Source organism: Acinonyx jubatus, chromosome D4 (genome assembly GCF_027475565.1).
Source record: "Acinonyx jubatus isolate Ajub_Pintada_27869175 chromosome D4, VMU_Ajub_asm_v1.0, whole genome shotgun sequence".
NCBI classification, from domain to species: domain Eukaryota; kingdom Metazoa; phylum Chordata; class Mammalia; order Carnivora; family Felidae; genus Acinonyx; species Acinonyx jubatus.
In genome coordinates, this window is record NC_069391.1 from 53,090,210 (window position 1) to 53,143,520 (window position 53,311).

The 53,311-nt window shown below is 42.5% G+C and overlaps 1 long non-coding RNA gene across 2 annotated transcripts; it reads right to left on the bottom strand.

Annotated features, from left to right (window-relative positions):
- Positions 1-207: 207 nt before the first annotated feature.
- On the bottom strand, positions 208-28,415 carry LOC113595877 (uncharacterized). Of its 2 annotated transcripts, none has more exons than XR_008291180.1 (5): positions 27,740-28,415; positions 26,721-26,827; positions 22,348-22,491; positions 9,335-9,551; positions 208-1,732 (listed from the first exon to the last, which is right to left on the bottom strand). It is a non-coding gene; the product is annotated as an uncharacterized LOC113595877 (long non-coding RNA). The 2 variants fall into 2 exon arrangements; XR_003416510.2 differs by having other exon boundaries at positions 27,766-28,412.
- Between the last annotated feature and the right edge of the window lie 24,896 nt (positions 28,416-53,311).

Here is a 53,311-nt window from a genome sequence, read left to right on the forward strand (position 1 = left end):
AGCTCTGTGTCGGGCTCTGTGCTGACAGCTCAGAGCCTGGAGCCTGCTTCGGATTCTATGTCTCCCTCTATCTCTGCCCCTCTCCTGCTCACACTCTGTCTCTCTCTCTCTCTTAAAAATGAACATTAAAAAAAATATATGTAGAGGTTTTGTGGAAGTCCAAAACATAGGATCTGATACCAGGAATCAACGCTACATTTTCTCTTGTGGCATTTTGACTGTCACTGTGCATCTCCCCTCCATTCCTCTCCTCTCTGTCACGTAGTTCTCACCTCCTCCCTCTGTAGACTGCTAAATGGTTGGGAAAACTTTCACCTTCTAGCTAGTCTAGGAGGAGGAGGTCTATAATAAAGAAGGCTCTAAGTAGAGCTGGCACCACCCCTGAGGATGGGAAAGAGAGCCATCTACACCTCTGGTCATGTGAGCTAGATCTAAGGGACAGAAGCTATTCTTTCTCAACACAATTACTCTTTTGCAATTTGTCAAATATGTACCATTTCCAAGAAGAATAATCCTTCCCTTGTATGTGATCGTAGTTGAGAAAAAAACTGCTCACCTTGTAATAGATCAACTTATAAGATATCAGAAAGCTTATTGTATGTAAGTTCGGCTTAAACTCACCTTTCATGAATAATGAGATAAAAGCTTATGTAGTTCCCTATTAGGGTTATCGAATATTACTAACCACCCCATCTCGCTTCTGTAACTTCGCCTGCTTGCTAAATGGATAACTTAGGTGGCAAAACGCTCCCCCACTCCTTCTACCCAGATCTGGCCTAGGCAAGACCAACATGTAAAAAGTCACGAACTCACTGCCCCATGGTATCTTAGGTGTCTAACTATGATTGGTCACTTTAAATCCTCTTAGGACAAAGAACTTTAAATTGATAGGTTCCCGCCAAAACTAACGTCTGTGTGTCACAGTATAATTGGCTACCATGAAATGTTGTAAATTGTAATTGGTTAACTAAATAATGACGTATTCTGACTTGCTAAAATCCATATAAGCTCACTGCTACCTTTGTTCGGGGCCATTCTCGGCACTTTTCTCCTTAAGATCGGGATATCAGGTTTGGCCAGGCCGTGGATAAAATCTTGCCTTGCTTCTGTTGGGCATCTGGTGGTTTTTTTCGACAGCACCCTGTTTCACACCTTAGAGAGGTGTGCATTGCTTTTTAGGGACATTTCTAAGGATGCCAAAGACATCAAACACTGGGGATGATCCTCGCCCTCCCAGGGTCAACTGTGACTAAGCAAAGCACAGCCTCTCGGGTGCTCAAGTTTGCAAGTCCCTACCAAAGTCCGAGGGGAGGAACGTCCTCCTACGGGGAGGGCAGGGTTTTCCTGAGGGATGGGTGGGCATGGGGACACCCAACTGGGGGCTTCAAAGACAGACTACATTAGCTAGAGAGAGGTTGAAGAAGGAGAGGGGGGCATTTATATCAGACTCCCTCCTTTTGAAGGCCTAGTCTGGGAGGCTTTCCCTGGGGTGTAGGAGGATAAAGTCTGGCACAGTTACAGCCTGACTCCATGGAGATGAAACCCTATGGCTCACTTATAGTACATCGGGTGTCCGGTCAGGGAAGACTGGGCAGCTGGGATTCCCAGGCAGGAACAGTAAGTGTTCTCCATGACTTAGCGGGGCTCCAGCAGGGAGAGGACAAGACACACACCAGCCGCATCGAGGCAGAGTCTCCTTAGGGCAGAAAGAGAGATCCACACTGCTTTGCTCCTGTCACAAAGAAAACCTCGAGCATCAAATGGCTAAGGCCCCAAGTCAGTGAACCCGGGCCGAATGCCTAATCTAATGGTAGTTTTAACCTCCCCCGGAAATGTAGACTTAACTGGTCCGTCAGGAATTTTCTGATCAGTAGCATTGAGGTAATCTGTCACAGGGGTCTTCTTCATCAAGACCCCAATGCCCATCCCAGTAAGGGAAGGTTATCTTGCCTGAAACAATCCTTTCTTTTCTTTTGCTAATCACTTTTTTTTTATGTTTATCTTATTATTTTTGAGAGAGAGGGCTCCTGCGCTGCTTGAGCAGGGGAGGGGCAGAGAGCGAGGGAGACACAGAATCGGAAGCCGGCTCCGGGCTCTGAGCTATCAGCACAGAGCCCACACGGGGCTCAAACTCACGAACTTTGAGATCGTGACCGGACTCTTAACCGACTGAGCCACCCAGGCGCTCCAACTTTTGCTAAATAACTTCCTTGCTTCACCCTTCTTCCTACTAAAGCCTTCCGTTCTGTACAACTCTTTGGGTCGCCCTTCCGCCCTATTCATACATTGTCTAATAAAAGCCAAATAGATCTTTAAATTTACTTAGTTGAACTTTGGTTTTTAACACTCCACAGACTCCACACTCACATGCTGCTAAAGGATACCTGACAGGATTGCCAGATGTAGCAAGTGAAAAAGCTAGAACGTGTAACTAGAAATGTTACAAAGCTGGAGATGTAGCTAGGTCGGTTCCATTTGACCTCCGGCTATAAATAATGAACAAACGATGTTTTAGCGTAAGTATGTCTCGTGCACTACCTGGCACATACTCATAGTAAAAAAAAAAAAAATGGTTGTTGTTATTGTTGATCTGAAATTCAAAGTTAACTTTTATTTTTTTCTGGAGAACTGTGCCTGGCCTACAGCCTGCTTCATAATCTTTCACATCAGCCCCTGGAGCTGTAAGAAACTTTTCTCTGGCTCTCCAGAGAGAGAGAAAGCAAATGCCAGAGGCAGAAAGAAAGAGGAGAGGATTGGCCCAATTCTCCCTTTGTGGGAAAAACCCTGAGCACCAGGCCACGCTAGGCCATTGGTGGCCATTCAGATGGCCCTGTCCTACCTCCATTTCTGTTCTAACCAGCTGAGGCCATGGTGATGGGCTGCTGGGGGGAGGTGGGGTGTAGGGGCATACACGGAGTTTGTTTCCATAGACACAAGGCAGCTAGGAATGTAATTATGTCTAGTGCACGTGAGTCCGGGGTAGGCACCTCACGCCAGGCCTGCTCCTGCCGCCTCCTCTACTCCTCAGGCTGGAGGGGGCTTTTATGTACTCCCCCTTACCTCAACTCCGGGCTGGCCCTGCTCCTCCCTTAGTCTTGAAACTCTCACATACGACTCATGTTTTCTGGCCCACTGCACTGACACCCACTCCTTCCTCTTGTCAGGTCAGTCTTCTTACTAGCTCTCTTTTCTGCACAAAATGTGGTCACCATTTTCCTCTGTTCATCCATGTAAGGTACAACTAAAATTCTTTATTTCTATGAAGGCTTTCCCACTCCAATCTGTACCAAATTCTCTAAGTTGTCCTGTATACTTTACTACCTCAAATGTTTAATCGGCCTGTTTGTTATCTTGTGTGTGTGTGTGTGTGTGTGTGTGTGTGTGTATTTAATTGAAGTATAATTGACATCAATATCCTATTGGTTTCAGGTGTACATCATAGTGGTTTGATATTTTTATACATTCCCATGAAGTTTTTTTCTTTTTTTTAAATTGAAAAACAAAATCATAGCACTAAAAATTTAAAAAAATAACTTTTTTTAAGTTTATGTACTTTGAGAGAGAAAGAGAGTACACACAAGTGGGGGAGGGTCAGAGAGAAGGGGAGATAGAATCCCAAGCAGGCTCCATGCCATCAGCACAGAGCCTGATTTGGGGCTCGAACTCACAAACCGGGAGATCATGATCTGAGCCTAGATCAAGAGTTGGACCCTTAACTGACTGTGCCACCCAGGCACCCCAGCACTAAAATTTTTTTAATCATACATAATGGTAACAACCCAAATGACTTTAAAAATGCATCGAATAGCTTTCCAAATTTTACAATATTCACAGGGCTCCTGGTGGCTCAGTGCGTTAAGCATCTGACTTTAGCTCAGGTCACGATCTCACGGCTTGTGGGTTCGAGCCCGGTGTGGGGCTCTCGGCTGTCAGTGCAGAGCCTGCTTTGGATCCTCTGTCTCCCACTCTCCTTGCCCCTCCCCTGCTCACACTTTCTCTCTCAAATAAATAAATAAACAAACAAACATTTATAACATTCACATATAGTTTATATGGCTGCTGTCTGCCATATTTATATCTTTCCAGCTTTTGTGATCTGAGAGGCAAGGTTCCCTCTGACCTAGCTCCAAAACAACCACCCAGGAGGATGATTCATCCAGCTTGGAATACATGCCCACCAACCACCGTGTCCCCGTTCCTTTGAAACAATACCTGGGGCTAGAGGAATGACCTGTTATGTTTGGCCAGATGTACGCTACCCTGTGGCCACATATTAGATGCTGTAGTTGAGAGTTCCAGCAGAATCCAAATCTGAGTTGGCAAGTGGACTGGAGAAGAATAATTTCCCAAAGAAAGGGAGGCAATAATGGGCAGACAAAAACAACAGCTGTCTACGACAACCAAGATTCTCTTGAGTTTTGGTAGAATGACCCAATCCCCCCAAATCTGGTCACCCTTAATTAACTGAAAGCAAAATTTTTGAAACCAGGACTGAACTCTCTCTAAACTTAGGACTGAACTCTCGGGTAACGCTAAATGCTAGGGGACACTCTAATTTGAAAGACACTGAGTTTACATAATTTCATCTCCTTTCGGTTGAGCGTCTGAATGAATTTTATAATAATCAGATGGCATGAAATGGCTAAGGGGGGTTTTTATTCTCCTTTTGAAGAGGAGGGCACTGAGGCTTGAAAGGATGGAAAAAACATATAAAAAGCCCGTCTGATGACATTCACTAGCCCGTTGCCTGGAGTAAATCGAGACTTTTCCACCTTGTATCCTACACTCTCCATGAAAGAGGCTTCTAAAGCTCAAAATTTCAGGAGATTGGGGCGCCTGGGTGGCTCAGTCGGTTAAGCGGCCGACTTCGGCTCAGGTCATGATCTTATAGTTTGTGAGTTCGAGCCCTGCATCGGGCTCTGTGTTGACAGCTCAGAGCCTGGATCCTGCTTTACATTCTGTGTCTCCCTCTCTCTCTGCCCCTCCCTTCCCTCACTCTGTCTCTCTCTCTCAAAAATAAACATTAAAAAAAACCTAAAATTTCAGTGGATTATTTTTTAATTGGAAGATGACTTTAGGATACACAATAATATTTGTTTTTATTTTCCCAGGGTTTTAAATGAAAAGCCTTCACATCCTTTCAGGAATAAGGCAGAAGAAATGTTGTGTACATTGAATGAATACACCCACATAAGAAGGAATCGAAAGTCTGCTTCCAAATCTAGATGGAAGGCTTCTCTGCCAACAATGTTTTGCTCTCTCATCAGCCATAAGTCTCCACTCATGTTTGTGTTTTTGCACACACCTGTTCTCATATTATGTCATTGCTCTTAGAGTATCACTACCCACGTAAGAGGGAGGTGAAACAAAATATTCTCTTCTGATTTTCTTTTGCTAGAAAGTTTCTGACTCATGGAGCAGTTAAAAAAAAAGTCTTCTGAGCTCTGTATCCAACTTCAGTGTTTCCCTGCAACATATTCTTTGCAAAATTACTCATGTTTTTAATAGGTATCTGTCAAAAAAACCTGAAAAACTTGTGCTTAATGAAAAGTGTCACTCTCTCCCCTTCTACTGTCCCCGTACTCAATAGTAACCATTTTTATCCGATGTCTATTATGTGTATAGCCTTTTCATATAAATGTGAATACAAGTGTATATTCTCATTTTACCCCAGTTAAAAAAAAAAAAAAGACAGACAGTATTGTTCTAAATGTTGCTATTCTTTTTTTTTTACTGAGCACTATATCTTAAAGATGTCTCAGATTAGAGAGCTTTCAGAGAGACCTTCTTCATTCTTTTTTACAGCTGCATAGTCTTCCACCAAGTGAAGATGCCGTATTTATTTATTAATGTACACGTGGATTTATTAATGTACACGTGGATTTTGTTATGTTTATTTATTCAAAAAAATTTTTTTTAACGTTTATTTATTTTTGAGACAGAGAGAGACAGAGCATGAATGGGGGAGGGTCAGAGAGGGGGAGACACAGAATCCGAAGCAGGCTCCAGGCTCTGAGCTGTCAGCACAGAGCCCGACACGGGGCTCGAACTCACCGACCGTGAGATCATGACCTGAGCCGAAGTCGGACGCTTAACCGACTGAGCCACGCAGGCGCCCCGTTGTTATGTTTATTTTTGAGAGAGAGAGAGCACATGTGTGCACACACACACATACAAGCAGGGGAGAGGCAGGGAGAGAGGGGGACAGAAGATCTGAAGTGGGATCTGCGCTGACAGCAGAGAGCCCAATGTGGGGCTTGAACTCACAAACCATGAGGCCATGACCTGGGCCGAAGTTGGACACTTACACTGAGCCACCCAGGGGCCCCTACACATGGATTGTTTATGATCTCAAATTCTTACAAACAATGCTGCAATTGTTAATCTCATGCATAAGTCATTTGTTGCATGTACATATATTTCTGTAGGATAAATCCCAGAAGTGGGATTGCAGGGTTAAATGGTTAACAAATATGTCATTCTTACAGTGTTTTCTTAAAGCAGTACTACCCTTTTTCTCTTGGTGAACTCATTCTTTCTCTAATACTCATTTTATTTTTAAATGTTTATTCACCTTTGGCGGGGGTGCGCACAAGCGGGAGAGTGGCAGAGAGAGACACAGAATCCACAGTAGGCTGCAGGCTCTGAGCTGTCAGGACAGAGCCTGATGCAGGGCCCGAACCTATGAACTGTGAGATCATGACCTGAGCCAAAGTCAGGTGCTCAACCGCCTGAGCCACCCAGGCGCCCCTCTCCAATCCTCATTTTAAACATTAGCTGCTCTGTGAAGATTTCCTGACCCCTTTTGTGAAGACAGCCATTTGCTCCTAACTCAGTGTTTTCATTGCCCATATTTGTACGTCCATAAGAGTTCTTGGGCCTTTGTACCGACCTTATTTATTGGTATGGCAGTTACCTTCACTGGTCTATGATGCTGAAAACCGGAAATGCTATCTGCTGTGTTTTCATAACCCTGGACCCACTGACAGTGCCTTGTGTGCAGATGTTGCATGCAGGGCTGAATGGATGGATGGGTAGATGAATAAGTGAATACGACTGAAGAAAGTGCTATTACTAGAGTAAGTTCCCAGAACTATGATCCTCTGGAGAAGCTGGGGCAAATCTCAATGTGAAATACCAGTGTGTATTTAAAAAAAATTTTTTTTAAACGTTTATTTATTATTGAGAGAGAGAGAGAGAGAGAGAGACGGAGCATGAGCGGGGTTGGGGCAGAGAAGGGGGAGACACAGAATCTGAAACAGGCTCCAGGTTCTGAGCCGTCAGCACAGAGCCCGACGCGGGGCTTGAACTCATAACCTGTGAAATCATGACCTGAGCCGAAGTTAGACACTCAACCGACTGAGCCACCCAGGCACCCCAATACCAGTGTGTATTTTTATGCTTTAAGACTTGGCCTGGGTGGGCACGTCGATGGAAAGAGAGGTCCCTGACTCACAGCAGGACACGCTGAGTTCAGGTAAATAGTCAACAGTTGAGACGTATACTGGATAAGGCTCATGTGGAGGCGAGCACCAGACACGGATCTTCTATCACTTAAGCAAAGACTCGATGAATTCTAGAAGCTCTCAAGAGAAGGCAGAGCTAAAGAGCCAAGTCTCAGGAAAGGTAGACAGGGTGGGTCCTTCAGAATCAGGAAGAGCTTATGGGCTTTTCTCCTGAACATCACCAGGGGTGACTCAGCTCTTACCATGTTCTGTCTCTAAGTTCTCAGAGTTCGCAGGCAAGAACCTGTTCCATCACCACTCCCTTTCCTTGGATCATTTTTTAAAAATTTATTTTATTGTTTGTTTTTGAGAGAGAGAGAGAGAGAGAGAGAGAGAGACTGTGTGCACGTGCACACACAAGTGGGGGAGGGGCAGAGAGGGGGAGACAGAATCGAAAGCGGGCTTCAGGCTCTGAGCTGTCAGCACAGAGTCCAATGTGCGGCTTGAACTCATGAGTGGTGAGATCATGACCTGAAGTCGGATGCTTAACTGACTGAGCCACCCAGGCGCCCCTTTCCTTGGATCATTTAGGCATAGCTTAAGGACAAGATGATGGCATGGCAACAAGCTCATGGCTTCTGGGAAACCATTATCTGCCAGGAAACCATGGTAATTTTTGGCTTGCAAGAGCAGCCAACGTGACAAGGTCAGGGCTTTCCTATCAGGTGTGTACAGCAGAACAATAATGAGGTCAGGGAAAAGTAGAAATCAGGTCAGTGGGACAGGGACTCAAATAGGAAAGCACCAAGAAATCCAGCCATCAAGACTTGGGCAATAGGTCAGAATTAGACTGACAGCCAGATATAGAGGTGGAGTCATCTGAGCACATCTGGCCCCGGATCAAGATTGGTCCTGGGAACTGGAGGAAGACTGCGCCTGCCCTTGGGATGTGAGTGGGGAGCCAGTAGGAGGGATGTGCAGGCTGGAGACCAGGCGGGGTCTGGCACGTAGCATTCCTCTGTGCTGCAGCCTGCCTTCATCCCAACAAAGTGCACCAACAAAAATGCTTACGAATTTCATTGTCTCTCAACTATTGGTGCTTGTTATTTATTTATTTTTTTTAGTTGAGGTTATTTGGCCTTGAATCCAACTTGCATGCCAGTGTGACTAAGAAAAGGGAGGATACTAGCCTTCATTTTGTGCCAACTGTGTTGCAGACGTGGTGTTGGGGATCGCATACGCATTATTACATTTAAAAATATCCTCAACATGGCCACTTGAGTGAGGCCTCTTTTTACAGATGAATTAACTTGGCCGAGGAAGATAAGCTGCCTCAGTCTGTCACAGACCAGGTGGCTTATACACCAGAAGCATTTACTTCTCACAGCTCTGGAGGCTGGGAAGTCCAAGATCAGGGCACCAGCAGATCGTGTCTAGTGACAGCTCACATCCTAGATTCCCAACTTTTCACTTGTAACTTTGCATGGCAGAAGGGGAAAAACCTTTCTCTCTCTAGTCCCATTCATAAGGGCTTTGCTCTCAGGACCCAGTCACTTCCCAGGGTACCCCCTCCTAATACCATCACTCGGTGGGGGGGATAGGTGCTAACATATGGATTTGCACAGACACCTGGGTACACAAACGTTCAGACCATAGCAGAGGGCATAGGAACTTGAACAAAGTGTTCTCAGACCAAACACTCATTTTTCCCTCTTCACAGCGACTTCTAGATTCTCTTAGGTCTTATCACATGCACCCGGGGCCTGTACCGATACTGACTCTATGGCAGCAGCCATGATGTCAGGGACAATGGAATGCACTTGGGGTCAGGAAATCTCAACCTTGAGCTCAGCTGCATTATTAATTAGGTGGTGGCTTAGTTTACTCACCTGTAAAGTGAAGAGATTGAATTAGTGTATAATGGAGGCTCTTGCATTGCTCTAAACATGCCATGCTTCTGATTTCACGGCCTTTGAGTCCGTTAAGGATCCCTTCTGCTTTAGAGAACGGTAATTTGCTCTGTAGATATGTGCCATACTGGTGTGACATTTTGTTAGCCTCTTCAAAGGTTATGGAGTATTCTTGACATTCTTCATTATTCCTTTGCTAATTTTTAGAAAAAAAATTAAAAAAAATTTTTTTTAACGTTGATTTATTTTTGGGACAGAGAGAGACAGAGCATGAACGGGGGAGGGGCAGAGAGAGAGGGAGACACAGAATCTGAAACAGGCTCCACGCTCTGAGCGGTCAGCACAGAGCCCGATGTGGGGCTTGAACTCATGGACTGTGAGATCATGACCTGAACTGAAGTCGGACGCTTAACCCACCGAGTCACCCAGGTGCCCCTAGAAAAAAAATTTTTTAATGTTGTACCAGATCAGTGTGGTCTGTCATTCTCAGGAAACTTTGAACTTACCTATACAGTTGTTCCATGAAAGGAAGGTACATGCAAAATGACCTCCAAAGGCCAAAGGAGTCATAAGATTGAAGAAAAAGGCCCACAAAAAAATGGTTTATTAAGGGACTTACAGACAGAAGCATGTCTCCAGCACTTGCAAGATGAATACATTTCTCAAACCTCATCTCCCGTAAGAACTGTTATCTCCAGGGGCACCTGGGTGGCGCTCAGGCTGTTGAGAGCCCCGCTCTTAATTTCTGCTCAGGTCATGATCTCTTGGTTCCTGGGTTCGAGCCCCGCATCAGGCTCTGCTCTGACAATGCAGAAGCTGCTTAGGATTCTCTCTCTCTCATTCTCTCTCTGCCCCTCCTGCAACTCTCTCTCTCTGAAAATAAATGAATACACTTAAAAAAAAAAAAAAAAAAAAGGAGTGCCTGGGTGGCTCAGTAGGTTAGGCAGTTAAGCACAGACTCTTGATTTCAGTTCAGGTCATGATCTTATGGTTCGTTGAGTTGAGCCTCGAGTTGGGCTCTGCACAGAGCCTGATTGGAATTCTCTCTCCCTCTCTCTCTGCCCCTACCCCAGTCATGCTCAGTCTCTCTCTCTCTCAAAATAAATGAATAAACTTTAAAAAATTAAAAAATAAAATGAAATGAAAAAAACAACACCTCCTATCTCCAGAGCAGATCAAGGATGCTATGCCCCAAGGGTGGACTTAAGGGTGTGTGGTTAAACAAAAGAAAGAATGTGGAGGGCAGGGCTTATGCTCCAGAAGGCCTCAAGTCACAGAGCAGCCATCATGGCCAATTTGTCTAAGATGGCGTTAGTCTGGCTCACACAACATTATTTCAGGCATGAGGTACATTGCCTTCTTTACTTTTTTTGGATTGGTGCATAAAAGTTTAAAACTTTCTTCCCATTTTTGGTAGGGAATATTTTTCAAATGAAATTCTTATGTAGAACTCCAAAATGTAAACCAAATGTAATGGGGTGTGGGAAAAAGTTACTACATAAACAGCAGGATTAAAAAATCCCATTGGGAGAAAAGTGGTTTTTATATAGGGAAAGACGTTTATGGACAGAAAGTGTGGTTTACACTTCTGCGCAAGCTGTGCTTTCTACTCTTCTTTATCTTCCTCCTCCTGAATTTTAGTTTTGTTATTAAACGATTTTATATTTAATAAGTAAAAACACCTAAATGTACACATAGCGTTAACTCCTGTTGGTAATAATACACAGCATGTATGTGTTATTACATAACTTAAAGACTGAAGGAGTAACCAGTTTCTGTTCTTTCCCTCCTACCACAAACGATTCTAAAGCTGAAAAAAAGTTATGAAACAGCTGTTTTTAGGCACAGATAACAGATGGGGGGGCTATAATCCTTGAAAGGAGGAAAATAAGTGATGTGTGCTCCACGTTGGTTTTGCTCTGATTTATGCCTGTGGGCATTCTCCAGACTGCAGAACACAGAGCTCAAGTCAAGAACACCGGGCTTCTGGAGCAGCTGAGAAGGTTGGAGTTTGTGGGACAAGGAACCAACGAGGAGGCACTGTCCTAGGGGACAGGAGAGGAGAGAGTAGCCAGAAATGGTCACGTGGTAGCTCCCTTGGCTCACTGGCTGAGGTGGGGACGCATGCACACTTACGAGGCTCACTGAAACCTAGCAAAGCAAAAACTGAAAGAAAGAAGTGGATGAGTCTACAATTCTACTTGGAGAGTTTAACTCCCCTCTCTGAAATTGGTTGTGTATTTGAACAAAAAGACACACACAAAAATCATGGATATAAAGACAGACAGAAAGATGGTGGTGGAGTAGGAGGATTCTAGGCTCACATTGTCCCTCAAATACAACTATGTAACTATCAAATCATCCTAAACACTCAATAAATCAATCTGAAGGCTGACAGGACAAATTCCACAACTAAAGGGAGAAAAGAGGCCACGTCGAAGAAGGTAGGGAGTGCAAGAGATGTGTTTAGGGGAGAAGTGGATCCTGGCTGCTGTGGAAGGGAGGGAGATGTGGTCTCAGAGAAGGGTGAGAGAGAGAGGCATACAGGGAAATGCACAAGAACGTTTCCCTATAGTCATTGGCTTAGCAAACGAGAGGGGCTGAATTTTGTGAGTTCTTGTAACCAGAGAGGCTTAAAGTTTGGAGTTTTAAAAGTCAATGAGCTTCACAGGGAAAGCCTGACTTCGGCTCAGGTCATGATCTCGCCATTCGTGGGTTTGAGCCCCGCGTCAGGCTGCTTCGGATTCTGTGTCTCCCTCTCTCCCTGCCCCTCCCCCACTCACACTCTGTCTCTCTCTTTCCCAAAAATAAATAAACATTCAAAAATAAAAAGGAAAGAGCACACAGAACACCAAATCAGCAGCGTGGACACAGCACATACTGGAGATACTCCCCGAAGAGCCAGATCCTGGACACTACATAACTTTTTCTTCATAAGTCCGTTAGTTTCAGAAGCAGGAGACATAACTGGCTTTTCTAATACAGAAAAGCAGGCAGAGACTTAGACAAAATGAGAAGACAGAGGAATTCATCCCAAATAAAAGAACGAGACAAAGCCATGGCCAGAGATCCAAGTGAAACTGGTGTAAGTAACATGCCTGATGGAGAATTTAAGGAAACAATTAAAAGGATACTTGCTGGACTTGAGAAAAGAATGGAAGACAGTGAAACCCTTTACCACAGAGATAAAAGAGTTAAAAAAGAATCAGATAAACAGAGTGCAATAAATAGATTAGAAACACACTTGATGCCATGAACAGCTGCCTGGAAGAAGCAGAGGAATGAATTAATGACCTAGAAGACAAACTCATGGAAAGTAATCAAGCTGAACAAAAGAGAGAAAAAAGAATTATGCAAAACAAGAACAGACTTAGGGAACTCTGTGACTCCCTCAAACATAGTACCATTTGTATTACAGGAGTCCCAGGAGAATAAGAGAGGAAAAAAGGGTGCAGAAAATTTATGTGAAGAAATAAAACTGAAAACGCCCCTAATCTGGGGAAGGAATCAGACATCCAGATCCAAAAGGCACAGAGAACTCCCAACAGAATCAACAAAAGCAGGTCCAAAACAAGACATATTGTAATTAAATCTGCAAAATGTAATGATAAAGAAAAAAAATCTTAAAAGCAGCAAGACAGGGGCACCTGGATGGCTCAGTTGGTTGAGCTTCTGACTTTGGCTCAGGTCACTATCTCCCAGTCTGTGGGCTCAAGCCCCACGTCGGGCTCTGTGCTGACAGCTCAGAGCCTGGAGCCTGCCTCGGATTCTGTGTCTCCCTCTCTCTCTGCTCCTCTCTTGCTCCTCTTCTGTCTTTCTCGGTCTCTCATAAATGAATAAAGTTTATTTATTTGTTAAAAAAATGTTTTTTAATGTTGGGGCACCTGGGTGGCTCAGTCAGTTGAGCGTCTGACTTTGGCCCAGGTCATAATCTTGCAGTTCATGAGTTTGAGCCCTGCATTGGGCTCTGTGTTGACAGCTCAGAGCCTAGAGCCTGATTCGGATTCTGTGTCTCCCTCTCTCTCTGCCCCTCCCCAGCTAGTGCTCTGTCCCTCTATCTCTGAAAAGTAAATAAAAACATTTTAAAAATAAATTAAAGAAATTTTTAATGTTTATTTATTTTTGAGAGAGAGAGAGAGAGAGAGAGAGAGAGAGAGAGAGAGAGAGTGGGGGGGGGGAGGTGCACAGAGAGAGAGGGAGACACGGAATTCGAAGCAGGGTCCAGGCTCCGAGCTGTTAGCACAGAGCCCAACGTGGTGCTCGAATTCATGAGTGGTGAGATCATGACCTGAGCTGAAGTTGGATGCTTAACCAACGAGCCACCCAGGCACCCCTATTTTTATTTTTTAAAAAGTATGTATGTATGTATGTATGTATGTATGTATTTTGAGAAAGAGAGTGAGCAAGCAAAGGAGGGGCAGAGAGAGAGGGAAACAGAGAATGCCAAGAAGGCTCCACATCTGTCAGTGCAGAGCCTGACATGGGGCTCGAATTCACAAACTGTGAGATCATGACCTGAGCTGAAACCAAGAGTCAGACGTGTAACCAACTGAGCCACCCAGGTGCCCCTGGACCAGCTGGACACAACACATATATTCAGAACGTTTCATCTCAAAACAGCAGAATACACTTTCTTTTCAAGTGCACATGGGACATTCTTCAGAATAGATCATGGATTAGGCCACAAAACAGGCCTCAACAAATTAAGGAAAACTGGAGTCAGACTATGCACCTTTCCTGACCACAGTGCTATGAAAGTGGAAGTCACCGCAAGAAAAAATCTGGAAAGACCACAAATAATGGAGGTTAATAACATACTACTAAACAACAGGTGAACCAGGAAATCAAAGAAGAAGTAAAAAGATACATGTAAACAAATGAAATGAAAACACAGTGGTCCAAAACCTTTGGGATGGCAGCAAAAGTGGTTCTAAGAGGAACTATATAGCAACATAGGTCAACTCAAAAGCAAGAAAAATCTCAAAAAAACCCCGCCTAATCTTACACTGAAAGGAATTTTAAAAAGAACAACAAACAAAGCCTAAAGCCAGCAGAAGGAAGAAAATAATTAGGATTAGAGCAGAAATAAATGATTATAGAAACTAAAAAAAACCCAATAGAACAGATCAATAAAACCAGGACCTGGTTCTCTGAAAAAATTAATAAAATTGATAAACCTCTAGCCAGACTTCTCAAAAAGAAAAGAGAGCACCGAAATAAGTAAAATCACAAATGAGAGAGGAGAAATAACAACTAACATCGCAGAAATACAAACAATTATAAGAAAATATTATGTAAAACTATATACCATCAAATTGGATAATCTAGAAGAAATGAATAAATTCCTGGAAACATATAAATGACCAAAACTGAAACATAAAGAAATAGAAAATTTGAGCAGACTGATGACCAGCAAAGAAGTTGAATCAGTAATCAAAAAACTCCCAAGAAACAGAAGTCCAGGACCAGATGGCTTCATAGGCGAATTCTATCAAACATTTAAAGAATTCAAACTTATTATTATCAAATTATTCCAAAAAATAGGAAAGGAAGGAAAACTTCCAAATTCATTTTGAGACCAACATTACCCTGATACCCAAACCAGATAAAGAACCACAAAAAAAAAAAAAAAAAAAAAAAAAAAAAAAGAGAACTACAGGCCAATATCTCTGATGAACATAGATGTAAAAATCCTCAATAAAATACTAGCAAACCATATCCAATCCAATGATACATTTAAAAAATCATTCACCACAATCAAGGGGGATTTATTCCTGGATTACAAGGGTGGTTCAATATTCACAAATCAATCAACATGATATATCACATTATTAAAAGAAAGGATAAGAACCATATGATCATTTCAATAGAAGAACAAAAAGCATTTGATAAAGTGCAACATCCATTCATGATAAAAACCCTCAACAAAGTAGGTTTAGACGGAACATACCTCAACATAATAAAGGCCATCTATGAGAAACCTAGAGCTAATATCATTCTAAATAGGGGAAAACTGAGAGCTTTTCCTCTATAGTCAAGAACAAGATAGGGATATCTACTCTCACTGCTTTTATTCAACATGGTACCGGAAGTTCTAGCCACAGCCATCGAACAACAAAAATAAATAAAAGGCATCTAAATTGGCAAGGAAGAAATCAAACCTTCACTATTTGCACATGACATGATATTCTACATAGAAAACCTGAAAAACTCCACCAAAAAACCGCTAGAATTTGATACACTAATTCAGTAAAGTCCCAGGATGCAAAATCAACATTCATAAATCTGCTGCATTTCTATACATCACTAATGATGCAACAGAAAGAGAAATTAAGAAAACAATCCAGGAGGGAGCCAAGATAGTGGAACAGCATGGAAGTTTTTTGTGTATCTCTCATCCATGAAACACAGCCAGACCAACACTAAACCATCCTGCACACCTAGAAAACTGATCTGAGGATTAACACAACAATCTGCACAACCTGAACCACAGAATTCAGCAGGTAAGCGGCACAGAGAGGTGAATTTGGGGAGCGAGAAGCTGCGAAGGGCAGGGAGGTCCTTTTGCATGCAGAGAGAGGATAGAGATGTGGGGAGAATATGGGAAAAGCACCCGTCCCCAAAAGCAGCTGGAGAGAAAATGGAAAATTGGAAACAGCCGCAGGGACTGAACTAAAAAGCAAGAAAAGAGAAAGGAGAGGGTTTAAATTCCATTAAGACTGTAAACAGTGGGAACAGCAGGAGTCTGCAACTCCACAGCTCGATACCTGGCGGTGCTCCGCTGGGAAGGGCAAATCCCCAGGAGCAGAGTGGGGTCTGGGAGGTTCTCGGGCCACACAGGGAGAAGCGGTTCCAGTGCTGAAAGGACATTTGGTAGAGACTGTGAGGCCACCTGGTCCTAGCAGACCCCAGAGAATGGCCACATTCACTGGTGCTGGGACAAGGTCGGTAAGGGTGAAGCCTGGTGCCAGATGTGTGTTGTGATTTTCCATAATCCCTGAAACGCTGCTGCTACATGATCTCGTGAACTTTTTCTGGGGCGGGCTGGCACCTGGCCACAGTCTCTGGGCATCGGCAGCACCATGGTCCCGCGAACATTCCTGGGTGCAGCCGGCACTCAGCCATTGCTCGGTGAGACCCTCCGCAGAGGGACGGAATGGGTGAAAGCTGCAGTCCCTCAGAAGTAAGGGGCTGGGGAAAACAGCCGCATCTGAGACAAAACTCGGGAGAGAGGTACTACCTGGGGCTTGGTCACAGACTGTAAAACTGGGGAGTGGATGAAAGCTGAAGACAAAGAATGGGTGCACGATTGCTGATTAGGGAGTACAGAGTTCCGATACCAGAGACTGGGTAGCTGGGTGACACCACTTTTACTGCTTCGTTGCATGTGCATACACACCTACAAGCCCCACAACAATCCACCCCATTAGGCTAACAGCGCCATCTAGTGGAGAACGGAGCCGTTACACTAAGCCCCACGCAACTGGGCCAACCTCGCTCTTCAAGAACAGAAGTCTCACCACCTGCTTATTTTATGGACTATAAAGCGCTTCATAGTCTGACTTCTAGGGGAAAACAATGTAATTTTAGTTGTATTTCAGTCTGTTATCAGGTCCATCTATTCAATTTTTTCTTTCTTTCTTTCTTTTTTCTTCCTTCTTCCTTTCCTTCTTTCTTTCTTTCTTTTTTCTATTTTTCATTTCCTTTCTTTTTCTTGAATACAGAAAGAGAAAAAAATCATTTTTATTTTCAATTTTTATTAAAATATTTTTCTTTAATTTTTTTCCATATTTTTTACTTTTTTGTAAACTTTTTCAAATTCTATTTTACTTCCATCATTTTATTTGTCTACTTCAGTGTATTCATTTTTTCACATTTTCAAACGATTTCCTTTTTTTCTTTTTTCTCTTTTTCATTTTTTCTCTTTTTCTTGAATACAGAAAGAAAAAAATTCAGCTTTACTTTTAATTTTTATTAAAAATATTTTTCTTTAATTTATTTCTACTATATTTTTTACTTTGGTATACATTTTTTCAAATTCTAGTTTACTTCCATCATTTCATTTTAGTCTTCTTCAGTGTATTCAGTTTTTCAAATTTTCAATTTCCTTTTTTTTTCTTCTTTCCCCTTTTTTTCTCTAATCTGTCAAGCCACTTTCAACACCCAGAACAAAACACATGTAGGATCTAGCATCATTTATTCGATTTGTGTGTGTGTGTGTGTGTGTGTGTGTGTGTTAAAGTTAAAAAAAATTAAAATTAAAAAAATTAAGTTTTTTTAATTTTAACTTTTTCTAGCTCATTAATTCCTTTTCTCCATTCAAAATGATGAAACGAAGGAATTCACCCCAAAAGAAAGAGCAGGAAGAAATGACAGTCAGGGACTTAACCAACACAGATACAAGCAAGATGTCTGATCTTAACGTTCGTGGGTTCGTGGGTTCGAGCCCTGTGTTGGGCTCTGTGCTGACAGCTCAGAGCCTGGAGCCTGCTTTGGATTCTGTCTGTCTGTCTGTCTGTCTGTCTGTCTCTCTCTGTCCTTCAACCACTGGTGGTCTGTCTCTCTCTGTCTCTCAAAAATGAATAAAGTTTAAACAACAATAGGCCCCCACCCACTGCCTAGTTGCAGACAGGCTCTCCTTCGCTGTTCTGCCCACTGCTCCTTTGTGGTATATTCAATAAACTTGTATCTCCTTTGTTTTGCCTCAGGTGAATTCTTTCACCCTCTTCTGATTGAGAGAGACACCACATTTAGACACGACACCAATGTTACATTAGTTTCAGCTGTACAACACAGTGATTCAACTTTTCTGTACTTATGCTCACTGAGGACTTCCAGAGCACAGCCCCTACCCCACCCACATTCTTTCTTTTAGTGTAACCACACCCTTCAGTACACCCTGAGGCATAACATCTTTGATCGGCTCTGGAGATAGCAGGTCTTACAGGATGTGGGGTTCTTGTCTTGGGGCTGCCTAAGACATGCTTCTGTCCTTCTGTCCATAGCTCCCCTTAATAAACCATTTCTTATCCTGCTGGCCTCATTGGCCTATTTCTTCAGTCTTAAGACTCTTTGACCTGGGGCACCTGGATGGTTCAGTTGGTTGAGGATCTGACTCTTGATTTTGGCTGAGGTCATGATCCCAGCATCGTGGGATTGAGCCCCATGTCTGGCTCTGTGCTGGGTGGGAAGCCTGCTTAAGATTCTCTCTCTCCCTCTGCCCTTCTCCCCTACTCATGAGGTGCTCTCTCTCTCTCTCAAATAAATTAAAAAAAAAAAAAAAGACTCCTTGGGCCTTAGGAGGTCATTTTGCGGATACATAGAACCGATCATTAAAACAGTTGATTTTCTGAAAAGATTAATAAAATTGAGAAGAACTGATTAAAGTAAAAAATAGAAGAGGCAAATTACAAATATCAAGAATAAAAAAGGAGATATGACTACAAATCATTGAGAAAGAATAATAAGGTAATATTATGATGGGCTTTATGCCAATAAATTTGACAACCTAGATGAAACATACAATTTCTTGGAAAAACCTAACTTAAAACTGATACAAGGAGAAACAGGACATCGTTATAGCCACATAACACTGCTAAAGAAATTGCATTTGTAATTTTAAAAACCTTCACTTGTGAATTCTATCAAAAATTTAAAGAAGAAATAACACCAATCTTACACATACTCTTTCAGAAAAAAAGAGAAAGGTGACACTTCCAGATTGTTTTCTGAGGCCAACAAAACCCTGGCAACAGAGCCCGACAAGACTATTATAAGCACAAATTATAGACCAATATCTCTTAAAAAAATTTTTTTTTAACGTTTATTTATTTTTGAGACAGAGAGAGAGACAGAGCATGAATGGGGGAGGGACAGAGAGAGAGGGAGACACAGAATCGGAAGCAGGCTCCAGGCTCTGAGCCATCAGCCCAGAGCCAGACGCAGGGCTCGAACTCACAGACCACGAGATCGTGACCTGAGCTGAAGTCGGACGCTTAACTGACTGAGCCACCCAGGCGCCCATAGACCAATATCTCTTAAAGAGACACAGAAACCTCAATTAAATACTGGGAAATTGAATCAAGAAATGTATACAATGGAAACCAATTTGACAATAAATTTCATATATTGGAAAAAAATTTATCTTGGAAATTAAAATACTTATAAATGAACAAATAAAATTTTAATTTTGTTATCTTAAAAAAAAAGAAACATATACAAAAGGATAATACACCATTACGGTATGAAGTTTATCTAGAAATGGAAGGCTGGTTGGTTTAACATTCAAGACTTAGTATCATTCGTTGCATTGACAGAGTGAAAGAAAAAAAGTTATAGCATCTCAATAGATACAGAAACAGCATTTCACAAAATTAAACATCCATTTATGACAAGTTTCAGCAAGCTACAAAAAGAAGGGAATTCCCTTAACCTGATAAAGAACATCTACAAAACATTTTAGCTAACGTTAACTTAATGATGAAAGACTGAATGCTTTCTCCATGAGGCTGTGAACAAGGCAAGATACTGTTATGGATTAAATGTTTAAACTGAAACTCTACTCTCCAACATGATGGTATTTAGAGGTGATGTCTTTGGGAGGTAATTAGGAACAGATGAGGCCCTGAGGGTGGAGCTCTCATGCATGGGACTAATGTCCTTATAAGAGTCATGAGATCTTGCTTCCTCTTTTTTTTTTCCACCATGTGAGGATACAAGAAGTCAGCTATCTGCAACCCAAAAGCAAGTTCTCACTGGAACTCAACCATGCTGAAACCGTGAACCCAGACTTTCAGCCTCCAGAACTGTGAGAAAGTAAATTTCTGGTGTTGATAAGCAATTCAGTTTATGGTATTTTGGTACTGCAGCTCAAATGGACTAAGACAGATGTCCACTCCTACTATTTTCATTCAGTATTATACTGGATGTCCTACTTAGTTTAATAAACCAAGGAAAAAGGAATACAGGTAGTATAAATGTTGGCAAATAAGTGGTAAAAATGCCACAAACAACATGACTTTCTATATAGGAAATTCTAAGGAATCTATGAAAAAGCTACTGGAACTAATAAGTGAACCAGCAAGATTTTAGGACACAAGATGAATAATAAAAAATAAACTATATTTCCACATTTTAGCAAAGAAAATTGGAAGTTAAAATTAAATCAATGATTTAAAGTATCATCAAAAATATGAAATACTTATGAATGAATTTAATAGACTAAGACCCATTCACTGAAAACAATAAAACAATTAAAGAAGACCTACTTAGGGGGTACCTGGGTGGCTCAGTCGGTTGAGTGCTCGACTCTTGATTTTGGCTCAGGTCATGATCTCATGGCTCATGAGTTCAAGTCCTGCATTGGGCTCTGCGCTGATGGTGTACAGACTGCTTGGGGTTCTCTCTTGTTCTCTTTGCCTCTCTCTCATTCACGTGTGTGAGCTCTCTCTCTCTCTCTCAAAATAAATAAACTTAAAAAAAAATAGAAGACCTACTTAGGAGATGTACACCTATTCAGGGATCGGCAGATTCGATATTCTTAAAATGTTAAATTCCACTATCCCTCAAATTATCTGTAAATTGAATGGAATCCTGATCATCAAAATCCCAGCAACTTTTTTGTAGAAAATAATCAGATGATTCTCAAATTTATGTGCAAATGTAAAGGACTGACAATAGCCAACATAAACTTGAAAAAGAAGAACAAAGTTGGAGGATGGGCACTTCTTGATTTTAAGGAATATATACACCTATATGTTATAATACACCTGCAGTAATACACCTATAATACACCTGTAGTAATCAATACCGTGTAATATTTGTATAATGATAACAGTTGAATAGATGATCAAGTGCAGAAATAGACCTACACAGGGGCGACTGGGTGGCTCAGTAGGTTGAGCATCCGACTTCAGCTCAGGTCATGATCTCACAGTCTGTGAGTTCGAGCCCTGCGTCAGGCTCTGTGCTGACAGCTCAGAGCCTGGAGCCTGCTTCGGATTCTGTGTCTCCCTCTCTCTCTGCCCCTCCCCTGCTCATGCTCTGTCTCTCTCTGTCTCAAAAATAAATAAAAAAAAAAACATTAAAAAAAAAAAAGAAATAGACCTACACGTATATGGTCGTTGATCTTCAACACAAGTGCCAAGGTTCAATGCAAGAAAGGATAGTCTTAAAGGGTGCTGGATGAACTTGAAAATATATACTTATAAAAAAGAACTTGACCTTTACCTCACGCCATTTATAAAAATTAACCTGAAATGCATCATAGATATAAACATAAAAACGTTTTAAAATTATAAAATTGCTAGGTGAAAACAAGGGAGGAAATCTTTGCAGTGTTCGGTTAGGCAATGTTTTCTTAGGCAGGACACAAAAGCGTTAACCATAGAAAGAAAAATTAATAAACTGGATTTCATCAAAATGAAAAGCTTTTGCTCTTCCAAAGACACTGTTAAGAAAATCAACAAGTCACACATAGGGAAAATATTTGCCAAATTCATCTTGCAAAAAAAACTTGTATTTAAAATGTATATTTTACAATTCAATAGTAAACTAAGCAGTGCAATTAAAAGTGGGAGAAAGGTTAGAACAGACATTTCGCCATGAAAAAAGTGGCAAATAAGCACGTGAAGATGCTCAACATAATTATTCACTAGGGAAACACAAATTAAAACCATAACTTGATGACACTACAGACTGCTAGAATGATAAAATTCAATGAAGGACAATACTAATTTTGGCAATGATGTGAAGCACTTGCTACTCTGAAAAACAGCTGGACTTTTAAAAAGATAAAGTTAGGGGCCCCGGGACGGCTCACTTGGCTGAGCATCTGACTTCGGCTCAGGTATGATATCACAGTTTGTGAATTTGAGCCCCATGGCAGGCCCCATGCTGAGTGCCAAGCCTCTTCGGATTCTCTGTGCCCCTCTCTCTCAAAAGTAAAAATAAACATGAAAAAATAAATAAAAATAAAGTTAAAATACACTTACCATACATCCCAACGATCTCAATGCTAGATATTTACCCAAGAGATGTGATGAAAATATCTGTCTGCTCAAAGATTTATACTCAGATGTTCATGGTAGCTTTATTCACAATAGCCCCAGACTGGAAATAATCCAAATGTCCACCACCTGATGAATGGGCAAACAAATTGTGATGTTAAAAAAAAAAAAAAAAATCACAAAACCCCGGTCCATTCCATGTAATGGAATACTACTCACCAGTAAGGAGGAGCAGACCGCCAATACAGGCAAAGACACTGATGAATCTTTTTTTTTTTTTAATTTTTTTTTCAACGTTTATTTATTTTTGGGACAGAGAGAGACAGAGCATGAACAGGGGAGGGGCAGAGAGAGAGAGAGACACAGAATCGGAAACAGGCTCCAGGCTCGGAGCCATCAGCCCAGAGCCTGACGCGGGGCTCGAACTCACGGACCGCGAGATCGTGACCTGGCTGAAGTCGGACGCTTAACCGACTGCGCCACCCAGGCGCCCCGACACTGATGAATCTTAACGAAATTTGCTTTTAAGTGAAAAAAGAAATTCTACTTCTAAAGCCTCTGTTGAAAAAAACAGGTCAGTGGTTGCCTGGGCTTGGGGTTGGGGCGGGGAGTGACTGCAAACTGGCACCAGGGGATGAATGTTCTCTGTCTCGTTTGGGGTCCTGATTACGGAACTGTCTACGTTTGTCAAAACTTATCAAACTATACACTTAAAATGGGTGAATTCTATTGCATGAAGATTACATCTTAGTAAAACTAATTTGTAGGAAAAAAATACCGCCTTTACAGAAAGAAGTAATTCTATTTCCTTTTTTTTTTTTTTCCTAAGTAGGCTCCATACCCAAAATGGGGCTTGAACTCACAACCTTGAGATCAAGAGTCTCACGCTGAGCCAGCCAGGTGCCCTATTTACTTACTAAATCAAACAAAGCACTACAGATTTTCTAAAAACAAAAGAAAGAAAGAAAAGGAAAGAAAGAAAGAGAGGAAGGAAGGAAGGAAGGAAGGAAGGAAGGAAGGAAGGAAGGAAGGAAGGGAGGAAGGAAGAAAAGGTTTAATTTGTGTTTAATAATGTTCAGAGCGAAACTGTAAGGCTTATTAAAGAGACTTTCGATAGAGGGTCCTAGGAGCCAATTAGCTGATTTAACCACTACAATAGGCCTGTTACTTATTCATACCTGGCAATCCAGGTAAGGCTGCTTTGCTCCTTCAGAGCATGTCTTGGTGAAATTAAGACATTGGAAGAGGGTTGCCAGTGAAGATTCATTCCACACTGGGAATAGCCCAGGGGAGCATTATTCTAAGTGGAGTACAGGCTGTGTTCAGTCTGGGCTGGTCTCTGAGTGTTCCTCTAGCTGAATGAATAGGGCCCACGTTCAGCTCCCCTAACGATCTGATCAAGTAAGAGGATGGTTGGTGATGAAAACCAATCTCTTTGGAAAGCTGAATTTTCCATATGTGAATACCATATGTTGTTCACACCCCTTGGGAGATGCCCTTTAAAAAATCATGTTTTAATACACGAAAGAACCCTTACTCAGGGGAGAAGGACAGTTGTTCTTCTTAAAGAACTCCAAATAAAACATCCAATGAGCTAAAGCATGAGCCAGCTAATTAAGGAGGGCACATGGGATTTGGTTTCTTTAACCAGCTTGACGCAAAGCAATCCCCAGGGGGAATCTCAGCGCTCAGAGCCAAGGTCAGCTGTTTGCAACGTCCAAGTAAATATACTGATGCCAACTTCAAGGACGAGGCAGAGGGATAAAGAGCAAAAACAAATGACAATAAAGACGTGTTCTTTTTGCTGTTTCTAGAGAACACTTGGTAGAGAAAGACAGCTTTGGGGCTCGAGTGAGTCACTTGACCACTCTGGGTCCACCTCTCTCTCTCTCCTCTCAATCACTCTTTCTGGTTAAACACCATCTGCTTCCATGGGCTATTATGAGGTTTAAAGAGAACGCACGCAGGGCATCTTAGCACAATGCCTCGTTCCAAGTAGCTCAGTGAATAGTAAATGTTATATGTAACAGGATGTGTAAATATTTTCTGTAGTTCTCTACATAGCAGAGGGATAGCATTGCAGGAGTAATTCCTAGAGGGTTAGGAAAGAGTCAGCAACTTGTCGTAACAGGGATGCACTTGCCTTCATCAGGGGACGTGGAGGTGAGACATCCCTCGTGATGGGGGTTTACTGGTTTTTCTGCTTGTTCACCTAGATCCTTCATCCTTCCCAGGAGGCTATCCTCTTGAGAGCTCTGTGACTTGAGCTCTATTGCTGGCTCACTACCAGTTGGGTTTGGCCAGGCTGACATACTAGCAGCAAATCAGAGAGGACGTTCTAGGCATTTCTCCCCTGCTGCCTCCCTGTACTGGCATTGTGCCATTGGCAGTGCTTGCACCCTTCCAGGACTACACTACGTCCAAGCGGTTCCTTTTTTATAACCTCAGCTCTCTCTGGGTTCTCGTGCTACTCTTTCCTTGTCCTCTCACGTCCGGAGTGGAAACGGCTTTCCAGTGTGACATCATCTCTTCTGTTAACGCTCTCTTCTGGACATCTCTTCCATTAGCGCTCTGCACACCTCTATCATCAGGCCCTTTCTTGGCGTCTGCTTGAACCATCTAGGGCACATGCTCTTTTCCGTAGGACCTTGACTGATCAGAGGTCTCACAGAACTCGTAAAAGCGCCCGCTAGAGGAGGGTAAAGTTTTCACTGTCTGGCAGTTCCAAAGAGTGCTAGTTAAGCATAATAACGCAAGTAATAATTTCCCTGCTCCCTAAAAATTTTTCTGGAAACATTAGAAAAACAGGTAGTGAGTTAGGGGTGGACTAGTCAAGCCCAAAGTGGGAGAAAAAGAGGAGCTGCTGCTGTCTGGCCATGAGCCAGAGCTGGAGCGATGGGAGGAGAGGCTCCAGCTCAACGTGAAGTTCAAAGCCTGAACTGCGACATGAAATTTGTAGGTTCCAAACGGGCCAGGGGACCTTGCATCATCTGAGAATAATTAGAAAAGCCACAGAGCCTGCTTCCAGGGGGGAGAGGAAGAACAGCCCCAACAAATCTATTTCAAAGGGGAGTGGAAGATAGATTTACTTTATTCTGGGATACCGGGGCATGCTATTTGATACAATGCGCCCTTAGTTTCAGCCGTAGGAGCGATTGTTACAGCTCTAGAAAGGCTTGTTTGCACAGCATAGGTCACGGGGTGGAGCCCAACTGAGAGTTCAGCTGCACGCAGGCCTACCTAGCTCTGGCCTGGTTACCAAATCATTAACCTTGCCCTACTGGGATGGCAACGAACCTGTTCATTTCCTTATCATTTTAGGACCTGAGAGGTCTTTTCCTTCCCGTTTCTTTGCCCTGTATCCTGTGCGAGTGCCACACTGACTTGCAGATGTATTTATACATTTATATGCCGCCACAGAACCAATCAGCCCAACTTCCTTAGTTTAACTTTGGTCTGTACTCTCTGGTTAGAGAGAAAGAGAAGCCGAGTGTTTTTTTCTGTTTAGGTGGCATGCAGAAATCCGGGATGGATTTACAGGAGAGACATGGAACCAGAGAAGCGTTACCCAGAGGAGGACTGTTGTCACCCCAATCTGACTTCACGTGGTGCCGGTGTTTTATGCCACTTTCCAGGGGATGATACTTAGCTTTTTAGGCTCTAAACTTCTATTGTTAGGGCATCCCTAGGTGTTTGGGTCTGGGAGCCTGACTCTCTTTGACCAAAACCATATATATAAACCTAAAATGCCTGTTTGTTAATTAATGAATTAATTGTTCATGTATTAAGTAGATCTGTAATTATCACGACCAAATAGTTGTGTCCCTAACCGATACATTTTTTTTTTAAATGTTGATTTATTTTTGAGAGAAAGAGAGCACAAGAGGGGGAGGAGCTGTCAGCACGGAGCCTGACACGGGGCTCAAACTCACCAACCGTGAGAGCGTGACCTGAGCCGAAGTCAGATGTTTAACCGACTGAGCCACCCAGGCGCCCCAGTACATTTTTGTCCTATTTGCAAAATCTATGTGGGAAGCCAGATTCCAGTAGGATTACTTGGTGAGCACAGAAGTGGCACAAAGGGAATCAGTTGGATGACTTGAATGGCTGATGTCACGTAGGTATGATCTATAGCAGGAGTCTGGCTGTGTCAGGTTATCTTGGTCCGTGGGCCAGGTGCCCCCTGGCCTGGCTCTGTGCTAGAGTTACCAAATCAGAGTCGGTGTCTCTGATTCTTGTTCATGCTTCAATTCCCAACCCAACTACAACCTGACAGATCCTTTTTCTTGAGGAGTGTTAACAAAGATGCTTCAAGGTACGGTTCCCTTTTACTGGCCTGGGAATCTCTCATTGCCTACCTCTGATATAACTCTTTCTTCATTTATATGATTATCCTCTGAGAGGGCAGATTTTCCTTTTATCTCCATCGCCTTCGAGAATCCTGATTGTGGGTCATGTCTACCACCTGTGGGTAACAGATGGGAGTGTGATGATCTCTAAGACTAGTTCTTGCTGAGTGCAATACTTTTCCTTTAATTTAATCTTTTTTTTTTTTAAGTAAATTCTATGCCCATTGTGGGGCTCGAACTCACGACCTCGAGATCAAGAACCACATACTGACTGAACAAGCCAAGTGCCCCTGAATGCTAGTTTGGCTCCTTGGGAGTGCAGGGCAGGTACAAAATGGTACAAGGGCCTGAAGCCGCCTGGTGAGAGAGTCGTTAAAGTGATAGTCCATCAGGCCACAGATTAGATAAGAAAGGAAACAAGGCCAGGACCGGTAGGTATTTCAGAAACTCCGGTTTTTGAGCTGTTTCTCTAAATGGTTTTTGTCCTCTGCACCTCATATCAAAGGTTATTGTTTTTTAATGGTCACGTCTTGGATGGACCTAACTCTACCTCAAAAATCTAAAACTCTAAAAGCCCACACTGAGACCACAAACTCTCATCCTTCTAGCTCTTGTTCTTTTACTTCCTTTTTTTTTAAGTTTATTTATTTATTTTGAGAGAGAGAGAGCCCGCGCGAGGGGCCGAGAAAGAGGGGGAGAGACAGAATCCCAAGCAGGCTTCACACTGATGCAAGGCTCTAACCCACGAACAGGGAGATCATGACCGGAGCCGAAAAATCAAGAGTCAGATGCTCAACCAACCGAGCCACCCAGGCACCCTTGCTCTTCTACTTCCACGACCTTTAACCCTCAACCTCGGAGGAACTCTGAAATATCTTAATCCCTCTCTCTCCCCGTCCGGGCCACATTTCCTTTCTTATCTGATCTGTGGCCTGCTGCACTATCACTCTGATGACACTCTCACCTGCCAGCTCCAGGCTCGAGTCTGCTAGTGTCTGTACCTGCCCCGCACACCCAAGGAGCCACACCTGCTTTTGCCTGTTTGCTTCCGCACCTGGGCAGCAGCAGGAGAAACAATCAGCCGATCAGAACCACTTTGGATGTAAACTCTTCAATCATGACGGCACCCATCTTGTAATATATGTGTATTTTTTTCTTAACCTGGTGGTGGTCAGCTCCTCTTCCGTTTAGCAGGTAGAGACTTACACCCCTCTCGGCAAGGCCTCTCTCTCATTGACCCCGAAGAAAATTAATAAAAGGAAAGCTGGTTTAAAACAGAGTCAGGAGCCAGCAGGGGGCGGGGACCTCTCACGCCAGGCCACCCTTGGTTAATTGCAGACCCAATGGGAAGAGGGGTAGCTTGCGAGCTGGTAACGCCTTAGCTTCTACTTTACTATCCCAGCAGGAGGAAGAAGGTTTTTCCTTCCGCTCCCGCAACAGCCCAGCCAATGGGATTCTGTCACAGCTCAGCCAAGGAAAGGCCCCTATACTTGGAACTCCCAGTTTATTCCAATGGACTTTTTGCCTAGAACAGCCCTCCCTGCTCCCCCCTTTTCCTCCGTAAAAGAGCAGTCCGTTCCTTACCTTTGTCCTCTGGATTTGTCTGCGGTTTTGCCACAGCTTGCTTGTCCCAGATTGCAGTTATCTGCTATTCCAAATAAACCTGTTTTTGCTGGTAAAATAACTGGCAGTTTTATTTTTAGGCTTAGCACCCAAGCTCTGCTTCCTTCAGTTTTTCTTGCATATCCACTTCATAGATAAAATAAAAGCCGTCCAATAGACACCACCTGGACTTCCCAACATAAACATTTACATGCAGCCACGTATATATATATATATTTTTCCTCCTCTCTCAGAGAAGCCGTACCTCTGCTTACAGCATTTTAAGGTTAAACTTTCCACCTGGGCTCTGATTAGGTTATGGCTTTTTAAAATCATCTGTTTACTTTCTAACCATGGCAACCCTTTTCTGCTAGCTCCTCCTTAGCCTAAAATGTGCTCAATTCGCTTTTATCTTCAAACATAAAACCATAGCCCTTCCATTCACAGTTAAGCTCCTTAATAGTCTACACTGATTATGTCTTCATCTTCCTACCATCTGTCTCTTGCCTCTAGTGTTCCAGTGAAACGATTCTGGAAAATATTACCAGTGGCTTTCAAGTTGAAAAACTCAACGGACTCTGATTTGATCCCAGTGCAGAAGTTACCAGTGTTGGCCATGCTTTCATTAGTAAGCTTTTGTCATCCTTTTGAATGCCCATCATAGGACCCTCTTCTTCTTCTTCTTCTTCTTCTTCTTCTTCTTCTTCTTCTTTTTTAATGTTTATTTATTTTTGAGAGAGTCAGAGTGTGAGTGGGTGAGGTATAGAGAATGAGGGAGATAGAATCCGAAGCAGGCTCCAGGCTCCGAGCTGTCAGCACAGACAGGGGCTCAAACTCACAAGCTGTGAAATCACGACCCGAGCCAAAGTCGGACGCCCAACTGACTGAGCCACGCCGGCGCCCCAGGACCCTTTTCTTCTGCTGAATGATCCCTGTCATTTCTATGAGTCTTGGGGGAGGCAGATACTACATCTCACTTGGGGAGCTAAACACAGTCATTGCCAGCGTCCTCTGCAGATAGGGCACTGCCCATGACTCAGGCTTGGTCATTCTGGTGCATCTGCCCCAGACAGTGAATCCATAGCTGAATCCATTCTTTGGCAAAGAATCTGGGTGAGCAAACTTCCCTCTGCTATTGGAGAAACATGTTGACAGCTTTCAGTTTCTCCTTGTTCAGGCAATACAAACAGTCTGGTCCTCAGAGACCGCAACTGTTGAAGCCTCCCCCAACCAATTCTGTGGTGTAATTTGTGGTTACGATTCTTATTGCATAGACTCTGGGTCCTCCAGGTGATTCAGTGAGCTACCCAATCAGTAGCCTTACATTTTTTTTTCCGCTTTATGTTTAAATCAACCAGAGTTGGTTTCTGCTGTTTGCAGTGAAGAACTCTGACCAATACAAGTTCATTTTTGAAATGCCATCGTTGCTACCTTTGATGGATTAATTCTCCACTCCCATTTCCTTCTTTAACCAGCAATCATTCCAATGTATTAACATGCCTCTTCAAACTTGAATGTATTCTCATATAATATGTGGTGTTTTGTGTGTCGCTTTTTTATTTTTATTTTTTTAATGTTTATTTTTTTGAGAGACACACACACACACAGAGTGTGAGTGAGTGGGGGAGGGGCAGAGGGAGGGAGACACAGAATCTGAAGCAGCCTCCAGGCTCTGAGCCATCAGTGCAGAACCCAGCGTGGGACTTCAACTCAGATGGTGAGATCATGACCTCGGCCGAAGCTGGACACTTCACTGACTGAGCCACCCAGGCATCCCTGGGTGCATGTTTTTAAATTCACATAAATGGTCTTTTGTCAGCAACCTTTCTCTTTTCTTACTTTTTTTTTTTTTTTTAATAAATTCTTGTTCATTTTTGAGAGAAAGAGAGAGCACTCGAGTGGGGGAAGAGCAGTGGGGGGGGGAGCAGGACAGAGGATCTGAAGCAGGCTCTATACTGACAGCAGGGAGCCCGGGCTCTAACTCAGAAACTGTGAGATCATGACCTGAGCTGAAGTCGGACACTCAACTGACTAGAGTCACCCAGGTGCCCCTCTTTTCTAACTTTTTAAAAAATCAGCACTAAGTTTTAAAAATCTGCGTTGTTGGGGCACCACTCCCAGAATGGTCAGAAGAGTTGCCAGCAAAGGGGAGGAAAAAGTTTTCCTTCACCCTCTCAGGACCCCCGAAAAAAAAACTGACAAAGACAGACTAACAGGAGGAAAGCATACACATTTGACTGGATTTTTACATGTATGTGGGAGTCTTCACAGGAGAACAAAGACCCAAAGTGGTGACTAGAGCAGGAAGCTTTTCTACCTTTTATTTTTATTTAAAAAAAATTTTTTTTTAACGTTTATTTATTTTTGAGACAGAGAGAGACAGAGCATGAACAGGGGAGGGTCAGAGAGAGGGAGACACAGAATCTGAAACAGGCTCCAGGCTCTGAGCTGTCAGCACAGAGCCCGACGCGGGGCTCGAACTCACGGACCGTGAGATCATGACCTGAGCCGAAGTCGGACGCTTAACCGACCAAGCCACCCAGGCGCCCCTTTTCTACCTTTTAGACTAATAAACAATTAATTTGTGAAGAATGGACGAGACAAAGGGGTTGGGGGGCGCCTGGGTGGCTCAGTGCGGTAAGTATCCCCCTCTTGATTTCAGCTCAGGTCATGATCTCACAGGTTGTGAGTTCAAGTCCCTCATTGGGCTCTGCTGACAGAGTGGAGCCCTGCTTGGGATTCTCCTCCCTCTCTCTGCCTCTCTTTTGTGCTCTCTCTCTCAAAATAAATAAACATTAAAAAAAAAAAAAAGACAAAGGGGTGGGGGCCAAAAGGAGTAAGTCATGAAGAAATAACTGGAAGATAAGGATTAATTTAAAAAGATTTGTTTGGGGGCCCCTGGGTGGCTCAGTTGGTTAAGCATCTGACTTCGGCTCAGGTCATGATCTCACGGTCCGTGGGTTCCAGCCTCGAGTCTGGCTCTGTGCTGACAGCTCAGAGCCTGGAGCCTGCTTCGGATTCTGTACCTCCCTCTCTCTCTGCCCCTGCCCTGCTCACACTCTGTCTCTGTTTCTCAAAAACTGAATAAACGTTAAAAAAAGTACTTAAAGCGGTTTGTTTGTACATATTTCTCAGCCCCAAATTCCCTGTGTGTGGTGATAAGAACGTCTTCCTTCTCCTAGTACAGAGAAGGCAGCTTTCACGTGGGAATTTCATTGACCTGTTTCAAGGGACAGGGTATGTGGGTGACACCTTTCTGCATTTGCTATTTTCTCAAATTCCTTTTGCTTAAGATATTCAATATGCCATATGCCATATTTTGGGGCAGCATGTCCTAAACCCCATCACTACTAACAATGTACTCATTCCTCACATTTTTGCCAATATAATATATAATATATATATTACATATATAATATGCAATATGTAATATGTAATATGTAATAGGATAATATATAATATGTAATATATATTATTATATATTATATATGTATGTATTATGTAATATAATATATTAGTATTTTTAACCTAAGTATATCTATATCTATATCTATATCTATATCTATATCTATAGATATCTATAGATATCTATGTCTATATCTGTATCTATATCTGTCTACATATTTTTTTAACCTAAGTATACATTTGTGAAACCACCATTTGGAGCACAGAGTTTGGAGGTGTTTTCCCTCAGCGGGTTGGTGAGGGAGCAGTGGAAGTGCCCTGAGGCAGATTCTCTGACAGCAGAGGCTTCAACAGCAGATGTATTTGAAGTGAGCCAGAGCAGAATGGAGGTAATGACTGATGCTAGTAGGGTTCCTGAAATAACTGGGACACTTTGCCCGGAGATGGTTGACCCTGTGAACATGACCTCCATTTGATTCAATTCTGGGTGGGCTGGTGGGCTGGGGAACATGTAATTCCTTTCTGCCTACCCGCAGACTATATAGCCTAAGACCTAGATCTTACACATGGAACATTTCCACGTAGAATATTTCCTGGCCAAGAGTAAGCACTCACTAAATGTTTGTTGAATAAAGAGCTACATTCTCTTGACTTCTTCTCTTCTAGCTTCAAAATGAAGAGGTTTGCCTCGTGCTGAAATAATATTTGTTTTGCTTTTTACCTCAAAGTCTCAGCCAGCCCTTCATTCTAAATTTCACCACCAGGGCGCCTGGCTAGCTCAGTCAGTGAAGCACCTGACTCTTGATTTCGGCTCACGTCATGACCTCATGGTTCGTGAGTGCCAGCCCTGCATCAGGCTCTGCGCTGACAACGCGGAACCTGTTTGGGATTCTCTCTCCCTCTCTCTTTCTCTCTCTCAAAATAAATAAATACATTTAAAAAAAATTTTTTTATTATTTATTTATTTTTTAATGTTTATTTATTTTTGAGACAGAGATAGATAGAGCGTGAGCAGGGAAGGGGCAGAGAGAGAGGGAGACACAGAATCTGAAGCAGACTCCAGGCTCTGAGCCGTCAGCACAGAGCCCGACGCGGGGCTCGAACTCACTCACTGTGAGATCATGACCTGAGCCGAAGTCGGACGCTTAACCGACTGAGCCACCCAGGTTACCCAATAAATACATTTTTAAAAAGACTTTAAAAAATAATAATGAAAAAAAAACTTCACCACCAACCTTGGCTAAGTAGTGTTCAACTTTTGATATCTGTTTCTTTTTTAAAAAAAATTTTTTTTAATGTTTATTTATTTTTGAGAGAGAGAGAGAGAGACAGAGCATGAACAGGGGAGGGGCAGAGAGAGAGGGAGACACAGAATTGGAAGCAGGCTCCAGGCTCCAAGCCATCAGCCCAGAGCCTGACGTGGGGCTCGAACTCACGGACCGCAAGATCACGACCTGAGCCGACGTCGGATGCCCAACCGACTGAGCCACCCGAGTGCCCCAGATAGCTCAGTTTCAATAAAACCTCCACAACTTGGTCCCAGTCTTCTGCATCCCGGTCTCATAGTACTTTATAATGTGCACCTGTGTGTACCTGCAATGTTTGAGCACAATATTGATGTCACAGGCCCCTGGGCTTTGTGAGTGGTTCCTATAATACCTTTCCCTGAATAACACCTCTTCTACACCTCTATGCCCTCGGGATGCCTTCTCACCCTTTGAGCTCCAGATCAGATATCACCTCTATAGCACGACTTCTTCGATTACGCCAAGGCAAAATGAGTCATCTCCTTTTTGAGTTCCACAGCAATTTATTCTCATGCGAATAGCCCTTACCTTAAGATGTCATAATTTTTCTCTTACTGTGTTTCTTCTGCAGTGAAGGGAGACTGTCTCATCAATAGGTGTATCTGGATCCTCATTAATTAGCACAGCGCCTGGCGCACAATACCGCTTGTGTTAGGGTTCTCCAGAGAAACAGACCAACAAGATAGCTAAATAGATAGCTAAATTGATAGCGGGTGGATTTATTTTAAGGAATCATCGGCTCAGATGATTGTGAAGGCTGGCAGGTCTGAAATTTGTAGGCTGGAAATTCAGGTAACAGGGATATTGCAGTCCTGAGTCTGAAATCCACAGGGCTGGCCAGCAGGCTGGAAACTTAGGCAGTGTTCCTATGTTGCAGTCTCGAGGCCGAATTGCTTCAGTCTTTGCTCTTAAGGCTCTCAAACTAATTGGATGAGGCTTTCTCAAGGTAATCTGCTTTCCATAAAGCCAATTGATTATAAATGTTATTCCTATCCCAAATACCTTCCAGCAACATCTAGGTAAGCCTCTGACCATTGGGCACCATAGTCTTGCCAAGTTGAAACATGAAGTTAACCATCACAGTACTCAATAAATTTTGCAGCCATGAGTAGATGTCTAATAAATATTCCAGAAGCTCAGAGAAGAGAACAATGGATTTCCAAACTTACAATCATCTTGACAAGTAGTAGAATAATTACATTTTGTTCATCCAGCAGCTAACCATGAGAACCTTAGAGAGAGAGAGAGAGAGAGAGAGAATATATTTGTGAATCAGACAAATCTAGATACATGAACACATGCAATATATCCATACCAAATTACTTTTAATCTAGGTGGGGGTAGTATGGCATTAGTCAACTTTGATCAAAGGTCTTTTTTTTTAGGGGCACCTGGGTGGCTCAGTGGGTTAAGCATCCAACTTCAGCTCAGGTCATGATCTCACGGTTTGTGGGTTTGAGCCCTGCATTGGGCTCTGTGCTGACAGCTCAGAGCCTGGAGCCTGCTTTGGAATCTGTGTCTCCCTCTCTCTGCCCCTCTCCCGCTTGTACCCTGTCTCTTTCTGTCTCAAAAAGAAATAAAACATTAAAATTTTTTTTCAATTATTATTATTTTTTTACCTTTAATTGTTGTGGCACTAGCAAAAACACCTAAAGAGGCAAACAAGAATGCTTTGAAGTAGTTGTTTGTTCAGACAGAGAATGGCTAATTCAGGGGTGTTATTTCCAGGGTTTGACTTAGCTGTGAGGCCAGCAGGGTACAGGGGGAGCAGGACCACGGGACAGTGGTTTGGGGGTAAAGGGGTGGGAACGGGCACTCCTGTACAGAGCCTCCCTTTATAAAATGTTTCCCAGACTGGACCGTTTCCTTCAAGTGGCTCAGGAGGCGAGAGCGGAAAGATTCAGGGCTTTTTCAGGGGAAAAGTTTCCTCATTTATAAAATAGACGTACACATAATGACAAATATAAGATTGAGCTGTATGAGATTACTGCTTTGCAACCACTTTTGGTTTGCAGAAATGGCAACGTCTTTCCAATGATTCAGCCAACTCACTTAGATATGAAGTTAGAAGTAAACGGGATATAGGTAGTTGTAGGTTAATCAATCAGTTAACTGCTGGCTACCGTCAGGTTTAGGCTTGGGCTAGAGGCTGAAGCTACCCTGACCCGGAGGGGCCAAATGTAGCCCTGAGGTTTTTCACTCAGCTTCCCCACTCCCCCCCCCCCCCCCCCCAGAGGTCCCGAGGGCAGCTCCAGCTCTTGGCTCCAGTTGGTGGAACTGCCTCTTTAACAAGACCTTGTTGTTGTTGTTGTTGTTGTTTTTTCCCGCAGCCAATACCCTGGTTTGGTACACCGAATAAAAAGAATCTCAGCGACTTGAAAAAAACTGGGAGATCAGGGACAAGTGAAACTGGGAGCTCACGGATGAAAGTCCTCATTTGTTCAATAATCCTCCCTAATCTGCTATTGCCAAAGTGGAAGCAAAATCGACCGATTTTCCTACTCTTGTCCCCCTATCTGCACACATAGAAGGAGAAGTTAAAGGGATTGAAGTTCTCAGGGCTGACAGTAGGAGGAAAATATGAGAAGCAAAAGGGTGGGGAGATGCCCTATTTAATCAGCTCCCCAGCACTCACATCGAAATGAAATTATTACCAGTTAAATGCATGGATTGAATATTTCATTCCATTCTTGTAAAACCTCTCTTGGTGTTACCGTCCCTGCTTTACAGAGGAGGAAGCGGAAGGGAGGAGCCCTAGACATTTCTTTAAAAGGATCCCAAATAAAGTTAAGAGTGATTTCCCACCAGTGGTTAGGAATGCCCACTAGTGTGGGGATTGCTAGCTTTCAGCACATTTCTTCTCTTGAATTAAAAAATTCTCTTGTAGGGGCGCCTGGCTGGCTCAGTTAGTGGAGTGTGAGACTCTTGATCTTGGGGGTTGTAAGGTCGAGCCCCACGTTGAGTGTAGAGATTACTTGAAAATAACATCTTTGGGGTACCTGACTGGCTCTGTTGGAAGAGTACGTGATTCTTGACCTCGGTGTGGTTACAGGTTCGAGCCCCACATTAGGTGTCGCGATTACTTAAAAAAATAAAATCTAAAAAAAAAAATCTCTTGTAATAAAAAATGCCTGCTGGGGCAGTCTTGCAAAAGTACATTCTGCTTCATGTTGACGTATGTTTAGTTTCTCCAGGATACTGTGTAAGAGCTACTTCTCAGACTGACTTACCTTCTTACTGCCAGCTGCTTCTTCTGGTCTTAGACTTTTATTTATTATTTTAGAGACAGTGTGTGTGTGAGAGGACGAGAGGGGCAGAGGGCGAGAGAGAGAATCTCAAGCAGGCTCCATGCTCAGCGTGGAGCCCCTTGTGGGGCTTGATTCCATGACCTTGGGATCCTGATCTGAGCCACAATCAAGAACTGGATGCTCAACTGACTGAGCCACTGAGGTGCCCCTGGACTTTTTTTTTTGAGAGAGAGACAGAGACAGCAAGTAGGGGAGGGGCAGAGACAGAGGGAGAGAGAGAACCCACAAAGCCGTAAAATCATGACCTGGGCTGAAACCAAGAGTCAGACGTTTAATTGACTGAGCCACCCAGGCGCCCCTAAACTCTTTGTTTTTAATTGTCTGACTTAGATTATTTAGATTATGTTCGCAATGTCTAAAACATTCCATTTAACAAGGGCACAAAAAGGAGGAAAGCAACTCTTTGGCACTGAGGAGTTTAGGATCGAATCATCATGTTAGCGGTGTTGATAAATGCAAGCTGCTGGCATATCCATTTTTCCACCCACAAAGGAAATAATAGAAATGTCTAATAGTTTGAATTGGGTTTTTATAAATGTGAAAGGAAGGAAACCAGAGTTTCCTCTCTTGTTATTTATTTATTTTGAGAAAGACAGCACGTGTGCAAGCAGAGGAGGGGCAGAGAGAGGGAGAGAGGGTCCCAAGCAGACTCCATGCTGTCAATGCAGAACCTGAACCCACAAACCATGAGATCATGACCCGAGCCAAAATCAAGAGTTGGATGCTTAATTTGAGCCACCCAGGCTCCCTTCCTCTCTTTTTAAAAAACAGCATCTTTTGGGGCACCCGGGTAGCTCAGTTGGTTAAGCATCTGACTTCGGCTCAGGTCACGATCTCACGGGTTCGTGGATTCAAGCCCCACGTCGGGCTGTGTGCTGACAGCTCAGAGCCTGGAGCCTGCTTCGGATTCTGTGTCTCCCTCTCTCTCTGCCCCTCCCCTGCTCGCGCTCTGTCTGTCTGTCTCTCTCTCAAAAATAAATAAACATTAAAAAAATTAAAAAACAAAACAGCATGCAGTCTCACTATGGAAACTTTGGAAGTTATGGGAAAGTCTAAGGAAGAAATAATGATTCATAATCTTTCCTCCATGAGAGAGCCACTGTGAACCTTAGTGTATGTTTCCTTTTAGCCTGGAAAAGGGATTTTTTTTTTCAGATGTAAAAAATCCTGATGCAAAATAATTCGATTGTGAAGTGATTGCCCAAAACTCGAGGGAGAAAGGAAACAGGCTGGGAAATTTTTTAATGCTTTCTGCCCTCACTCTGATATAATCGTTTCTCAGTAACAGAGGACAGTGTGGACTTTGAGATTGCTCCAAAATGCTTTCGGGCTCTCACAGACATAACCTTTCCACTAGGGTGACTATATTAACCAGCAATACTGGTCCAGTGTCAACTTCATCTGATCTTTTCACAACTGGGCATCCTCCTCAACCCTTGCAGTTCAGGTCCCAGAATTTGGAATTTCACAGGGGTTTTTGGATAATTTTGATTTAAGTGCAACTGACTTCCATAAATGCTTCTCCTGGTGCAAACATTTGGGGACAGAGAAAATCAACTGAAAGATGACTTTACTTAGTAATCGAAGAGAGGCATTTTGAAGTGATTGAAGAGAGGGACCTAAGACGTGGCTGGCTCCCCTCCGTGGGTTAAGCTGGAGGCTGGAGGAGCTAATTCCTTAGAGACGCCAAGGTCACGAGGCCCCGGTGCTTCAGGACCTGATGGCAGAGGATGGCACAGAGTGGGGGGCGGAGGTCCCCAGGGTTAGATCTGGGAGGTAGTACATTGGGGTTGGCTTTGGAGGGCTCCCAAGATGCCATTTGCAGTGGCAGTGGCAGTTGGGGGGTCCTCTGGGTGACCTAACATAAGGTGGCTGTCCACAGGGGAAGACAGACAAGAGGAAGAACCCGGAGTCAGTTGCTGCATGCATGCAGCATGTTGCATGCATGCTCACAAGCTTCCTTGTGAGGAGTCCCAGAAGATCAGAGAAGAGGTGGCTGGGGGATTTTGCAAAGAAGGGAAGAGATCCTGGCTGAGGGAAAAGCACACAGCTGGTCACCAGGCGTACTCTTTAGGAGCTGCATTTGGCTGCTGGTACAAAGGTCTTCAACGACAGAGCCTTAAGCGACGTAGGCTGGAGAACTACATGGTGCCATTCTGGCTGCGGTCTAACTCTCCGCTGCACAATCTTACAAGAGCACAAGGGCTTTGCTGGTTTCAGGATGGCTTTTGCAGCTGAGTCCATCACATCTACTTGAAGGTGGGAAGGATAGGCGTATTCCTTTGCTGGGGCTACCATAACAAAGTACCACAGACTTGGTGGCTTCAACAACAGTAATTTAGGGGCACCAGCGTGGCTCAGTCGGTTAAGCGTCCGACTTTGGCTCAGGGCATGGTCTCATGGTTCATGGGTTCGAGCCCCGTGTTGGGCTCTGTGCTGACAGCTCAGAGCCTGGAGCCTGCTTCGGATTCTGTGTCTCCCTCTCTCCCTGCCCCTCCCCTACTCGTGCTCTGCCTGTCTCTATCAAAAATAAATAAACATTAAAAAGATTTAAAACAAAATAAAAGAAATTATTTTACACAGTTCTGGGGGCCAGAAGTCAGAGAGCAGGGTGTGGGCAGGGTTAAGTTTCTTCTGAGGCTTCTTTTTTTGTTTATGTTTTTATTTTATTTTTGAGAGAGAGAGAGACAGTGCATGAGAGCGAGGAAGGGGCAGAGAGAGAGAGGGAGACACAGAATCTGAAGCAGGCTCCAGGCTCTGAGCTCTCGGCACAGAGCCTGATCTGGGGCTCGAACTCACAGATGATGAGATCGTGACCTGAGCCAAAGTCGGATGCTTAACTGACTGACACCCCCCCCCCCCCCCCAAGGTGCCCTTCTGATGCTTCTTTCCTTGGGTTCTAGGTGACCGGCTTCTTCCTGTGTCCTCACGTGGTCCTTCCCTCTTCATCCCTCTTTGTGTCCTAATCTCCTCTTCTTCTAAAAACACCAGCCATACTGGATCAGGGGCCACCCTGACAATCCTCATTTTAACTTAATTACCATTTTAAGGCCCTATGCCCCAATACAGTCAATTTTAGGAATTAGGACTTCAACATATGAAGGGAGCACAATTCAACCCATAGTAAAGGGGAAAAGGCAAAAGGATATGTCACGTCTTAGCTGATCAGCCCGCTTTAATGGGCTTTTCTTGAAGCCTCAACCCACAATCATCACATCTCACCGCTCTTCCTTGGCGAAGAGGTAGGACATGTAGTTGTCTGTACCCTGACACATCACTGCACTTACTAAACCCGGGTGTGGTTGGTGAAGAAGAAAGGGAAATGGGTCTGTGAAGGACCTAGCCGGACAGGAGTATTGAAGTTAACATGTCTTCATTAGTAGCCACAGACAAGGATGGCTCTATGCCCCACGACTTATGTCGGCCAAGGAGGCACGTCTCTTCACTATGGACATCTATTCACCAGGCGTTCATCTCGCAGCCTGCGCTAGAAGGTATGGAGCTTGGCGGATGGCCATCCACCACAGGCCTGAGCGTCTCCCTTGGGGTGAAAGGTGCACGTCTGCGTTTGTGAGGGCACCGAGGCTCAGGCTGGGGAGAAGGGCAGCGAAGGGGAAGAGAAAGAAAAATGAACAGAAGCCTGGGAGCAGGGGAGGGAGTGAAGACAAGAGGCAATGATAGGCCGTGGTGAGGAAAGAGCAGGTCCCATCTCCAGACACCGCAGCACCCCCCGCCCAGCGCCAACCGGGAACAGTCCTGAAAGCCCGGCAAGCTTGCTGCGGAAGCCCCAGCCCTGTGACTTCTTTGGAGAAGAAGTACCCGTTTGGTCCTAACCCCTGCTCATCCACGAGCTTCCTGATTTCTGAGTCATCGATTTCCCGTGCTCCTAAAAGGTGTCGCGATGCAAAAAAACGGACGTGATCAACACTGGGCTAAGTCTGCTCATTTCCCATCAAGGCCACTGCCCGTGCTCCCCGTGGCTTTAGTGCTTCTGCATGAATCAGTCACTGGGGTGTTGGCTGGCAAGTGTTGTTTGATTTCCGATGCAGATGTAGCCGTGCCCGCAGCTGAGGCGGGCACAGCTCCCTGGAGGGAAGGAGGGACAGCATCACCACGGTAATGAGATGACTGGCTGGGCACTGAGCTAAGCGCCTTCCTCCAGAAGGGCAGGAAGACGTTGTTCCTCCCTCTGTTCCCCGGTGAGTCATGGCTGACTTGCACAACCCCCTCCTCCCCAGGAACAGCTGGCATCTCCTATTTCGCAGGAAAGTAAGATCGAAGGTCAAGGTGGGAAGCGATTGTTCTTCTACCAACACCGTGTAGGTTCTCTGGTTTTATCCTTTCTAATTAAGATATAGGTCTCTGCTGAGGGCGTGTGTAATCTGGTTAAACTTTTTTTTTAAGAAGCTCTGGCTGGTTTTATTACAGAATTTTTTTTGCACGATTTACTTTTCACTAGTCTGCTCTGGCATGCTTCTTTTTCTCCTTCTCCTTCTTCTTCAAATAGGTTTTTTAATCAATCAATTGATTTTTGAGAGATAGAACACGCGCGGGCACACGAGGGGTTGAGGGGCATAGAGAGAGAGAGAGAGAGAGAATCCCAGGGTTGCACAGCACAGTCAACCTTTTAAACTTGTGTGAGAATATATGTACTTCCTAGGGGCACCTGGGTGGCTCAGTCCATTAAGTGTCCGACTTTGGCTCAGGTTATGATCTCACCATTGTGGGTTCGAGCTCGGTGCTGATGCCTCAGAGCCTGGAGACTGCTTCAGATTCTGTGTCTCCCTCTCTCTCTGCTCCTCCCTGCTCACACTGTGTCTCTCTCAAAAATAAATAAACAAACAAAAAAAAGAATATATGTACTTCCTTCAGAGGTTGATACTTAGAGGAGGAAAATATTCCTTTGGATGTTTACAAATTCCTGAAGGTAGTTTTGATTTATTTTCTTTGCATCCCCAGGGCTTGTGGCAAATAGTACGTATGGAATACATATTGAATAAATGAAGGTTTTTAAAAATCACTCACATGAACACTCATGAATTGCTGGTGGGAATTGAAAAGGGTGCAGCCACTTTGGAAAACAGTTTGGTAGTTAAACATACACTTACCATATGTGATAATTAATCTCACAGTCACCTTGGCTAGGTTATGGTGCCCAGCTGTTTGGTCAAACACCAGTCTAGATATTATTGCAAATATATATATTTTTAGATGTGATTAATAATCATTATGTATATATTTAATGTTTATTTATTTTTGAGACGGGGGGAGGGAAAGAGAGAAGGGGACAGAGGATCTAAAGCAGGCTTTGCGCTGACAGCAGCCAGCCTGATGCAGGGCCTGAACTCACAAACTGTGAGATTATAGCCTGAGCCGAAGTTGGATGCCCAACAAACTGAGCCACCCAGGTGCTGCTTTAAAATCAGATTTTGAGTGTGGTGGGCCTTGTCTGATCAGTTGCAGGTCTCAAGAATAAAGGCTGAGTTTCCTGAAGAAGGAATTCTACCCTAAGACTGAATCACAGAGACCCTCCCTGTGTCTCCTGCCTACCAGCATGCCCTGAAGATCTCGGACTGCAACATCAGCCCTTATCTCTTTTTCTTTTTAGAGCAAAAGAAGCCAGTTTCAAAAGCCTATATGAGTCTATTTAATTGAAATTCTGGAAAAGGCAAAACTGTGAGAATGGAAAACAGGTCAGTGGTTGCCAGGGCCTGGAATTGGGGGTGGGATTGACAATAAAGAAGCAAGAGCAAATTTGTTGGGCTGATGGAACAGCTCTATACCTTGATTGTGGTTAGATGACTGTATGCATTTGTCAAAACTCATCAATCAGTACATTCAATAGACTCCTATACACAAATTATTCCTTGATGAATCTGACTTTATTTATTTAAAAAAATTTTTTTAATGTTTTATTTATTTGTGAGACAGAGACAGATCATGAGTGGGAGAGAGGCAGAAAGAGAGGGAGCCACAGAATCTTTAGCAGGCTCCAGGCTCTGAGCTGTCAGCACAGAGCCCGATGCAGGGCTCAAACTCATGGACTGTGAGATCATGACCTGAGCAGAAGTCAGACACTTAACCAACTGAGCCACCCAGGTGCCCCAATGAATCTGACTTTAAAAACACTCAGTCTGGGGCACCTGGGTGGCTTAGTCGATTAAACGTCTGATTCTTGATTTCGGCTCAGGCCACGATCTCAAGGTCGTGAAATGGAGCCCCACACTGGGCTCTGCACTAACAGCACGGAGACTGCTTGAGATTCTCTCTCTCCCTCTTTCTCTGTCCCTCCCCCATTCATGCTTTCTCTCTCTCTTTCTCTCTCAAAATTAATAAATAAACTTAAGAAAAAACAGTCTTTTTGTGGCCACTCTTATAATCTCTTATTCTGTTGAAAGACATGGTAAAGAAATGAATTCTAACATATCACTGCTTTTTCTAGGAAGGCCGAAGTGTTAGATGAACTATAACACAAAACAAAAATTTGGGGGGGCATGGACAAAAACTTTCTGTGAACTAGAGATTCTCACTTATTTGAGATTTGTTTATAAATTATTTTAGAGTAGGAACATTTTATAACTATTTAATGTAGTAGAAAAAAATCAATATATGGATGTTAGGTTATAGTCAAGCTTAATTGAAGTTATGCTTAATAAACAGTGATTTGCTTTTAAAATAGCTTTACCCTAGTGATACCTAGTGATTTTATACTTAATAATTAATATATTTTAAGAAAATAACTAGATTGGGATGTTTGGGTGGCTCAGTTAAGCACCAGACGTTGGCTCAGGTCATGACCCTCGCGGTTTGTGGGTTCCAGCCCCGAGTTGGGCTCTGTGCTGACAGCTCAGAGCCTGGAGCCTCCTGCTTCAGTTTCTGTGTCTCCCTCTCTCTCTGCCCCTACCCCACTCACTCTCTCTCTCTCAAAAATAAATAAACATTACAAAAAATTTTAAAAAGAAAATAACTAGATTGGCTATTTTCAAAAGGACAAAAAATAACGAGTGTTGGCAAGGATGCAGAAAAAAGGGAACCCTCATGCACTGTTGGTGGGAATGTATACAGTTGCCATGGAAAAAAGTATGGAAGTTTCTGAAAAAACTAAAAATAGAAATACCAAATAATTCAGCAATTCCACTTCTGGGTATTTATCCAAAGAAAACAAAAACAAACACAATTTGAAGAGATATATGGCCCGCTATGTTCATTGCAGCATTATTTACAATAGCCAAGATATGGAAGCAGTCTCAGTGCCATCAACAGATGAATGAATAGAGAAGACATGTGAAGAGAGAGGAAAATGGGTGATGGGCATTGAGGAGGGCACTTGTTGGGATGAGCACTGGGTGTTGTATGTAAGCAATGAACCACGGGAATCTACCCCAAAAACCAAGAGCACACTTTCCACGCTGTATGTTAGCCAATTTGACAATAAATCATATAAAAAAATATGTGTGAAATATTACAAGGGAATATTACTCAGCCATAGAAAGAATGAAATCTTGCCCTTCGCCACAACATAGATGGACCTCGGTGGTATTATGCTAAGTGAACAAGTCAGACAAAGACTCGTACCATGCGATTTCACTTATATGTGGAATGTAAAAAATAAAACAAATGAATAAACAAACAAAAAACCCCAAACAGGTTCATAGATACAGGAAACAAACTGTTGATTACCAGCGGGAAGAGAGTTAGGGGTGAAATAGATGAAGGGGATTAAGAGATACAAACTTCCAGTTATAACATAAAGAAGTCACAGGGATGGAGTCATGGGGTGCAGCACAGGGAATATTTATAGTCAATACTAGTGTAATCACTTTGTACGGTGATAGATGGTGAGCAGTCTTATTGTGGGGGTCATTTTACAATGTATAAGAAGATCAAGTATCTATGCTGTACATGTGAAACCCTGAAGCTAACAGGATATTGTATGTCAAATATACGTCAAGAAAAATAAGAGGAAGCCACAAGACAAGAGCAAGAAACATTCGTGGAAATATTTTTTACAGTCGTGAAAAACGGGAGATCGCCTAAGTCAATAGAAGATTGGTGATATCAATGATGTTGTATCCCCCGAAAAGCTATAGGTCTATATTTATTAACCTAGAAAAAAGACTGTGACAAAAGATTACAAAACAGAATACATGCTAGGATTTCTTTAAAAAAAAAAATGCATGTGAGCGTGTATACTTTGTGAGTATATTTAGAAAAAAGCTTGAAAGCCTAGAACAACAAGATGTGAAGAGTCATAAATTATTTATAGTAGAATTACAGAGCCAAGTTTCCGTATTGTCTCATTTTGAAAATTAAAGTATTTAACTTTATAATTAGAGACAAAATTTATTTCCACTTCGTAAAAGAAAACAAGACTTGTCTACTATTCCCCCACCCATCAGCAAATCATTAAAAACCTGATAATAATTATATGGGTGTCCTGGTAATGCAAAAAAAAAAAAAAAAAAAAGGAAAAGAAAAAGAAAATGGCTTCATTCATGTTAACATAGCGAATCCAGGTAGTTCAGCCTTTATAAACATGAAATGTGTAGCAGCGAAAGAAAAAATTGGAGAGGGGTGCAAGTTTTCATGCCACGCAACAAAGATATGTGGAAAATAATGCAATGGCTCAGTGGTAGCTCATCTCAGAAAGTGCTAGCACAACCTACTTTCTGAAAGCAATTACTGCAAATCGCTGGGCCAGGGAAACTCAACTCGTTCCATACTGAGTGACAAAAACAGCAGCAAAACTAACCAGACACAATAACAACAAAAAATAATGACGAAAATAGTCACCAAACATTTTGCGATAAATTTTTTTTTTAAATATAAGAAATTGCTCCTCCTGGGGTGCCTGGGTGGCTCAGTCGGTTGAGCATCAGACTTTGGCTCAGGTCATGATCTCACAGTCAGTGAGTTCGAGCCCCGCGTCCGGCTCTGTGCTGACAGCTCGGAGCCTGGAGCCCGCTTGGAATTCTGCGTCTCTCTGCCCCTAACCCACTCGCGTTCTGTCTCTGTCTCGCTCAAAAAATAAACATTAAAAAAAAAAAAAAGAAATTGCTCCTCTAAAAGAAGACCCAAAGCAGAAATAGACGAATTTAGAAGGAGATGGTGAGGAAAAGGAGGCTATGGCCAGAAAGCAGGAGGAAATGAAATATGGGCTGGAGCTTATTCTACAAATTTCGATATTGCTAACATTGTAATATATTCCATTATATTAATTTGAGGAGGAAATTATATAATTATCTCCGTAGGTGCTGAAAATAAATGCACTTGACCAAATTAAAAAACTCCGCTTGATAAAAAATACTGAATAAAATAGACATAGATAGATATTTCCTTAACATGGCAAAATAGATTGATCTCAGTTCAAAACCCAACCTCGAGCTTAATGGCGGAACTTAGAAACATTTCCAATAAAGCCAGGAACAAGATAAGGCTGTCCGTTGCCACCGCTATTATGTAACAGAGTGCCAAAGATTTTAATTAAGGCACGTAGACAATAGAAAGAAATTAGAGGTATAAAAATTGGAAAGGAGAAAGTAAAGCTATCACTGTTTGCAGAGGTTATGATTGTAAACTTGAGCAACCCAAGAGAAATGAACAAGAAACTACTCAGTAACTAAGTAGGTACAAGCTTAGTAGCTTTACATATATATACACATCACAACCAGACAAAAGGAAGAAAAAGCCCAACTATAATAGCAACAGCAACAAAGTTAAAATACCTAGGAATAAACTAAACAAAAAATGTCCAAGACCCATAGGCAGAAAACTTGAAAAAATTCTTAAAGATGCAAAAGAAGGCTTGGAACCACAAATATAATTCTCCCTGAAGTCGTTTATAAATTTAATTCAGTCCCAACAAACATTTCAATAAGTTTATTTATTTCTTTAATGTTTATTTCTTTTTGAGACAGAGAAAGAGCGCGAACTGCAGAGGGGCAGAGGGGACAGAGGATCCAAAGCGGGCTCCGTGTGGACAGCAGACAGCCCCATGTGGGGCTTGAACTCACGAACCATGAGATCATGGCCTCAGCCGAAGTTGGATGCTTAACCAACTGAGCTATCCAGGCACCCTGGTTTTGTTGTTGTTGTTCATTTTGTTTTTGTTTTTTTATTGTTTTAATGTTTATTTGTTTTGGAAGAAAGGGAGGAGAGACACTCAGTAAGTTTATTTTGTTGAAAATGTTTTAGTTTTGAAAATTAAAAAGGAATTTCTTTTTGGCGTTTATTCATTTTTGAGAGACAGAGAGAGACGGAGCGTGAGTGGGGGAGGAGCAGAGAGAGAGGGAGACACAGAATCTGAAGCAGGCTCCAGGCTCTGAGCTGTCAGCACAGAGCCTGACACAGGCTCGAACTCACTCACTGTGAGATCATGACCTGAGCTGAAGTCCAATGCTTAAGTGACCAAGCCACCCAGGTGCCCCACAGTTTTGAAAATTTGATTCTAAACTGTATATTTAAAAAATAGTAAGGAGCGCCTGCGTGACTCAGTTGGTTGAGCATCCGACTCTTCATTTTGGCTCAGGTCATGATCTCGCGATTATGGGATGGAGCCCTGTGCTGGGTGTGCAGCCTGCTTAAGATATTCTCTCTCTCTCTCCCTCTGCCCCTCCCCTGGTTGTGCATGCACTCTCTCTCTCTCAAAAAAAAAAAAAAAAAAAAAAGTAAGAAAAACCTGAAGATAAAAGCAATGATAAAAAAAATAGTAATATGGGATATTAAACATTATAAAGCCTCATAATACTGGCATCTGAAAAATATGAAGTTAGCACCATACCTCACACCTTATCTCAGGATAAACTCCTGGATATAATATTTAATGGATATAATATTTAAATGTGAAAAATGAAACCATAAATGTCCTCGAAGAAAACAGAAGGGAATCCTTTAAAACCTTGGGGTGAGTGGGGCGCCTGGGTGGCGCAGTCGGTTAAGCGTCCGACTTCAGCCAGGTCACAATCTTGCGGTCCGTGAGTTTGAGCCCCGCGTCGGGCTCTGGGCTGATGGCTCAGAGCCTGGAGCCTGTTTCCGATTCTGTGTCTCCCTCTCTCTCTGCCCCTCCCCCGTTCATGCTCTGTCTCTCTCTCTGTCCCCAAAAAAATAAAAACAAAAAAAACAACAAAAAAAAAACCTTGGGGTGAGAAAGGCCCTTTGACCTGTGACTTGAAATCCAGAAACCATAAAAGAAAAGGTGGATAAATTGATTACACAAAAGCAAAGTTTGCATGAAAATTAAAGCAAAAGCAAAATTATGTGACCTGAAAAGACAGACAACTGGGGCATAACATTTGCAACCCATATCATACACAAGGGACTGGTCTTCCTGGTAAATAAAGAGCTCCTAGAAACCGAGAAGACAAAGACTAGGAATCCAACAGAGGAAGGAGTGAAGAATGTCAACATCTGGAAGACTGGAGAACTCCCAAAGTTTGATACCATGTTCTGTGGGTGCAGCTGTGTGGAAATGGCATTCTGGTATACTGCTCGTGGGAGTATAATCTGGTTCAATGCCTATGGGGGGATTTGGGAACATTTACCAAGATGGTTAACACACACAGCCTTTGACCCAGCATTTCTACTTCTGGAACTGTATGCTACAAGTGTTCTGACCCACGGGAAGAAGACATCTCTACAAGGATCATTATGCAGCAATCTTTGCTTAAGCAAAGGGTTGAAAAGGACCAAAGGTCTATCGGTGGAGGGCTGGCTAAACACGCGCATACATACATACATATACACATATGTCAAATAAAATGAAATGTGAAAGCAATCAGGACATTGGCTATGTGTTGATGTGCATAGAGCCGTAAAATATACTGTACGTGAAGAAAAAAGGCGGAGGACACCTTTTGGAGTTAAAAAAAAGTGAAAAATATGACCCATATTTATATTTGTTATATATGCAGAAAGAGATTTTGTAAAGATACCTAAGAAATTGAGAAAACTAATGACCTATGGAGGGGAAGAACCTGGGAAGATGGGGATATGGAAGGGAGACTATGTACTTTTTTTTTTTAATTTTCTAGTTTTTGAACCATGTGACTGTATCATCTATGCAAAAACAGAAATTGAGAAATGTCTATAGTTCAGAGAAATAGAACAAATAAATTTCCTGCCACTGAATTTGAGCAAGGAAAGGACAGATTAGCAAGCCATCTGTAAAGACTTCTTTCAATGACAATAAATAGCCACCCTTCTGGCATTCTGTAGAAACAATTGGTAATACCGGCTGTGACGTAAACCTCCAGGCTGTAAACTGACCATAGCAATTGCTTCCCTTAACAAAACAATGTTTTTAATGTTCTTTGAAGAAGAAGAGAGAATTTGTCCCTGTGATGTATGAAATTTTATTTATTTATTTATTTATTTGTTTGTTTGTTTATTTATTTATTTAACTTATTTTGAGAGAAAGAGAGAGAAAGAGAGAGCACAAGTCGGGGAGGGGCAGAGAATCCCAAGCAGACTCTGTGCCATCAGCACACAGACCAATGTGGGGCTTGAACTCATGAACAGTGAGATGATGACCCGAGCTGAGATCAAGAGTCGGATGCTTACCTGACTAGGCCACCCCTGTCTGCAGTCTTATTTTGAAGCTATAGTATTAAGAAAGTGCGATATTGGTACCCAGATGGACTGTTTGACCAACAGAATGGAATGCAAGGCTAGAACTAGATCCATTTGCATGTGACAGAGTTAGTGTCATAGATCATCGAGCTGTCCCAGAAATATTGCTGGAATAATTCATTATGTATGTGGTAGAAAATAAGATCCTTTCACTTCACACCACAAGCAGGTAAATTGTAGACGGATTGAAGATTTCATTGTCAAGTGCAAAACTTAGACGTTAATACGGGAGAATATATTTATGTCCCACAGGGTAGTAAAGGATTTCTTAGATGAGACACAATAAGCATAAAACATACAGGAAAAGGCTGAACATTTTGAATATTTTTTAAGGTTTCTATTTAAAATTCTATTAACATACAGTATAATATTCATTTCAGGCGTACAATGTAGTGATTCAGCAATTCCATACAATACCCGGTGCTCATCACAAGTGCCCTCCTTCATCCCATCACCTATTTCACTCATCCCCCTATCTCCCCCCTCTGGTAACCATCAGTTTTGAGCATTATGAATATTAAAATTACAACTTCCGGACAAAAAAGACTCAAATATGAATGAAAAGAGAAGTCACAAATAGGACAAAGATACTGAAAACTCACACACAATTGAGAAAGTGATAGTATCCAGAATATGTGTTGAACTTCTACAAATCAATTTAAAAAGGAAAAGAAATCCTATATACAAATGAGCATGCAAATAGGTGATTCCTGAAAGAGGAAGCAAGAGAAGCAAATCAATGTATGAAAAGAGGACAAGCTTCACTTGTAAACAGGAAGTGCAAAAAAAAAAAAAAGACAAAACCCAAAAAACTGATACTGTTTCATAGACAACATTTTTTTAAGTTTATTTATTTATTTATAATTTTTTTAAATGTTTATTTATTTTTGAGAGACAGAGACAGAGTGCAAGCAGGGGAGGGGCAGAGAGGGAGGGAGACAGAATCCAAAGCAGGCTCCAGGCTCTGAGCTGTCAGTACAGAGCCCGACGTGGGGCTTGAACTCACAAACCATGAGATTGTGACCTGAGCCGAAGTCAGACACAACCGACTGAGCCACCCAGACACTCCTTAAGTTTATTTATTTATTTTGAGAGAGAGAGAGAGAGGGAGAGAAACTCCAAGCAGGCTCTAGGCTGACACGGGGTTCAATCTGATCATGACCTAAGTTGAAACCAGGAGTCAGATGCTTAACCAACTGAGCCACCCAAGTACCCCTCATGGGCAACACTTTCAAAGAGGCCTAATTAGACAAAAATTTTAAAGATTGGTAACTTGCATTGAAACATTAAGTACTCTCACACAGTGCTTGTGCAAATGTAAAGTTGTATGACCATTTTGGAGAGTAATTTGGCAAAGTCTAGTGAAGTTGAAGGGTTCATATCCTTCAACACACACAAAAAATCCATTTCTAGACACAAATCATAGAAAGAAACTCTCTGTGCTCAAGGACACATGTGCATAAACGTGCATTAATGGGTTGCTTGTAATCACAAAAACCTGGAAACAATCTGTATACTCATTAACAGGAAAATGGATAGATTATAATACAGTCATATAAAAGAATACTGAACAGTGATGAAATGAATGGGCTATAGCTTCATGTATCAACATGGATAAACCTCAAAACAGTGTTATGAGGGACGCAGCAAAGGTGGTCAGACTAGGAAAGTATATAGCAATCCAGGCCTCCTAAAGAAGAAAGAAAGGTCTCAGATACACAACCTAAACTTTCACCTTAAAAGGCTGGAAAAAGAACAGCAAATAAAACCCCAAATCAGCAGAAGACAGGAAATAATAAAGATTAGAGCAGAAATCAATGTTATTGAAACCAAAAAACAAAACAAAACAAAACAACAACAAAAAACCAAACAACCAGTAGAACAGATCAATGACACCAGAAGCTGGTTCTTTGAAAGAATTAACAAAATTGATAAACCACTAGCCAGTCTGATCAAAAAGAAAAAGGAAAGGACCCAAATAAATAAAAACAGGAATGGAAGAGGAGAGATCACAACCAACACAGCAGAAATAAAAACAATAATAAGTGAATGTTATGAGCAATTATACACCAATAAAATGGGCAATCTGGAAGAAATGGACAAATTCCTAGAAACATATACACTACCAAAACTGAAACAGGAAGAAATAGAAAATTTGAAAAAAAAAAAACAGTAAAGAAATCGAATTAGTAATCAAAAATCGGCCAAAAAACAAGAGTCCAGGGCCAAATAGCTTTCCAGGGGAATTCTACCAAACATTGAAGGAAGAGTTAACACCTATTCTCTTGAAGCTGTTCCAAAAATTAGAAATGGAAGGAAAACTTCCAAACTCATTCTATGAAGCCAGCATTACCTTGATTCCAAAACCAGACAAAGACCCCACTAAAAAGGAGAACTATAGACCAATTTTCCTGATGAACATGGATGCAAAAATCTTCAACCAGATATTAGTCAACCGGCTGCAACAATACATTAAAAAAATTAATCACCACAACCAAGTGGGATTTATACCTGGAACGCAGGGCTGGTTCAATATCCACAAAATAATCAATATGATTCATCACATCAATAAAAGAAAGGACAAGAACAGTATGATCCTCTCAATAGATGCAGAGAATCTCAATAGATGCATTTGACAAAATACAGCATCCCTTCTTGATAAAAACCCTCATCAAAGTAGGGATAGAAGGATTATACCTCGAGATCATAAAAGCCATATACGAAAGACCCAATGCTAACAATCATCTTCAATGAGGAAAAACTGAGAGCTTTTCCCCTAAGGTTAGGAACAAGACAAGGATGTCAACTCTCGCCACTGTTGTTCAAAATAGTATTGGAAGTCTTAGCCTCTGCAATCAGACAACACAAACATATAAAAGACATCCAAACTGACCAGGAAGAGGTCAAACTTTCACTCTTTGCAGATGACATGATACTCTATATGGAAAACCCTAAAGATTCCACCAAAAAACTGCTAGGACTGATTCGTGAATTCAGCACAGTCGCAGGATATAAAATCATTGCACAGAAATCGGTTGCATTCCTATACACCAACAATGAGGCAACAGAAAGAGGAATCAAGGAATCGATCCCATTCACAGTTGCACCAAAACCCATAAAACACCTAGGAATAAATCTAACCAAAGACATGAAAAATCTATACACTGAAAACTATAGAAACTTAGGAAAGAAACTGAAGAAGACACAAAAAAATGGAAACATATTCCATGCTCCTGGGTAGGAAGAACAAATATTGTTAAAATGTCAATACTACCCAAAGCAATCTGCATATTCAATGCAATCCCTATCAAAATAACACCAGCATTCTTCACAGAGCTAAAACAAATAATCCTAAAATTTGTATGGAACCAGAAAAGACCCTGAATAGCCAAAGCAATCTTGAAAAAGAAAACCAAAGCAGGAAGCATCACAATCCCGGACTTCAAGCTATACTACAAAGTTGTAATCATCAAGACAGTATGGTACTGGCACAAGAACACTCAGATCAATAGAACTGAATAGAGAACCCAGAAATGGACCCACAAACATATGGCCAACTAATCTTTGACAAAGCAGAAAAGAATATCCAATGGAATAAAGACAGTCTCAACAGCAATTGGTGCTGGGAAAACTGGACAGCAACATGCAGAAGAATGAACCTGGACCACTTTCTTACACCATACACAAAAATAAACTCAAAATGGATGAAAGACCTAAACGTAAGACGGGAAGCCATCAAAAGCCTCGAGGAGAAAGCAGGCAAAAACGTCTTTGATCTTGGCCACAGCAACTTCTTACTCAACACGTCTCCGGAGGCAAGGGAAACAAAAGCAAAAATGAACTACTGGGACCTCATCAAAATAAAAAGCTTCCGTACAGCAAGGAAACAATCAGCAAAACTAAAAGGCAACCGATGGAATGGGAGAAGATATTTGCAAATGACATATCAGATAAAGGGTTAGCGTCCAAAATCTATAGATAACTTATCAAACTCAACACCCAAAAAACAAATAATCCAGTGAAGAAATGGGCAAAAGACATGAATAGACACTTCTCCAAAGAAGACATCCAGATGGCCAACTGACACATGAAAAAATGTTCAACATCACTCATCATCAGGGAAATACAAATCAAAACCACCGTGAGATACCACCTGACACCTGTCAGAATGGCTAACATTAACAACTCAGACAACAACAGATGTTGGCAAGGATGCAGAGAAAGAGAATCTCTTTTGCATTGTTGGTGGGGATGCAAACTGGTGCAGCCACTCTGGAAAACAGTATGGAGGTTCCTCAAAGAACTAAAAATAGAACTACCCTACGACCCAGCAATTGCACTACTAGGCATT